Source organism: Ipomoea nil, unplaced genomic scaffold, assembly GCF_001879475.1.
Source record: "Ipomoea nil cultivar Tokyo-kokei standard unplaced genomic scaffold, Asagao_1.1 scaffold2705, whole genome shotgun sequence".
Taxonomy (NCBI): Eukaryota; Viridiplantae; Streptophyta; class Magnoliopsida; order Solanales; family Convolvulaceae; genus Ipomoea; species Ipomoea nil.
The window spans coordinates 3,091,609-3,153,918 of record NW_017619133.1 but is presented as its reverse complement, the minus strand read 5'-3'; the positions used below and the strand labels follow the sequence as shown (position 1 = coordinate 3,153,918).

The following is a 62,310-nucleotide window of genomic DNA, read 5'->3' as shown; positions in this document are numbered from 1 at the left end:
TTACAATCCAAAATCCAAAATCCAAAATCAAAACTCTAAAATTCAAGTTCCAAGCATGTCCAAGATCAAAGAGAAGACGGCTATGAGTGCAGTCACCAAAACAAAATACTAATACCTTGGAGCGAGTCTGTGAGAACTGAGAACTGTGACTTGGGCAAAAGTGCAGAACCGCAAAATGAACTTTGAAGAGGTGAAGACCAAGGAGGCAAGGTCGCAAGGACAAGTCGCCAATGGGCAGAGCTGCCGACTGGCCGAGAGAGCTGGTGCCGAAGGTTGATTGCGAGAAGCCGAGAACTGAGAATCCTTGAAGGTCGATTGTGATTTGCATCGCTGAACAAGATGCCGATGAAGCTTGGAACAGAGAGACTGAATTTAGGGATTTTTGTGGATTGAAATGTTGAATTCGGGATATGTGTGGAAGGGATGTTAGTGTTTTAGTGAAATAGTGTTAGACTTTTAGATTATTATATTGCTAGTGTTGGGCAGATGAGCTATTTGGCTGATATTAAGGCATTGGGCTTTGCTTATGGAGTGGATATCTATTGGGCTAAACTACAAATAACTTATTATATATTATATATTTTTCATTAATGGTATATATACTGTCGGTTATTCGGTCACCGATAATTTTGAACATCAATAACCGATAAAAAACTGAAAAACCGTATAACCGATATTTTTAGAAACTTGATAACCGATGACCGACCGAAAACCGAAATTTTCGGTCGGTTCGGTTATCGGTTATCGGTTTTGTCGATTTTTCGGAAATTTTGCTCACCCCTAAGGGGTGGTCTACACAGCGAACGGTCCGGACGCACACCATGGCTACTCGGAGCCGTTCTGAGACTCCCTTTTTGGCTCTCTCTACTCAGGTTTGCTCTCTCTGCTCAGTTATACACAGGTAGTAAAACATGGTGAGTGGCGCAAGACAATGGATGAAGAGTTTAATGCACTTCTTTAGAATGAGACTTGGTGTCTCGTTCCATCACAATCAGATATGAATGTTATTGGATGCAAATGGATTTTTCGCACCAAAAGGAAAGCTGATGGATCAATTGAATGATACAAAGCAAGGTTAGTAGTCAAAGGATTTAATCAAGTACCTGGACATGATTTTTTTTTTTGACACATTCAGCCCAGTAGTCAAAACCACAACTGTCGTGTTACTTCTCTCACTAGCTATATCCTCTGGTTGGGTTGTTATGCAGCTTAATGTGCACAATGCCTTTTTAAATGGGAAATTATCTGAAACTGTTTATATGAAGCAACCATCTGGATATATTGATAAATAGTTTCTTAATCATGTTTTCTTGTTACAACGCCCTCTATATGGATTAAAACAAGTTCCTAGAGCTTGGTTTAATCACTTCCAGCGGGTTTAAAGCTTCAAAAATAGATGTATCTTTATTTTACTACTCGCAAGATTCAGGCTTCATTTATGTTCTAGTATATATATGTTGATGATATTCTTGTAATGGAAAATGATCAGAATCTTGTTAGTACTTTACTGGCAAAATTGTCATTTGAATTCAAGATTAGGCATCTTGGCGAACCTGGTTTCTTTCTTGGGATTGAAACTGTTAAGTGTGATGATGGAATTTTTCTTTCTCAACAAAGATACATGACAGATATTTTAAAACGTGCTGGCATGATAGACTGTAAATCTTTAGTCACTCCTATATCTGTTTCGAAATTCACTGTCTTTAATGCAGACTTATATGATTATGCTACAAAGTATAGGAGTTTAGCTGGAGCTTTACAGTATCTTACGGTTACTCGTCCATATCTATCCTTTGCGGTCAACCAACTCTGAACACATGCATGCTCCTACTGTCTCTCATTGGGAGCAATTGAAACGTGTATTGAGGTATGTAAAGGGAACTGTTACTTATGGTCTGCGAATAAGGAAGTCAATGTCTAGAGATTTACATGTTTTTTTCTGATTCTAATTGGGCTAGCTGTTCTGAGGATCGTAAGTCAACTAGTGGTTATGTTGTTTTCTTGGTTCCAATCTTATATCATGGGTATGTAACAAACATGTGAACTGTTGCTAGACCATCTACTGAGGCTGAATATAAAACTCTAGCAGATGTCTGTACTGAGGTAATTTGGATTCTCTCTCTGCTACGTGGCTACGTGAAATTAGCGTGACCGGTGTGTCTACTCCCATGTTGTGTGATAATTTTGGTGCTACATACATGTGTGCAAATGGAGTGTTAATTTTATTTCGACTAAGGATCAATTGGTAGATATCTTTACTAAAGCTACCTGGCCCTAAATTTTCTTTTCTTAGAGACAAGCTACACGTCACTATTATACCCTGTGCTTGAGAAAAGTATTAGAATTCTATATATTTAAATTAGATTATGATTCCTTATTCCAATCTCTCTCAATCTCCGTCTTTATATATACTTGTAATTTGTACATTTTTAATCACATTACTTAATATAATTTATTCAGTTCTCAATTATAGGCTAACTTTCCCCTTTATGCAAGTTGGCTCACTTCTTGTCGACTGAGCATACAATCTCCCACCGAGAAATAACCCAAGAATCTAATCTGGTAAAACGCGCGTAAGAGGAGCTGGTTAAAGAGACCGGGGCCCGGCGTAGATCTTATAACCGAGAGTTTACTTTGTGAGTAAACAGAGAGTTTACTTTTATTAAGGCGAATATTGATACCGGGCGCAAAGTTGATAATGTGAGTAAAGAATAAAAAAAAAAAAAAATTATTATCATACAAAACAGAGAGTTTACTTTTATTAAGGCCAATGAATTAATGACAAAATTGCTTAGAGCTACAATAATTATAGCATCAATCAATGAAACAAATTAATTGCTCTAAGAACAATACAGACAGCTAAAGGTTACATTGCTGCATTTTGGAGTCATTCCCAAGGGAGCAAAAGAATCTTTTCGTGTTTGCAGTGCATTACAGCTAATCTCGTGAGGACCGCATAAGCTCAAACCACTGCATTTTTTAAGATGATAAGAAGCAGCATAAACTCAACTGTACTAATCAGAAGAAGAAGAAGAAGAAGAGGACAAACAATTTTGCATTACTAACCTGTCTCAACAAATCGGCTAGTGTCCTAGGAAGGGATTCTATGTTCCTTAAGACCAAGTAGTATGGAAAGGGGAATGATTCCATATACTTGGACAACTTCACACTTCCGCCTTCAAATGTCGCCTCCTGGAATGGAAGAATATTATCAACATTGATTTTCATTAAACACTCGAAAATACCAAATCAAAGATAGATAAACTAAAGCTATAGTTGCACTTATTCAATAACGAGTGAGTAAACAGATACCTGGAGGTCCATGATGGATTCTTCAGGGCTATCCAGCAGCAAAAATGCAACTAAGCGTTTTTTATTCAAGAGGTCTCTGACACGACGCTTCAAACTTTCCTGTAGAAGAAGATAGTAAGAATATGTTTTATGTTCAACCAATAACATGAGAGATATGAATTGGCACGCAATTTCTGCTCACTCACAGAGAACCAGTTAAATTCAAAGTAAGAGATACCTTCTCATGAAATCGACCATCTGCTATTATCAAAACGAGTTGCTGGAGGGGATTATCTCCAGTTGGTAGCCGTGAATTAATGACAGCATCATCAAGCATATCATTCAAGTATTTCAATAGATCAACCATTGGTTCATCTGCTATTGTGTTTTCTTGCTTAAATGTAAAACTTGAGATCATCTGCTCCAGAAAAGAAAATGTCATACAGTTAGTTGAAGAGAGACAAGAAGATGAAATAAATCTACATCAGTTTACAGTATGCGCATCTATTTCTCTACACCAATTGCTTATAAATAGATATACTGACCTTAATACCAGCATCTCCACTAAATTGCTGATCAAAATCATGCAACAACTGAATATTCCCCTTTTTCCCAAAGCTTGCAACAGCCAGTTTTCCCACTTCCAACTGAGACATTGCACGGCAGACAGTAACCAAAGCTTCAATAGCAATGTGCCCACAACGAGATTCGGACATACTCCGGGAATCATCCACAGCAATGACAACTTGGTAATCACGTTTGTTTGGCCGAGTACGACGTAGCCAAATCTTATCTCTCCGGTAATGACTTGCAATATATGGAATTACCTGGTACATACAATACCATGTTAAAAATGATCCCAACCATTAACATAGAGGCAGAATGTTAAAAAACAAACCTTTTTCATATTAATCCTTTTGCCTGTCCTGTAATCTCCCTGGAGCTTGCTAGCCAAAGTAGGCTCCATTATCAAACGTAACTGTTCAGCTAACTCCTGTGATAGCCTTGTTGTGAGGAGTTCATATCTTCTCCAAAGAGCAGCAGCAACATTCAAGTCACCAGTTGCCCCTTCAAGGTTCCAGGCCTTACCCAAGTTTTCATCATTCACAGAGAGATTGCTGACTTGATTTATATCCTCACTTAAATAATTTCTCTTCACAGAAACTAAATTCAATGATGAACTACTGGGACAATCATCATAACCCTTATCCTCTTGAGCAGATGGTTCAATTTGTTTTTCTGTTTCCAACTTCTCCAATTGCATTTCTATATCATTGCCGAAATTCGAAGTAGAACTAACTATAGGTTGGGGTTGAAGTTGGAGGTTATCAAGCTCCATTTTACTAGCATAATCTTTTTTCTCGTCGGATCCAGCATTCTCTTCAACATCATTTCCACTTACATTTCTGTCAACCTGGTCAGTCATCGCAGGCCCTATTGCTTGAGCAGTTCCCTTGTCAAATTCTGCAGTATACCCATATTCCTCTGTATCCATATCTACCAAATCATCGGTACTCTGTATGTTATCCTCAAGATCAACGGAGACCTTTACTCTTTCTTTCCATCCATCAAGTGCATCTCCAACATTACGACAGGGATTTGGCTGATTCTTATTAATTGATGAATTAACAAGGGGAAATGGAGTTTCAGGTCTATTTCCACTTAGCTTATCGCCCATGGATGACCCAGCCACCATGATATCTTGATCACCATTAGAGCCCCCACCAGGAGCAAGGTTATGCTCAAGTCCACCTCCATTAGACCATTCTGCCTCTTCCATGGAATTTTCCAAGTTTTCAGGACCACCGTCATCTCTAGGCTCTGGTAGATCTAGTGCACTTTGACCATTCTGCTCAGTCTGACCTGTAACATGGGAAGCCTCGGGCTGAACTGTGTCTTTCCTTGGCTCCAGTGCTTCCTTGTTCAAGTTACTCTCATGATCGCTGTCCTCTTGAACCCCCCCAGACTCTTCATCCAAACGTTTGTGATCCATCTCTTCCAAAGTTTCATCCATTGGATCAGTTGGTTCCTCATTCTCACTTTTTGTAGAGAGATCTACATTGTTATCATCTTCATCCATGAGGTCGGTACCTTCGGATGGATCCAAATCACCATCATTTTCAGGACCTCGATCTGGCTCGTCAAGCTTCAACCCTGTAGGATCTGTACATGCATCCTGTTCTTCTAAATCCATGTCTTCCATTTCACTGAGGCTTTCTTCATTCCCATTTTCATCAGGTTGTTTTCCAAGTGCCCCAGGATCAGCGCCTTCCTTTTCATCATCAATAGCAGCAGAGTCATCTTTAGCTTGGAGTTCCCGTTCATCTCCTTTATCTTTTACTGCTTGGCCTGGCTCATACTTCTCATCTCCGCCATCATTATTTTCGTCGTCCTCCCTGTCCCAAAGTTTTTCATCAACTTTTTCACTGTGATCACCAGTTTCCCCAATAGCAGATTCTACTTGCTCATTCTCTTCATTGCCATCTCCATCATCAACAGAATCTTCGCTGACGCTGTATGCATCAGCTGCAAAATCTTCTTCCATCTCAATGCCCTTATCTTTTACATTTGACATGTCACCTAAAGAATTCTGTTCATTTGGCTGCAACACAGATAGATACTTTTAGATCAGTTCCGTTGTAGCACAGGCAAATGAAAATGTATGTACGGCAAACAAATGAAAGCAATAAATTTTATCAATTCATACTTCTTTAGAAGGTTCAAGAAGTTGATCTTCATCAGTTATCTGATCACTAACATCATTACATCCAGTGCCATCACCCATACCCGTACCACTTGCATCCTGAGTTTCATCCTGGCTGGACTCATTGATTTGGTCTTCTTTAGTGCCAAATCCCTTGGAAAATAGTAAAACAAAAACCTCTGCGAGAACATGGGTCATCAAACATACCTGGATATGATAATGATGCAGAAACACTAAAGTGATTAGGATACACAATCAAATCAAATGAAAGCCTCCAAGAAAACAAAACAAACATACCATCCTGTGCATGACCAGAAAATGGTGCAGAAGACCTTCCCCAAAAGCCAGGATAGCATTTGACAAGGAATAAAGATGTTTCAGATGTGTTTTGATGAGAGAAGATAAGTGTGGGTTTCTTCTGTCATAAATATACAATATTTTTCCCTGCACAAATCATATATTGATGAGAAAGGTAATAACAGTGTTAAACATCGAAACAAGAGAAATCTAATAAAAAGAAAACGCTAGCAGAACTCACAGCTAGACAGACGGTCTCAAGTAATTTATCACCAATCACGTCCAGCTGCAGTTTTGCTATATTTGACTGCAAGAGTGCTTTCCACATATTAATATTCAGCTTATCAGGGAGATCATTCCCTAGTGAACCCATAGCATGAAGAGCATCCATAATACATTTGCAGGTCTCCATCAGCGACAAACCAAACTTCACTTCAACTTCAGTGATATTTTCTAAATGACAATCGGAATCAACTTCATTTTCTGAAGAACCATAACCAGGACTGAACTGTGAAGCCATGAAGTTGGCCTGAAAATTGCAAAGCTTCTATTTTAGATTTCAATGTTGACAGCATTGCAACAATATATTATAATCACAACCCATCACATAGCAGTGTCGAAAGCAGTAGTACTTTAATATGTACAAGAAACATATTCCAATACCTTGTCAAATATATCACTGAAATGTCCAAGCAGGGTATCTTCAACCGCTGCTCCATCCACATTTTGCCCACGGAAGGTGTGGAGGTCATTCTCAAATGTTTTTATCAAGTCAAAGTTTTGATTTAACATCTTCTCCAAGTGTTCTGTAATGCCACAAGGATGCAATGGGGTTCCTCCTCTGGTTGTGGTTGTAACTCTATCAACTCCAAGAAGGACATCATCCAGCAAATTCTGTTTTTCAGTTACATTAGACAAATGTTAGGGTTTCAACTTACCACAGAAGCTTGCACTGTACCAATGAACAATACCATGAATAATATTAAATCAATATCAAGCTCATGATTAATGTCTACTACTCTTCTTTGTGAGTTAGGCTTCGACAATTACAAAGACAACCCATAACAGTAGCAACCCTCTCTGACAAAGAACGTAGAGAAGAATACAGAAAAAATATATAACAGTACTATTGTAAAGGAGAGAGAGTTTTGATCCCACATATCAATCACACCAATTATCCTTCGGAACAAGAAAAGATTTAGAAAATAAGATAACTGATATGCTAATAGTTTGCAGCTTCGCACCAGTCACAAGTATTCCACCTGTCCCCTAAACGTTTTCCAAATTTCCCTTTTAGTAAGTCAGAAAATATTATTCACTTCCCTAGTTTCCTAAAATACAGACTACAAGTAACTCTACTTTCCTACATTATCCTTCCAACAGAAGTCAAAAAATAAAAATAAAGGCAATTAGTCATTCACTTTTATGGGGCATAAGAATAAGAGCATGTACTTTCCCCCCACTTCTAATAAATTCTATGCCTACAGTAAATAGGACTATTATTTTGGGACAAGGAGTAATTATTCATTTGACACTATATAGATCCATATAGATGATATCCACGTATAAAGAGGCAGATTTGTTCAACAAGATCATAAAAAATAAATTCATACAAATATTACCTTAGATTTTTGAATATCTGGAAAGTATTTTCCAATGAAAAGAAGAATTTTCATTGCTGAATGTTTGAGACTTGTGCAAGGGCTCAAATGGTTATCCACTACTGTCTGTAAAAATAGACGCTCCTCATGCAACAGAACACATAAGCTATCAAAGAGTTGCTGCATGTTTAAAAGGGTGTATTAGGAATTTATAATAAAAGCAATAGGCAACAGAATTTATATCTACAACTATAAGCCCACCTTTTGTTGCCACAAGCAAGTAAACGATTTGTACTGATTTTGGGCCAAACGAAGATCAGTATTCTCAGTTGAAGCAAAAGGGAAGGAGCATGAGAACATGTTAACTAAAGGTAAACGGCATTCCTTGAAATTTCTAAGTTGCCTTGCAAAATCATAGACATCTCTACGCTGCTCTTGTTGAATAGTCAAAAGATGGTCAATAAACGATCCTGACCTCTCAACCTGCATTGTAACAATAGAAGAGACCCCATTAACCTGTAGTTACTATACAAGAAAAGAAAAGAAATTTTTGAAGAAAATATGTGAATGCAGGTTCAAGTCGATTTCTGGTTCCGACTGTACCAAATGATTGAAAACAGCAAACTCTCTAGTTCCCCAAAAGACCACTTTAACTACAACAAAATTGTGGACTGCTTGTTCTACTATAAGTGAATCATACAAAAAGAGCTCAATCAACAACCAACTACCTGTTCCAGAGTGAAATCCTTATGGAAGTTTAAGCTGATACTCTGCAAAAGTTTCATTGATTTGATGCTCTTGAAGTAGTACTGATTAGCTGATTTCCATTCAGAGTTCAAATCTTCAGAAGAAGATCCCTGAAGCTCTCCCAGAATATGATTTTCAACATTCCCAGAGGAAAGAGCAGTTTTTGTCAAGAGCAGGTGCAGCACTTCATAGGATGGCTGAAGAAGCCAACAAATTGTTGCATTGGCTTCCCCTTGGCCCTATGGCACATGAACACAGCAAAAGAAAAGCCAAAACATCAACACACACAGGATCACAGAACATAGGTTTTAGGAATCAGCACTCACTAGAGCAAGGCATAGATATTACTACTAGTATGTATACTATACCGTTTTGAATGTTGATCTGTGCTTAAATAAACCACACGTTTCCAAGACCTTTAGTAAATCTGAGAAAACTCTTCGTCTTCCAAACTTCTTTCCATCATCCTTCCATATCTCAGCACAACCAATTACAGTTCTACAGATTTCATCAATAGTATGCCACAGTTGATTCCAATCACCAAAGCATGATATCTGTGAACACTGAGATGGTAGACCATCCTTGAGGATTCTTCCAACTTCTGCATCATTAAAGCATGAAATTTAATTTCAGATAACCAAAATAGGAAGTGGGCAATTGGATCTTTTATCCTATTGCTGTGTGTGTCAAAACTATATTAGAATTACCTTCCAAATTTCTCTTAAGGGAAATATCAGAGAAATCAATTTCAGTTGTTTTGCTGAAGTGAAAATCATGAGCAACAGACTCAACTTCCTTCCACCAAACAGCCACGTAAGGAGAGCTGAAGACGTAAGAAAGTCAGTAAATACAGAATAAATTGACCCAAACATATCATAAGCTGAAATGAAGCTACCTGTCCTTTATGAACTGAATCTGCTGACATAGTGCATTAAGAATGTTCCTACTCTTATCATAGAAGCCAGCTGAGAATTGTGTGCCTTCAACGGTTTGGCAATTTATTGAGCTTCCTGTCACTTCTTGGTTGATGAAAAACATAACAGGTTGTTGAAATAAATCCTGCATGAGCACATCAGCAAATTTAAAATACTGGAACCATATTGCAAAGAGTGAAAATCTGCACCATACTGGAATGCTTGGTAGATGAAAATGTATGGTGGAAAAATGAAGCAAATCAATTATGTGGTATGGTATCTGACAATGAAATGAAATAATTTCCAGTAATAAGCTGAGATTGAAAGGGGAGGAAAAAAAAAAAAAAAAAAAAAAAAAAAGAAGCACTGTAATCAGATAGAAGTAGATAAGCTCAATATTCTCTATCTATATAAGGTGATTAAGATCAAGGAAACAAACCAAAAAAACTAGGATTCTAAATCGAGCATGCAGATGAAGGTAACCAAATATGGGGAAAACAAAAAACAACTGAATGTTGTGAAATAAGTTCTGATACTGGAAAGTCTAATCTTCTATTGAAGGTGATCTATCAAGACAATAGAGAAAAAACATTGTAAGCTTTAAATGGATTTTAACCAACGCAATATTCTTGAACGGATAACGAGACTCACAGTAAATTTCTGTATGAGTTTTTTGAGTTTCTGCCGAGTTCTCCTGAAGCTCTCTATTGCTGTATAACCCTCAACACGTTCCCATCGGCACAGCTTCACAAGATCTTTTAGTTCCTTTTCAACATTCTTTCTAGATATATCCATGTGGTACAAAATCCTTGGTGGACAAATAAGAAGGCAGAAACAAAGACAGGAAAAGACCCGGAACATCAGTTTTAACATTAGCAATCTAGAAAACACCAGGCAGTTCAGTGTGGAACATTATGGATAAGAGGGAACTCACTTTGGCAAGAATTGCACATAATATCCAAAACTATTGTAGAGAACTTTCACAATCTTCTCATGACTGAAAAAGTCCAAAATACAATGGAATACACATCTTTTAAAAAAAGATAATCTGAGAAAAGTGCAATGGTACTATGACTGTTTAAGATATGCAAAATAATCTAGTTTTTCACCATACTATTCCCAAGTTGCATTACCTTGATTGAGAATCTCTGCTTATACAATTACTGAAGTGTCCATGAAAAGCAACAAGCAGTTGAAGACGCCTTTTAAACTCACCAATGCAGGACATTTGAAGAAACTCATCCAAGCTGGATGAAGGTTTAGTGGAAATACAAAAATGTAGTTTAGAAAATTAATTGATTTGCCAAGCAACAATTTAATTAATAGGTGTAATAGGTAAAATGACACAAAGAATGTGCATGCCTTTTTATCATGTCTGGAGTATATTCATTACTTGGCTTAAGTACTGAATACAATGGAAACCATAACTGCATTCAAAGAAAACAATAGACCACTAGTCTAATTATTTTTCACAAAATAGAGTAAATAACAATAAAGTAGAGATTTTATCAACAGTATGGCAGCAATAAGATATTAAAAAAGCAGTGACTGCAAATGCTACCTTTGCAGCATTAATCTCAAATTGAGATTGAACTTCATCAAGCAAAGCAGGCCAAGATTCAAACTCCAGCTTATGCCATGAGGATACTAATGCGAAAATAGGTCTCATTTGATCTATGAGACGACCAATAAAAGGGAGCGCTAGTTAGAAACTTAGTAGTGCATTATGAAGATACAATGAACCGGGAAATGATGATTATTTACCAGACAATGGAAACTTGGCAACTGTCTGACACAACATGTGGACTCTATAGATCAAGAAATGCAAGCCAGACAGGGCCTTGAAAAGGAAAGAGAATTAAACATTAAAAACAGTGATTTTGAATATAGAATTATGTGGTACGTAAGTCTACGTTGAAAATATTTAAAATTCATAATAAATTATTAGAAGACAATGTACCTTGGCCAGAGGAGCACTTAGAGGAATAGCCAAGATCATGTCAATCACTTCAACTATCTTCTGTAGGGCAGGATGGTCATCCCATTCATTTAAAAGCATAAGAATTTTCTCTTTAAGAGAAGTTACAGGATCCACCATAGTAGCCATAATGGGGGCATTCGAATCCTAAAGTGGGAGATGAAGTACAGAGAAATTAGAAGCCACATCCTAACTGATACATAAAAAATTAAATATACATAACCTGAATTAAACAAAAAATAAAGTAAGCAACTTAACAACCTTATAAAAGTTGTACGCATTTGCTGATTTACGAGGAGAAATGACCATATGTTCATGCTCCAAACATAGGCGAAGTAAGTGCTCTGGCACAACCTTAGCATCTAACCATGAGCACAAAAAACCATCCAAATCTGCAGAAAGCAAAAATAGTAAAATATTATTCAATAATAACTTAAAGAATATATAAAGTCCAATAGCTCTGATACCAATCACCTTTTGTCATTCTTACACCCAGTGAATATGACTGGATGAAAGTAGAAAATCGATCCGCATCAAATACATGAATATTTCCAGGCTGCAATAGACAGGACAATCAAGTCATAATCATTGGTATACAAAAAAATTATAAATACAAAGAAAATACTATATATTTTTCCTGGAGTGCAATATAAACTGCAGCATAAAAGCTTGAAAATCACATTAGAGTGCTGCCACTGCTCCCGACACAAGACTTACATTTTCAACAAGATCAGTTGAACCAAATATTTGATTGTGAGTGTGGATCATGTCATTTAAAATGGATTCTTCAACAGAGTACCAATCATCCTCTGGAGTTTCACATTCCGTGTTAGCTTTTGCCTATAATGAAAGCAAGCAAATTAGATATTTCAAAAAAATGGTTAGGAAGAACAAGGGACAGAAACAAGCCTCTCAAAAGACCCATTACACTGTCAGAGAGCTCATCCCCAGAGAACATTTCCTTCCAATCTGAAAAATTATCATTGGAAACAGCACTTTCTAAATTGGATATATCACTATCGATGATATTTTCAATCTTCAGAGCACATGGTCGGAACGTAACTAGTTGATCATTCTCTTCTTTCATTCTCAGATGAATCTTCATGTGCATCCAACGCCTTGAAAAATTATCAAATATCTTCTCCAAAAGCTGGAAGGTAATAAACAGGCATTTCATATCATGAAAAAAAAAAATCATCATAACAATAACTCACCAAGGATTATACTCACTGTAAATGATGAATTATCCATAAAGCGCGCATCAGCAGCAGAATGCATTACTCGAACTAGAATATTGTGATAAAGAGAAGCAGAGACCTGTTTAGAACATAAAATCCTTTTAATACCTACTTACATGAATGACAGCAGGAATAATTAATAAGATGAATAAATGTTACTTCTCAATGAATCTATGTAACCATTCATGCTCTGCAAGAAATGAAATTAAACTGTAGAATAACAAACCATTCCATCAGTAATGCCATCGTTTTTGGAAGTAACAACATTCTCAAGCAAATGCAAGTCCATAGAGTTGACATTTGTAGGCAGCTCAATATCATTCCAAGAAAACTTGTACAACGTACTGTCACCCTTGACAGAAGCAAATTTTGGTGCACACCCCCCAGGAAATCTCATGAAAGAATATATCGCCCCCTTCCATAGAGCACAAAGAGTCAAAAAACAGCAGACATTAAACCGAATAAATGTAAAAAAAAAAAAAAAAAAAAGTATTAGTCTTCAAGTTACCAGAACTGAATCCATATCTTGTTTCCCCAATTCCTCCAATAACTTTCTACCTAAAACATTTGAAAAGACCAGAGACGAGCCTAATTTCATTTCATATATTGATATCTGAATTGGTTGAACTATATCAGTGTAATCAGCATATTCCGTTGACAGTCGCTCAATAAAACATGAAGAGGTCTCCTGCAACATAAAATTGACGATATTATTTTAATGCAAAGAGACAATAAAAACATCACAACTATCAGCATACCAAGAGAGAATAAAAACAGTTCAGCAAGCAATTATCTTAATCAACATGTTACCTGCCAATTTCGGAGTTGCCCAGATCCCACCTCTGAATGCTCATTTTTTGCAGCTGTAATCAACCACTGTGAGAATGTGAGAATGTAATCACAGTCGTCTTTCAATTTCTTGAAATTCGCAGGATTACGCCGAAATACAATCTGTGGCAGATGAGGTACATAGTTAGATATAGATACAATGTGTGCATTTAATCCAATCAGCAGCAAATAATCAAAAGACTCGATAATGCCAAATGAAAATATATAGATTTCTTCTAGCAAAGCAAAGCATTTCTGATTTTCTGCCCAAACAACCTTATCACTACATGACCATCATATCTGACGAGATAAAATCAACTATTACACAAATGCACATAGATTTAGATACACTGTGCATTTAATCCAACAGCAGGAAATAACCAAAAGAATCGATAATGCTAAATGAAAATATATAGATTACTTCTTGTAAAGCTAAGCACTTCTGATTTTCTGCCCAAAAAACATTATCACTAAATGACCACCATATCTGACCAGATAAAACCAGCTATTACAAAAAGGGCTGTTATAAAAATTATTTGGATCTTCCAAAAACACTTCAGAAGATCCCAAAAATAATAATAATAATAATAATAATAATAATAATAATAATAATAATAATAAAAATATCTTACCTGAGTTATCAGAATTCATGTGTGCTTATATAAAATAAAAAAAAAAAAACATATCACTAGTAATTGCTAAGTCTAGAGATGACATTGGTAATAAATGCAAAGCATGTTAACAATCAAGTGAATCAACAACATTAAAAACAGATGGATAATAAAACTCTCCTTACATGTTTTTGCAGTTTCTTCAGCTTGGTATTGAGTTCTTCTAACACCTTGGTATGTCTGTCATCTTCTCTTAACTGAAAGGACCCTGATAAATAAGTACACTCTCTTCTTACCTGTAAGATCATGAATAGAATTTTCACATCAAGCTTGGGCATGAGAGCTCGTCACAATTTTAGACTAAGTATTGCTCACAAAACTTTCCACTTTGGAATGTCCCAATAAGATTGATATCTAGTAAACATTTGTTTGTCGCAATAACTTGAGCCAAACAAACACTAAATGATCCAGTTTTAGTGAACTTAATTAATTAAATATTTTTTGTTCAATCATCTCAAAGGGTAATTTATGCATTTATGCATATAACGTAATACTCATAAAATTTTAAAATTTACAAGTTTCTCCCCATGGAGTCAAATGGCAAAACCCGAGGCTAAAAAGTAGTAATTCAAGTTGAAGTGGTTTAAAAAACTAAACATAAAAAATACCTCATTCTCAAGCTGGAGACAAGCAATTTTTTCTGTCAGCTGTGAGTGCTTTACAGAGTATTTTACAGTGGGATCCAAATATGTGTAGCTAATCAAAAGATGGTAGCGTAAGCCACCAATCAATAACCACGCAGATCCTAGATTTCCCATAAAATCTACAATATAGAGAGCAAATAAAAGAAAGAACATTAGTTCTAATGAAATGAAGCACCAGCCATGATAAAAAGAACGTATTATCAATTGAAGATTTTAAATTAAGCCTGACCAAAAAAAAAATGTATTTACCAGTTGATGAACAGGGGAGATAAAGGAAACGCAGCAATGGCTTAATTAAGGGACTGATCAATTTTTTAAAATGTTCATGTTTCGAGGACTTAAGGAGGGAAATCATGACCGTCACATCATTTTCCTGAAACATAGAAGAAGCATGTTGGAGTTATAAGTGGATAATTGCTAAGGATATTGTGGTTATAAATCAACAGTTTGATAAATAAGTTTATGTTTTTCACTAGAATAACAATAGTCAAAATCACAATATTGGAGCATACATCCTTAACATAGAATTCTATAAGAATGGATACTGACATACCGTAATCATCTTCCATGAATTACAAGGAAAGAGAGACTTGATTTCACTGTACTTGTCATCTTCAAATGAACTTTGGTGAGCACTTACAATCTAGAATCACAGGGAACAGGAATTAAGATGTCATTATAATAGTTACAAAGAGAGAAAGATGGTATTCAGTCCAACTGAAGGGAGAAAAACCTGCTGGAAAAGGAACCGAGCAGTAGATAAAAGGAATTCAGTTATGCAAACATCCGTAGAACCGTGCCAGAGGTGGTGTGAAGAAGCTCTAAGCTTTAGACTGTGCATAGAGTAGTCTCTAACAGCAAATGTACCCTGCCTGCTCTTGAAGAAGAGAATTATATACGGAAGTTTGAACAGTAAAGGTAGCAAAAGAAAAATATTTACTAATGACATATACCAAGCCAGAGAATGTAGAATCAGAACAAGCACCTTAACAATTAATTCCAAGATACAGTGGCATCAGGGGAGAAACAATGTGCTTTAAATGTAAACTAAAATATAATCCAGATAACAGAATTCCCACACTACATAATGAAATCTGAAGCAAGCCATAATCACAATTCACATGATCATATGAAATTTTGGCCATGAACTCTCTTCTACAACATGCCACTTAACTACAGCATTCATAAAATAGATCAAGTAAAGCTAGTCTCAGCTATAAAGAAAGAATAAAACCCCGAAATCAAAGGGTGCACAGGAGAACATACAAAGCTACCAATTGAATCATGCTCATCAACAAATTTCTATGCTTGGATGCAAGATGAAGTAGTTATTAGATATACATATGGTTTAATTGAAAATACACCCTCAATCATGTCAGTTTTGAAAAAGTTTTGGTGGAAGAAAATAAGAAGTGTCAAGCAGAGAACTGTTCCAACAGATGTAGTAGGCAATTATCTAGAAATAAAGAATGACAGAACTCATCATCACCCATACAAATGCAAATCATAGAAATAGTAACTTACAGAATTTGTTCAACAGCTGCCATTTTTACTGGCTTAAACAGCCTATCAGGTAGAGGTAGAAGATCATCTTTAAATCCCTCCAATGGAATATTCTGATGAAAAGGTCAAGCTAGAGTAAGATATAAGCAATAAAATGATACCAAGCTAGCACAGTAGAATTCAATATTTACCTCAGTAGCAACATGGAAGGGATTCCACAAAGCAGAATGCCATGCAAACCATATGTCAAGAATGAAACTAGAGATCTTCTCACTTACTGCAGTGGAACAGAACAATTTTAGGATTATTAAATAAAAAGTAAAGCTGAGAGTGGCTAATTTACAAAGATAGCAACCTCCACACACTGATCCCCAAGCATCTAATGTCCACAAAATCTTTTGATGACCCAAAAAGTCTGTTGGAGGCCTGGGAGAAAAGTTCAATGAAAAGTTCAAAGTAGACTCAATGCGGCCAGACAATGCAGTTAATTCCTGTCAAGATTCAAAAGAAACATCACATCAAAAGGATGTTCAGGTAATATTTTCCATATAATTGACTATCTTATCTCTCAAGTAAACAAAAGCAGCTTGGCAACTACAGATTCTAACTCCAAATGAAAAGAAGAATCTTACATGAAGCTGATCAAGCTTGGAAAGACGCTGAAGTAGTCTTGTATCAAGAATGAAACTAATATCATCAGCTAAAGGCAGTGTCTCAAGCCAGCAAGCAATCCCAGACTTGAGAGACAACAAATTAGGGGTGAAGACACAGCACGCAGATAAATTGGATAGCCGCAGTTCTTCTCGAAGAGACGAAGGATTCTCTTCTAACTTTTTCTTTTCAAAATCTATCCTTCTAGAAAGCATCTGTACAAACATAATAATGTATCAGTAGAGTATCAAACACTACCATCTAAATTAAAAGGAAAATTTAGTATTAGACATACCTGGCACATATCTCCCAACTGATTAACAACATTGAGATGATCTCCATCAGATTTTTCCATTACATAAGATGACATGCACACACCTGTAAGAATATCATCAGTATAAAGATTTGGACTTAGTTGTAAAAAGTAACAGTGTAATTGGTACAGGTTGGTTACAAATCAGAAGATAACCCCATCCGACTTCCCAAAATACAAACAGAGCATTAAATGCTACCCTAATAATCAAGCACACTCAGGTAAAACATACAGCAATGTAGCTGCAGCACCAACGTTTTATTTAAAAAAAAAAAAAAAATAATAATAATAATAATAATAATAATAATAATAATAATAACAACACCGTTGCTACTCCTGGTGGAGTGACAAAGTCTGGAGCCACTTGAAAAAGAATTGGGTTTTTCTATGGTGGCTGCCCCTCTCTATGTTTTATTGATTTCTTACCATTTTTCTGCACTTCCAACAGCCAAGTATACTTCAATAATAAAATGTGAAGTGAATTTTATGAATTCATTAAGGATAATATATGAAAACTACTGGAAGCATTTTCTCTCGGATATGAAATCCAAGCTACGGTAACATTTTTCAAGTGTGAGATTCCAGCCTCAGAAGCATTTATTCCGCTATTGGTGAGCCTCTGATTTTCTTTCTTTATTACTTTTCTATTTTTCTTAAAATTAAAAACACATACATTTTAGGTGATGCTGGGCTTATGTTTTTTTTTTCTCTTATTAATATTTTCTTTTGCTCGTCAAATTAGAAAACATATATTTTCCATTGATGGTAAACTCCAATCTCTTGAAGAATTTTTCTGGTGACTGGATTTTTGTTTCCCTTTTTGTTCCATTAAAATTACAAAATAATTAATTTTTTTTAACTTAAGGGACTGTTTTGCCAACAACCAGTCAAGAGTGAAAACTACATATGTTCACCTCTACACTGAGGGACTGGTTTAGTTATTGCACAATAACTAAGGAAAACATGCCCAAATAATCCAGACTTCCAACTGGATTGAATGTTTTTTTTCATCATTATTTAAGCAAAAGAAAATTAATATTCTTGCAATTTTTACAAATATATAGATATAATGGAGAGTATACAAATCTCTTTTTTTAAGGGAAAAGGGGATGGATTAGACAATGAAAACTTAACCTTCCATAGCAAGGAATCGAAGTTCAGGATTAGAAGATAATGCAGCAGCTTCAATTGACAAATTGCTCCCTCCTAAATAAATAATTTTATTAGAGAAATAACAAAAAGAAAGGGCCACAAAAATTTATATAAAGCTCACAAAAGAATACATACCCAACTCAGAACCCTTTCTCCTTTGTGGCAAAACTAGTTCTTCGCATTTCTTTAGCAGTTGACATCGATTTTCGTACAATTCAGCAGTAGATGGGAGAAACGGATGCCCACCATGATCCCAAAGCAAAGGCTTTTGCAAATGGGCAGACCAACCCAGGTCTTTATCAATTGTTAGCATCTTGCTCTACAAAAGGTTAAGGAGTTGAAGAAAATGGTGAAAATAATAAATTAAAAGAATATCAACGAGTGAGCATTAAAAAAAAAAAATTATCGAACAAAAATACCTTCAGATTTTCTACTTCATTTGGGAAAATTTCCTCCAGCTTTGTGACAACCTTCGTTAAAGACCGCCAAGAAATAAGCATGCCAGTATCAGGAAAATCAACCTGAGATGAAACAACACTGTTCCAAAACAGACAATGATGTTCAATAAGGTCACTGTACAAAGACAAAAACATCTCAGGAGGCTTCAAGAAGATCACTTCAGAGTTGGTAGGTTTCATAAACATCTCAGGAACTCTGTCCTCAAACTGCTGCAAAGATCTCAAAACAGGTTCAAGGATTTTGGTAATAGGAGTGGATGAGTAGCCTTTCTCATAGCTCCACTGTTGATTGCTTAGTCTAAGGAGGCGCACAGTACTAATAGCACTTCTGAGCTGTTCACAACAAGAATTTAACACACGGCCTGGCCCAGATACATCAACAAGTTCTTCTGAGAGCAGAGGTGTGGCATTCAAGTTTTGAGACATGATCTTATGGTGGAGGTGATTCCATATAGGGTGTTCTAGTTCATTTCGCAACAAGTTAACAAATTGATTAAAGAAATCACCACGTTCCTGTAATACAGAACCAAGTTGGCTGAAATATTTAAGATAAAGATTGAAATCACTTTTAGTTGCTGCCTGCTCAAATACCCAGCTTGCAGCAAATCGTTGCATTTTCACAACTAGTCCTTGGTCGAAACCTTTTTTCCCACAATCATGTGCATCTAGATGCTCTGAAGCCCCAGGAAACATCACCTTATGTAAGCTCTTCAGATCAAAAATTTGGTATCCATCAGAACGACAAGCACGTAGAGTTTGTTGCAGACTCGAATTGCAGGCAGTTTGGGACCCCAGAAACTCCAGGTACATACAATTTTGTTTCACACACGACTCCTCTGAGTAATAAATAAGATCTCTCAACTTCAAGGGAGTTGGCCATCCACCAGGCCAGCATAACATCCAATCTTCCAATGAGTGAAATTTTTTAAGTTCTGCCACAGATAAATAAGATTGTCTAGCATTATCCACTATGTCTCTTCCTTCACCCTCACCTAAAGATGAAAGATAAATATGCTCCCAACTAATTTGGAGGCTCCAATACAACTTATTGCCCTGTGTAAGTAGCTCTTGAAACAATTGTACCCATCGCGAGAGTTCAAGAAGTGTAATATTCATGTTATACTTTGCACCTTCATTCTTGGCATAAATATGTGCGCGGGCCATCATATCAACCAACTTACCCACAGGGATACCAGAAAGAACGAGAAATCTCATTGCATCTTTGTGCTCAGTCACATCAAGCAACTCTTTGGACTCTATATCAAACAACCAGTTAGGCTCCATCATATAAACTTCAACACCTCTATTTCGCATTGCTCGTGATACCTCACCATATGCAGGGTTAACAGTGAGAAACATACGAAACCGAGGATGGGGATGAAGAATGACAGGCTTTCCATCGACAGTTCCACATTCATTAATTGTTATACATCCAGACTGCTCAACCAAAGAGTTAATCCTATCAAGAACCTGTAACATCGAGAAGTAAGGAATTACAATTTGCAAATGCCTTGGGCAGAAATAAATAACTCAGGATTATTGTTAAGTATAATAACAAGAAAACAAAATCTCACATACTGTTGGATTGCAGAGATTTGCATTCTGTAAAACTATCCACTCTCCATTTTCTATTGCTTTTATAAGAATTCCAGGTACCCACTCAAACTTTGCTGCATATTGCCTTCTTAAGTGGTCATTGCATTTTCTTACTGCAGTGAGGGTGGCATCCAGATCTTTGACTGACCAAGACAAACGCAATGAACATGTCACAATATCTGACTTTAGATGTTCAATAATGTTAACCAACAATGGAACAGACTCAATGTATTTTGTTGAAGGCACACGATCAATGCTTGTTACAAAAGCAAGCCACAAAACAATAAGATCATCTCTTCGCATGGAAACCTCCTCGGGCAACGACGCTGGCTGCAGGCGGCAATACTCATTCACATAATCCTCGACTTGAGAAATGGCAAGACGATATTTCCGGATGGCGTTATATTGTTCAAAGCTTCCAAGCAGCTCAGATATATCAGTAGCAGATGAAAGATTTAATTCATTTAGTAAATTTCCTGTTAACTGTGCAAGAATCCTTATTAAGGAAGTTTTACCAGATGACTGGGGGCCAACCAATATGCATAGCCACTGATGCTTTACACAATGCGCCACAGCTTCCAGGCTATTGCGCAAACAAGGTAAGACTTTAAGCTCATGATATGATGACTTATGGTGAACTCTCTGGAGGGAGACATTACCAACAGTGCACCACTGTGGATTGAGTTGTACCCTTGGATATGGGTTTATATAGGGCTTCATTTGAAATACTGCTTCATAGAGCTTCATAACTTCTTGCCGGTCAGATGATGTCCGCATTCTTTGCAAATAAACCGTATTCAAAAAACAATCAAAACTTGTTTTCCCGTATTCACCTGAAAGAAAAATGTTTCCTATTTAAGAAGGTTTGCAAATTATCAAGTATACAATACAGGAGACCAAAAAATCATTTTTTTTTTTAAAACAAACAAACAAAAAACAACACAAAACAAACCCTTTATTATTTCACAGGAACGAATCACATCTCGCAGGTTGAACTCCCAGGGGGAACCTTCTTGACCAAATTTGTGAAAAACCATTGTCTCTTCATGCAACCTTTTATTAAATAAAACCAGATTTGAAAGTATAGATCTTTGAATTGAAGGATAGAGTGAACTGCAGATGGCAAGATAGTCATCTTGAACTAGTTCATCCACATAAACCTGAAGCCCATCATGAAAGGAACTCTTAATGATAATTGACAACAAAGTAATGTCTATGAATTGATCTCACTAGCATTATATCAAATATGAACTAAGAATCAGTGGATTCATACCTTTGTGAACCGGTTCAGGAAGGACTTAGGTAGATTTTTCCGTCCTCCACCCTGAGACGAAGGGTTTTGACAAGCAAAGACTCTAAAGGAGGTTGGGCACTTAAAGGTTAGACCTAATTCTGGGATGAAAACCTCAGCACGATGATCCAAGATAGCATTCAGTCCCTATATTTTATGAACTCGTAACTAGTTAGATCATGCCCAGAATAATTTCTTAAATGTACACAAATAAAAAAAATAAAAATTAAGGATGAAAACTAAAAGAGGCAAACAACCTCCAAGACAGATTGTGGGGCAAGATTGAGTTCATCCAGCAGAACCCATGATCCTTTCTTAAGTGCCTGAAATAAACACAGTACCAGTAAATTTGAATCTGGACCACAAAAGACAAATACAAGCTGCCAAGCAAGGGGAAAGAAACTCATTTCATTCATTTATATACCTGTAAAAGGATTCCATCAGACCATGCAAATTGCATTCCTTCATCACTTTCAACAGGCAAATCCGACCCCAATAAATCCATTATGTCAGTCTGCACCAAATAAACCAAGTGAAACACAGTAATCCACAATGGCAAGAAACATTGAAGAGAAGATTAAGAGATTCTTGACCTGCTCAGACAAGTTAATGCGTACGACAGTGTGGCCAGAAAACTTGCCAAGAGCAACAACTAGACTGGTTTTCCCTACACCTGGGCTACCTTCTAGCAAAACTAGAGCCAAAAAAAGTCACAAGTTAGAGAAACTAATTCACAGACAAATATTTTTCTTATTCTACGATGATTTTTTTTCCATTTTATAAGGCCTTTATTCCAAGTAACACAATACCACAACCATATTAAATTTTCATCTGAACTCTGAGAAGCATACCAGGTTTTGAAAGTTGCATAGCACGTAGCACCCGCAATGCATTTCTACGAGTTGTTGGTGCAAGAAAGTCAAACTTTTCAGCAGGAAAATTATCTTTACCTGAGAGGGTAGGAATACAGGGAAAGAAAGAATTAGCAAGTTACTGACATCATCTGAATATTAAATCACATGGTGAAACTGGAAGAAGCAATGGGTACAATTTCCTAAAATAACATTTGATAATAGGAAAACTAACTAAAAACAGCAATTACATCCATTTGCAAATCTAAAAGATCTAGTCCTTCAAGAAACAAACCACATCTCCAAACACTTGGCCCTCAACAATCCCCCTAAAGCCCTGAAATCTAATCTCAAGAATGTCTACAATAGAACAAAGAGAACAAAAATTTTCACAAATCAATCAATCAGCATTCTTTAATATTCTTCTGCAATTGTGCAATGCAGAAGAGGTGATCACAAGTCATATTACTCCCTCATACACAATGCATACATCTGCAAAAAGAACCTTATTTGGTCTGAATTGTAATTAATTGTCTACTGAGATGGACATATAGTGACATGTAATCAATATAGGTCATCCACATAATTATCTTCATAAAGCCTCACTTAGCTGTGTAACTAAAAGTTCAATTCGTAGACCCTTTTGAAAACAAACTCTGTCTACATGATCAAATATATGCCAATCCATCTTTCACATCTTTTCAGCTATAACCCAGTTCAGATCCTTGGATAACAAATTGTCTGAAAGTTTGAACTAACACCAGAATACTGTCTATGCAAAATTGAAGAGTAGAAACCTGTAGTGATCTTATCGTGTTTTAAAATTATACTAATAGGTTAAAACATTGGTGAAATTACGAGAAACCTTAAATGCGAAAAGTACATTATCTCTACAAAACAATGGGTACTATAACAAAACAAGCAATGCAGACTAACTTAATCACCACCTCAACCAAAGATAAGACTGGAATGTGAAACAAGAAAAATAATGATCCATATGAGAAAATGCATTCCTCTGACCAATTAGGCAACAATAACACCAACCAAATTAAAAGAAACCATACCTCTCTCAATATAGAATGGATGAATACCAAAGAGAGTATCACATTTCTTGTTATCAGTGCATACAACAGCATCTGCAACTGAGTCAGACCAACCATAATTCTCCAGTGTGGCAAGACTTGAGCAATCAAAATTTGAATTGATTTCCTATAGCAAGATATAAGAAACATGCTGTGATAAAAGTGTATGCAGTAACTGTGTGTTTGTATATATTGATATATTGCTCTGTACAGGAGATGAAAGCCTATATATACAAGCTAAGGGAAAGCAAAGGCCACGAATTTCAAAATTCAAATACTAAGGTTGAGAGTAATTCTCTCAACCATAACCCAACTCTTCTAACACATGCCTTGTTAATATAGTACTTGGAAAAAGCATGTGCTGATTCATAAAACAGTATGCAGCATAGATCACTAAATTACATTGAGATGAAACAAAATATAACTCTATTTTAGAAGCAACAAACCCAGCATATTGCCACCCTAATTTCATTGTTCTCTTCTTTCTTTAAACTATCTCCTCTTTCTAAGCATGGCCAAATTTATGCACCCTAGTTCTTTTAATCAAATGGCAAGACAAAAGGTAGTAGCTAGCCTTCTCTTTAATTGATAATTCTAATTGAGAATTCCGTTTTAAGAAAAATGCGCATAGAATAATGAAAGCTTATCCGTATATTCTGAAAAATAAGAGCAGATATCAAGTAAAAGCTACACATGCTTCTCGATTCTATAAAAAGCATGGTAGTTTTGGATGTTTCTTCTTTTGGGTAAAATATGTCTGCAATACATATCAACTTAATGCATTTATGATTTAACTAAAAGAATATGGTACAACTATACTGCAAAAGATGGAAATATTGCAATGGCTTCAAATTCTCAAGTGATTTTGGTAGTCAAAACTCCAAAGTATGCACAATGTATAGATGGAAAAGAACAACACCTTCAGCAGCCCTAGAAGAAATAAGAAACATTTCTTCCTCAACCCAGCAGCCTCATACTTGGAGATATTAGTACCTGAAGAGCAAAAGTAATCAAAGATTATTCAAAAGAATAGAAGCATTCCGTATAACAGGAAGTAATGGAAAAAAAAGACAAAAAGATGCTTCGTGTTTCTGTTTCTGATAGATGCTTTCTACCCTTTTAATAATCAGTGTCATTAGTTAAAAGTATTTATGGCATGGTAGAACACAAAATTAAGTACATTTATGTTGCATACAGCAATAGTTTGCCCTAGCGCAGAATTATGATAAGCTAAACAGCGCACCACTTCAACTAGACACATTTGTTGGTACTAATTGGATGATATAGCAAAATTATATCAGAGAGTTTGCACCAGCTTGTAGAAGCGATGACAACAGCAACTAACAATAATTTCTAACAAAACCAATTAAAAATATACCTAAACTCAGCCCATCCAGCAACACAAGGAACGCCCCATGTAGAAATGCCGATTCTGGATATAAACTTGTTCCGCTTGTGTTTATGAAAGAAACCCAAGATAACAAATCTCTCACAGTAAGCATTCTTCCTGTTTTTAAATTATTGAACCACTGCATGGAAGAAAAGAAACCTCAGTTTAATTTCAAACTTATCACCACCATGTGTCTTTCTTTCTATAGCACTGTTGCCTAATATTCAAGCAAACATTAGAGTGAAGCATACCTCCCAAAATTTTAACATGGGATCCACAAAGCTACAAAGCTGTGGGTTAATAATCCTGAAAATTAGGCCATAAGTTAGTATCATAACTAAACCTTCTAAGAAAAACAATAATGGAGACACAAACCTCCTAAGAGCAATAAGTTTAAGCTCATCCAAGCCACTAACAGGAGGTACCCATATCTCAGTAAATCTGTTGCGAAGGGCAGGAGATAGCTCTTTCTTTCCAAAATCACCACCAGGATTCATTGTTGCAAAAAGGCAGAAATCCGAATGGGCAGTTACCATCTCAAGATCAGAACCTCCTTTCTCAGCCAAAGACTGAAGATACATAACAAACAAAATACAAATCAAATAACAATACAAGCTGGGGAAATGCTAAAATACTTTCCAGATCACAAGCTAAAATACAAGATATACTATAGGTGATCACAGATATCAAATGGGTTCAAGAAATTTAACATCATATGGAAGTGACAATACTGTAAGGAGTAAACATCAAGGATAAAGTCGGTCAAGTACAAAGGAAAATACCAAAGAAACATATGGTGGATGTAATCAACTAATCATTCAGAAATATTAAGTCTATAAAGTGATTAAAGTATAGCAGAAGCAACATACCAGCTTCCTTTCAGGCTCCAACACACTATTTAAACGTTCAAGCACACTATCATCAGCCAAAGAAATTTCATCTACCAGAAATAGTTCTCCCCTCTTCATTGCTTCAACAAGGGGTCCATCTTTCCACCTAAAGATCGTCTGCCACTGTTGATGTAGCTTAACTAATTCAAGGTTCAATTCTTTAATATAATCATGCTCTTGCGCCGTCACATCAGGATGGGAAACCAAACCCTGATTGTAACTACTCACAATTCTAGATATTTTGTCTAGAGTCTTGGAAGCTTGATTAATATCTGAAGGAATTTTCTGGAGAAGAAAAAGAAAAGTAAGCAAAGAGCCGAAGACATTGAGAAAAGGAAGATTCTCTTCTATTACTATGAGAATATGAATGCAACATACAGAATCACCAGGAAAGTGGACAAAAGGCTTGGAACACATCAATTTTTCACATATATCTTTGAAGTCCATGGAAATCTGTGATCTTTCTCGTACAGGATAAAACCCCTGTTAAATGACAACACACAACCACCCACATGAATATCAATCTACAAAACTTTTCATGGAAACATTTAGAGCCAAAGAAGACTTGGTTAAAGTCCATGTAAAAAACAATTGAAGAAAGCAATGCAGCAGACCCCAAGAAAATCAGAAGTTTCTGTAAACTGATGACAATTCAAGATATGTAATTCGGATGCCAAGATGATACTGAGAAATTGGCAAATCGTCGTCTTTCCTCCACCAGTTTCACCAACAAGGAGGACAGGCTCACGCAGCTTGTAACAACGCTCAACAAGGAAGTACAATCTCTGCATACTTTTAGTAAGAACAATTCTGCATACACATGAAAAAATTCCCAAGTCAAAAACAGTAAATAAGAATGCAATACATTCCAGTCTAGTCTAACCATTTAGGTGCATACCCCCCAAAGTGTTCTGACAGTTTCGGATTCTTGCCAACCTCAAAATTTTCTCCATATCCTCCTTCCTGACAATAAAAAAATAAAATTACACACTATCAATCAATACAGTTACACATTGTTATCCATATCAATTCTAAGATAGAATCTCCAATTTTCTTTCCTAAATTAATCATTAGGTCATTGATAATCAGCAATCGAATACATAAAATGCTGTTCACCAAGACTAAAGAATGAGCTAAACACAACAGAATGGAATAAAAGAAACAATGGAAACAACTAAGTAAGCACTTCCAAATATCGGAAAATTAAGAAGCTTCCATCAATAAGCTGAACAGTATGCACAAAAGCAGGCAATAAGAGAAGTTGTAGCACAAGGAACTATGTTTATAAAAAAAGGGACAAAAATATTTTAAAATCACTAAAAGTTAATAGTAGCAAAAAAAAAAAAAATCCAAGCACCAAATGAATTTAGGATATGCAGATACATGTACACAACCACTAACCAAGAAAGGAGTGCATCATACCCTCTATATCGTATATTAAGATACATAATGGAGAGATCTCAAATATAATAGCAATAAAAAGCTAGGGATTAAACATTATCCAACCTGCTTGTACAAGAAATCCTCAGAGAATTTGACCTTCAGCTTCCTCTCCAAAACTTCTTGAACAACACTTCTCTCATTGTCATCCCTTAACCTCTCAGCCAGTAAATAGTAACCATCACGAGCCAAGTCCTCGTAGGTTTTCCCAAAAGCCTTGAAACGGTTAGCCCAGCGAAACAAGTCACGTGGAGTTATGAATCCATGCTTCCCTGCAAAAACTTTACTGCTCTGCCTACGCAATTGCAGCTCCTTCATGACATCAACCATTACCTTAGCATATCTTGGCGGAATTGTACACTTATTCTCCAATATAGTACTCAATTCATCTTCTGGAATTTCATCAACATGGATTTCCACAAAACGGTTGCGAAATGCTCGAGAAAGCATCTTACGACCACCATAAAATGTGGGTGGATTTTGGGTGGCAAATAGCATAAACTCAGGGTGGACACGAACAGTTTCCCTCAATTCAGGTACATATAGCTCTCTGAAGTCATCCAGCAACCTATTTAGTGCTTCAAGAACATCAGAAGGGGCAAGGTTAAGCTCATCCAAAACTATCCAGTGTCCATTACGCACAGCCTTAACAAGTGCACCTTCATGGAAAACAAGCTTCCCACTAGCATCAGTAACATACAAACCCAGATATTCCTGAAGATCAGTATGTTCATGGTTGTTAATCCGCACAAATTCATGACCAGTTACTGCTGCAAGATACTGAACAAGACTAGTTTTCCCACTAGAGGTTGGCCCTTGTAGAAGAACAGGATACCTTCCAATAAATATGGCACGAGCCAAGTTCTTTAAATGCTCTTTGACAGTCTTTGTTAGAACATAGCTGTCCAACAAATTATCACACATAGAGGCTTGAGTTAATTTATTGATCAAGTAAGAGTCAAATGGGATCTGTTGAGGTAGTTTACCTCCCAACAAATGTGAAGAAATCAAATTGTTCATTAACTTAGCACTTGTTTCATCCAACAATATCAGAAAGAACATACAAAAGCCATCATAAAGGGCTTTTTCATATCCAAAGTGCCTTTTTGCCTTCTTAATGTAATCAAGAGCACGTCTAAGAGACCTCAGACTATACTGGGGTTTCTGGTTAGCCCCATCCTGAAGACTTTCTTCAGATATTTTCTTGGCTGCTTTATAAAACAGAACTATGTTTCTAACTAGTTCTGTATTTGAATGATCCTCATCTATAAAATTATTAACAAACAAAGTTAAGTCGTCATCATCCATCACATCATCAACAAAATATTCCGAGAATCTGCTCCTGAGTGAGAATGGCAAGTCTCTCTTTCCAGCATCCGTTGCAGGATTCATACACGCAAATATGCGGAAGCTGGAACTTCTATCAATACAGTTGACATCACCCTTCTCTGTCAAACAAAGAGACCCATTCTCTTCTTCTAGTACACCAATAACACGCTGCAAGGTCTCTGGAGGAGCCAGGTTCACCTCATCAAGCAATATCCAGTCACCATTCTTCAGAGCTGTAATAAAAGCTCCTTCTACAAATGAAAATATCATTCCAGCAGAAGCACTCATTTGCGCACGGGCCTTTTCAAGTTTAATGGAAAATTGTTCCCACTCCTTCTTTACTTCCTCACCTAAAGGTCTCTTGCGTTTCATACCAGAGCCTGATCTTCCTATTCCAATAATCTCAACACCTTTCTGAAAACCAATCAGTAACTTCTTCCAATTCCTATCTTCCAAAAACTTACCTAAACGCTTAAGAAACCCTTCATTGTCCTGAAGCACAATATATTAGTGCCACAAACAGAAATCGAAAAGAAACAGAAGGAACTTTTTTTAGTGAATATACCTTTAATGAAAAGGTCTTAGTGAAAAGATTCTCAAACTCCTTGTACAGAGGGAAACATACAAACCGTGCATCAACTGGTTTGAAACCTCCTAACAAATCTGCAATATCACTTTGCTGACTCAAGTTCTGCATAAAATTTAAATTAGTCAAAAAATCAGAGGCAACTGAATATAGTCATAACTTCTCCAATTAGATAATTTTTACAGAACATACCAATACTGTGAGCTTTTTACCCAGCCTTGTTGCCAAACTTTGTACAAGAGTAGTTTTTCCTGTACCAGTTTCCCCCACCAAGAGAACAGGCTCATTATACTTAACAGAACAAGCTATTCTCTCTAGAACATGTAATGAATTGCGAATTTGAACAAAAGGTCTATCCTCATGGCAGAACTGTGGAATCAGATAAAAGATTTAACAGAGATAATAAATGTCAATAATAAAATATCACGAGTCACGACTAAAAAATATAATAAGAACTCCACTCACATTTTTCCGATAGCACTCTAAGGAAACCCGACCAACATTTAATGTTAGACACCGATTCCTCTCCTGTGAAATGATTTGAAATCTAGGCTTATTATTTGGACATAATGTCTCTACAAACCACAGTTTTGCTATCGCATCCCTAATAGCATCCCGATTCATAGAAGTGGAGAAGGCTGCAAAAACATCCAACGCCTGAAAAACAAAATGTCAAACAATGCACCAATTAGCCTACCTAGAATATCTTAATCAAAAGCAGCACAGCAGAACATGGAGGCACTTTATTTCAAACCTCTTTAAAGATAGCATCACGAGCATAACTTGAAAGTCCATCCTGGTCCCACAAAAAATCTTGGCCAGCAATTCTCTTGCACCATTTGAGGAGATCTCTGCAATTACAAGTAACTTGTGAAAATTAATAATGTCTAAAAACCTTGACCCGTTGAACATTTAAAGACTATACCTCAATGAGAACCGCTCAACTGTAATGGTTCCTAACTGAGATGCTGAAAGCGCATTGACAATTTTGAATGTTTCTGCATGATAGGACGCAAAACTGTCACAAGTGAATTCTAAGTATTTCTCCCCAGAACAACAATTGATTTCTAAAAACAAGAAAGTAATACCTATAAGTTTCGCTGCAAGAGTGTTCAATTTTGGATACCACGCATTAACAATATTCAGCAAGTCATCTTCACAAGGTGGCCCAACCATTATTCTCCTCCAAAATGCACTAACTGAATTATTGCCTAAACAAAGGAGGGGGAGTGAGAGAGGAAAAACTTAGCCAAGAAAGGAGGAATGAGCATTATTTTTCAAAAATTACACATTTTAATACACATCCAATTTAGTGCAACTAACTATGAAATGGAAACAAGATTCCAAAAAAACCATTAACAGTTTTGGTGGTAAATTTTTTGGTTAGCCATATCACTTATAACTGATCCATCAATAAAAGGACATGAAATCTATATGCACAAATACACAATAATTGAAAAGTACCAAAATATCAAATCATGAGTGGATAACAGCATACAGAGGGTACCACAAGAACATAAGTTGAAACTAAAAAGAAATAGTAATGATGGTAATGATGATTTTCCTGAAGAGACGCATAGCAGAAGACAATAATAGCCTACTATACAGAGATAACCTAGAGTTGGATAACAGTATTTTTTTTGTTACAACTAATGCCCTTTGTACAGGAAGAAAACAATGTAAACGTAACACAAATAAAGACTTGGATTACCAACCTTTTGCAGATATATCCAATTTTGAGCTTGTGACTGTAGAAAATAGCCGAAAGCCCTCATTCACACTGATCACCTGCATTGATCCATCAATCAGCAGAAAAACATATGTGCATGGAGTGATAGAATAGATCTTTTTATTATTTGAGCACACAGAAAAAGGACTCCAAATGGACATATATCATAAAATATATAAATTCTTGAACCGGGATAGGAAACTGGATGATAACTTGTTAGACAAGTACTGGTAGTGAACTGTGTATGTGTAAACTGTGTTCGTGTATTACTGTGTTCCATGTACAGAAGAGAAAGGAACTTATATACAAGCTAAGGAAGGAACTAAGCCACTTATTTCAAATTTCAAACCCAACACTCTACAATCACCAGGGCAATATGTAGGGAAAAACAAGGAACAGAAAACAAAGACAATAAATGAAAGCAAGGCTCAAGGAACAAAAGTTTGCTCCTAGGAACACTAAAAGACAGATTGAAAAACACAACAATTATTCTCAAATGTCAACAGATATATAAGAAAACTAACTTCCTAATTGGGTCATCTAGAATGTGATTGACAACATGTTGATTTGATAGATCACAGTGTTATCCACTATGTAGAATTTGATATCCAATGAAACCTAATTTATCATTAAATAGGAGTATAAAACAAGAGAATTGTTGACCATCTTCTTCCACACAATTATTTGTTATTTTATTGATAGATACTTTATTAATTTGGGAATGGCATTGAAGGAGAAAAGATATGACATATCAAGTTGTAAAATAATCAAATCATGTGTGAAGAATAAATATGATCAGATATTAGCAATACAGATGGAACGAGAGAGCGTATACTCAACATTTAGAAATTAAAGAGTATACCTCCCCATGGCCAGTGGAGAATGAATTTGACCCCTCTAATAGAGGTAATAAGATAGATCGAACATCAGGTGGTGCTTTATCCACATCCTCAATGACAACCCAGAGTCCATTTGAAACAGCCTGTATAGGAAAGCATACATATTTCATGACAAGGTTAGAAAGCTTAGCATTCACACATATTTTAATATTTAATAATACATAAGAAACAAACCTGAGTAAGCGAACCAGGTTGCCATCTAAATTCACCGGGTTGATCAGCACAAACATAACTCCCAACTAATGTCCTGCCATCAATTTGCTCATCCATGTGTATAGACAGAACTTTTTATGAGACCAGCCACAGCATACCCCAAATATAAACAATAAATAAAGCAGAAGACATTAGTTTATTGAAGTGGAAAAAAGTAGAAACCAAGGCACATGCAGACAAAAAATTTGGAAGGCCATGTGCAACGAGAATACACTTCACATAAGGTAAAAATTAATAAAGTTGTCAAAGGCAGTCACAAACAAAAATGTTGGCAACGGCATAAATTATTGTATTGCACCCAAAAAAAATAAAAAGAAAAACACACAAGCAATTGAATGTGATGCAGAAACTATTTCACTTATTTCTCCAGCAACTTGTTCTGGTAAAAAGGATTTTGTCAATTTCATCAAGTAAATCATCACACAGCTAAGAATCAAGAGTCAAGCTTTACTAACTACATCCTTCCAAGTGCTGTTATTATCTAGTACAAGATAATTATATTGTTGCAAAAGAAAACTATAATGCAAAAAATATCCATAGGGAACAAGCATCTCAGCAGTACAAAAGGATGATAGAAAATTACCTTGGCTCCCATATTCCTGTGCCAACCTTGCAACAAGTGCAGTTTTTCCCGCACCAGCAGGACCATACAAAAGAACAGGCCACCTCTGACTCACAGCCAAGAAGACCATCTCATAACTCTTCTTCACAGCAGATGTCATGGTAAAGGGCTTTCCATTGCACCTGCATATCCAGAAGGGCAAGAATAATTGCCAAATGTGCATTATTCACAAAGCAAGGGAAGCGGAAAAACCCCAGTAATATGCCTACTATTATAGTCACATCCCGAAATTTGCATACCTCGTGCTCTCTGTTGATTGCAAAGATGTATGCATTGCAGCAGAGGGTGAATTTAGAGAAATAAAAGTTGAGGGGACAGAGTAACCTTGATCAAACCCAATGAGTTTGCCACTAGACTCCCCATCTTTTCCCTTTGAACATTCAATATACCATCCAGCTTTCTCTAGTGAAACATCCTGACAAAATTCTTGCCACCTTCAGACAGAAAAAACAATTTAAAGACAAGGAAATAGGTGAGGAGGAAGAAAATTTAAACATTCAGAAGAAGACTCTATGATGAATATTATCAGTCTTTCAACCACAAACTAATTCATGATTTGAGCATCAATTCATTCAAATGGGATGAATAAACGTAACTTAGCCAGATGATACCAATTATATTCAATCTAGGATGCTCCAGATATTTAATACTTCATCCATAGGAATTCGGCTACCATTGTGTTTTATGTATAATATATCTTTCTAATATAAAGGAGTTCAATTAACTTTGTGTTTGTATTGCATCCACAAATAAGCTTCTTTCTTTAAACAATATCATGTTTGTTAAGGTCTATTACGCATAAAACTGAATAAAATGATCAATTACCCACCGCAATAAACAAGAAAAATCTTCTTCAGAACTCGGACTTGTATTTGTACTTAAATTCAGAACCAACGATAATATTTGCTTCCTATACCATCCTATGTCAGAGATATTACTCTTCAACTCTGCATCAGTATACTTCTTTACAAGGTTCAGAAAGCAGGACCAATTCCATAGTGTGGTAAACTCACACGCTGCCAGAAGGAAACGGTAGGAGACTCTTACTATGTCTAAAAGACGAGTTCCTTCCTAAAAGAAAATAGGAGTCAGTCCAGAACTACAAAGAAAACAAACCAAAAATATACATAAAATGTATCTTGCTTTGAAGATAAATTTAGAAATAAAAATACTGTTTAAAAGAAAATTGCATTTGTAAATTTCAGCCTTTACTAATTATTTCATTTTATTGATGTAATTTTGACCTTTAGGAAATATTATCATCCAATTAATCAGAATAACTTATGTAGAAATTAAAAAGTAAAAGAAAATGATTTGCTAGACTGCTACTATATAGTCATTCACATGCATAAACAGCACAGGTAAAGTCAACTAAAAACCATCAATAATTGATATAAAATGATTTCCTCAACTCCTACTATATAATCCTTGGTGTTGGCTAATTCTAATAATTGCTTGACCTTTTAAATATGGAAATATTAATCATATATGGTTATTTTTGTAGACTGTTCATTTATTTCTTTTTTTCTTTACTTTCTTTTTGGACAAGTAATTCATTGACAAAAATGGCACCACGAAGGAGTGTGCAAGATTTGCAGAAAGTAATTCATTTCTTGAAGGATGATTAAATATGTTATGATCATTGCAAAAAAAAAAAAAAAAAAAAAAACCAATAGCATTTTGACTAGAGACAAAACAATTCTTGAGATTTATAAAATGCATTTAGCATATTACAATATTACATATATAGAAAGCATAGTACCACACAGGTCATAATAGTGAAAGTAATGCCTAAAATTACTCTTAACAAAAATATAAAAAGAGAAGGAACTGAGTTTGAGCTTGTAATTTTTTTTTAGCAGAGAATTCGGGGAAGTAAAATCCAATACTTGAGCATAAAGTGAAAGTTGAATAACAAAGATACCATAGAAACTTCATCAACATATGATCCTCTCTGAATGATCCTTTCAAAAGGAGGTGGAGCAAAATTAAAATAACTTAAAATTGACCTACAACATGAAACAGGGATATCAGTATGTTTCCCATCTTACCCAGAAGTTGCTAAGCATACAACAAAGAGTAAACAATACTTCAAAAGGAGTGTGGCTGTCTGTGTGTGAGGAAGAGAGAAAACAAGTATAACTTACTCCTTCAAACAAGGAACCAAATCAAGAGCTCTACAAAATGCCAAACATGCGAGCTCATGAAGACTCAAACCCTTCCCGTTTCTTACATAAACATCAACAACATGTGTAACATCTGCATGATCATGCGATTCAGCCTCTCTAAGGAATCGGTCTTCATCAAAGTCTGTCATCAAGTCATCATTATTCGCCCTCAATTCGGGCACTAAACGAAGCAGCTCCACACTCCTGTCCACAATTTTACGTGCAATTGGACGAAAACATCCCACCAATGGCACTGTATAACTTGGGTGCAGAATCAATTGTCCCAGGGCATTTACAACTTCTTCTTCACTAACCTTATCACCCTATAAATCAAATAAACTCAATACTATATCATCTGCGATCGCAAACACTTAATGTAAAATCCACTCATAAATAAAATTTGAACAGAGAAGAGAGACGACAAGGCTTGGTACCTTTTTTAGTAGATAAACGAATTGCGGGAGATTAGCAAGCTTGGGGCACCGACTAACGAACCTCTCCAACTCAAATTCCAGACGAAAGCTGCCGTCCAACGACATCCCTGGCCGATTCTGCTACGGTTGTCCGGTTGTCGTCTGTGTTTTAGTTCTTCTCCTAGGGTTTAAGAGCGTGCGTTCAGGGTTTTAGTTTGTTTAAATGCATATTTATAGTGTCCTGACTCCTCAACCCTTGCCGCTACTTTTTATTTTCCTTTTTTTAATGTTTCCTATGGATCAACTGATCGGTCCTTGCGGAGTCGGGGGCGGTCAAGGGTCCCTTTTTCTTTTTTTTTTGAAAGGAAACAGAATTCTATTAAATCAAAGTTGAAATAAAATCAGTAACGTTATGCTGTGAGCACGTGCTCACCTTGCAAGGTGAACACGGTTTCATATTCATAATTTTTATATTGTAAATTCATAATTTTTATACTGTAGATCCATAATTTATATATTGTAAATTCATCATTTTTCGGATTTTTTGTGTTTAGTAACACTTGAAAAATCCAATTAACGGAAAACATTTTCTGTTGACGGGGAAAAATGTGTCCATTCTCTGCCATTGTTGTTTCTTTTTTTTTTGTAAGGTTTCTAGCGGAAACTAGTTCTGCGGAAACCAACCATAGCTATGGTTTCTAGCGGATACCCGAACCTTTTTTTTTTTGGTTTCAAATATATAAAATGTATTTTTATATTCTAAATAAAAAAATTAAAATATTTAATTATACAATTCTACTCATTTTCCAGAAAATGAACCAAACACACAAAAATAGTTTTCCAAATACATCCAAACACTGGAAAAGGAAAATGTTTTTTTGAAAATTGACTCATTTTCCAGAAGTCATTCTCCTGTTTTCTAAACGGATCCTTAAATTCATAATTTATAAATCGTAGATTCATAATTAAAATATAGTAGATTCATAATTTTTATAAAGTAGATTCATAATTTATATATTGCAAATTCATAATATCTGTACTGTAGATTCATAATTTCTATACTGTAAATTCATAATTTTTAAATTGTATAGTTATCAAATTATGAACATATAATTTTCTGATTTGTGAAAACAGAGTTCAACAATTGAAATCTAAAGCACAAATTTTATAAATTTACAATATAGAAATTATGAATAAGAAACTGTACCCACCTTGCAAGGCGAGAACATGCTCACAGCATAATTTGCCTCCATTATGCATGCACATTAATTTAATGGGCCTATTGGGCTATATACCGGTGGAATCTCCTAAACTCTAATGGGCTGAAAATACCAATTTTACCCCAAAAGTTTTTTTTTTTTTGAAACCAAAAGTTGAGGCAAATTTTACTGTCAATAGTTATGTTGTGCAACCGAATGTACCATGCGCATGGTGCATATGATGCAAAACGATGTCGTTTTGACTAAAAACGCGCGTCCCATTTTTAAAAAAAAAATCAGGTTCGATTCTCGGCAATAGCATTATTGTATGATACTGCTAATTCTACGTAAGCAATAATTAAATAAACCCGAGACCAATTAAAGCAAGTAAATATCTTTATTGATCACGGTAAAGGCCCTAAGTACAATCTACTTGGTTGCTCTGAGTGCCGACTGACTGCGGTCGGGATTCTCTAACAACAACCTATCGATCGTCCAAAAGTCCACTACACTGTAGCTACTGTGGGTATTTATAGCCGCTGCGCCGGAGACACAAATCCGGTCGCTCGGCATGCTCTCCACGTAGCCTCCACGTGTCATCCTCCCGGGTGCCCTGTCTGTCGTCGTAAAGAGCTGCCACGTGTCCTTCGTCAGCTCTCTCACCAAAGGGCTGCCGCTCGGTGGTCGACACTGCCGCTCGGGCAACTCCCGGTCGGACCCCGACCGAGTTCTTCACGTGAAGCCCGACCTGTTACCTGCAAAGACAAAGAGGAAAGGACGAAGGCACCTCGGTCGGGGTAAAGCTATGTCGGTCGGGGTATTCCCTACCAAGAGCCCCCCAGCCCGGGCCTTTTTGATCGTCCGGGAAAAAACGGGACGGGATGAAGAAGCCCAACCGTCGGCCATCAAACCGACCAGCCAGCTGTCATTCTTCCCCTCGCCACATGTCGGCCACTGCCGGCCTCTGCGACTGCAACGGTCGCCTCGGAATCAGCGCGGGTCGTGTCACGCAAGTGGACTCGTTTCCCGCCTAAATGCTCTCCTATAAATAGGCCATTGAGGCCTTCATTTGAACTTTCCTCAATCCATTGAAGCGATCGGTACCCTCAGAGAGTCCCGAGCAGCAGTTCAGCGAACCAGTCGAGCAAACCAGGCTTCAAACTTTTCCCAAAGTACCTCCAATCGGTAAGCTCTCTACTCCTTATCTTTTGCTTTATTTTTAGCTTTGCGTAGGAGTAAGGTAGAACTAACTCCGATCTAACTTCCCGAACCCTGCACTAACCCCGACCGACCTTTAGGTAGAAAAACATGTCGGATTCGGATAGCCAGAACATCTCGGTCGCAGACTACGACCACGGATTTGAGTAGATCAGCGAAGAGGAGATAGAGATTATGTCCTATTCGCCTAAGGTCGTTCAATGACCGGGGAAGGCCCCCGAGCGAGCCCCCGTGCAGCAGGAATCCTCGAGCACAAGCGACTCTTCAGGATCGGGCTCGAGCGGTTCGGGGAGCTCGGGCCGTGACAGTGAGGAGACCTCCACAAGCGGACGAGTTCTCCGGTCCGAGGGCATTAGGGAAACGCCCACCCGGGTGATAGGGGATCACCCGGAAACCACTCCTCAAGAAGACGACCTACCGGGCAGAAGCGAGCCGGTCGAGGAAGAGATAACCGAACCAGCGACCGGTAAGGACGACAGGTTCGAGTATCTGAACAGCGAGAGCGTCGCCCAGCAAATGAGCGAGCTGACTCATGGGGAGGCCGCGCGGATCGCGGAAAGATTAAGTGGTCGAGTGGAATTCGACACAAGTCGGCGGCTCGGGAACGTTATCGAGCGTCACCGGGGCAAGTGGATCGGGATGCACTACGACTCCCTACTGGCCCCGGTCGTCTTCCCGTTCCCCGCCATTTTGACCGCTTTCCTGGGCTACTACCAGGTCATGCCAGCCCAAATCTGCCCGAACTCACATCGCATCATAGCATGCTTTCCCCAGATTTGTGCTCGGCACAAGGTAACCTGCACGATGGAGCTTTTCAACTACATCTATCAGGTGAAGATCCTCTCGGGCAACTACGGCGGTGGATTCTTGATGGTGCAATCCCAAGAGGGAAGGTGCTCGATCGCAGGCCTGCCCGGGAATAACAAAGGGTGGAAAAGGAGGATCTTCTCGGTCAAATATGACCCCTGGATCCTCCCGATCGACAGAGTTTGGAGCACCCACTTTAGGAAACAAGTTACGCTGGTCGAGACCCCGGCTCTTCGGGAGGCTGTCGTCCGGATCTCAAGTGAGATCCACGAATACAAGATCTTCCGGTCGGCAGAGAGCCTTGAGGCCGCCCAGTTACCAGACCCGGTATATGATCTGAAAGAGAAGTACAAGCCCGTACCGATGGGCGTGGTGGTGGCAGGTCCTCCTGCTCGGGGTAAATGGAAGAAGACAGGTCTAACCCTAACTAACTCTCCCGCTCTTAACTTCCCAAACAGCGAACTTATTCCCGAGCTAACGAAGTTGTTCCTTTTGCAGATATGGCGCCGAAACGCTTCAACAGCGCAGCTCCAAAATCTCCTTCCCGAACGAAAATAACTCTGGGGAAGAAGAAGACGACCGCTGGGTCTTCGGGAGGGGACTCCATCCCGGTTGCCCGACCCTTAGGCCCCGCCCCGGTCATCACCGACGAGGGTGGGGTCCTGGATACCTCGGACACATTGGTCACCCGAGTGACCAGCAAGTCGAAGGGGCAGGCGGTGGAGAGAGCGGTCGAGGAAGCGGCCGGGAGCAAGAGGCAGAGAACGAAGAAGAGCCCGGCCCCGGCGGTCGGGTCTGTCATGGCTGATGCCTCCATACTATCTCGGATCGGCAATTTGACGTCGGTCGAGATAGACCTGACCAAGCTAAGCCCGACCCAACTGGCTGAACGGCTCGGTCGTGAGCTGGTCGAGGTAAGAACTCTTCTTTCTTTCACTTTTGTATGATGGACCCTCAATCGGGCTAACATGCTTAACTCTGCAGGCATCACGAGTCGGGGCGGCACTTCACGGCCAGGCGCTGTTGGCCACTGAGGCCATAAGGCTTAAAAAGGTCGCCGACCGGCGATTTAAGGAGCTGGAGGAGATGTCTGCCGAGCTAAAAAAGGCCGAGGAGGCGCTGAAGAAGGCTCGGACCGACCGGAGCGCCTTGTCGAAGGCGTTGCAGAAGGAGAATGAGGCTCGGGAAGAGGCGGTCAAGAGGAGCACAGACCCGGCCGCAGCGATCGACTATTTCTTCCGGGAGGTCGAGCCCGGCATGGCCTTCGTTCGGCAAATGCGGAAAAACGCAGTTGCAGACGAGCTCTTCTGGTCCTTCGGCCATTGGGCCTATAACAGCGGTCAAAGAGAGATGATGGAAAGGACGGAGGCAAACATTAGGGAGGCACTTGAGGGCGAAGACCTCGAGCTAGTCTTGACCACCCTCCCGACTAAAGTCTCCGACCCCGGGCTGGACCCATACGACCCCGAGATTGAGGTCGTCGGCCCGAGCGAGGCTGCCGCTGAGAAGCCTGCCGACCCGGCCGATGCCGAAGCCGTGAAGAAATGAAGCCTGCTGCTTTGTTTTCTCCTTTTGTAAGCATTGAATCGGGAGCCCGGTCCCGAGTTGTACCGGGCACTTCTTCTCGATTAATGAAACTTCTGTTTTTTGTTTAACCTGTGTTGCTCGTTTTCTCGCTTTAAATTTTTGCTTTCAACGTGCATGCACTGATCCTAGATGCTCGACCTCATGGCCTTTTGGCCCGGTCGTGCACTACTCAACTTGTTTGATACCCGACCTTGTGGCCTTATGGCCCAGTCGCGAATCCGAGATTCCGGCGTCATACTGGCTAACCCGAGCGGGTTTACCCGATCTCCAGGCCTTAACGAAATTTTGAAAATAGGTAAGCCTCCACGGTCGGGATTTTCCCGAACGACGGGCCTGTAGGTAGGTACTTCCTTCATCCCAGCTCCCACACTATTGTGCCTTTGAACTCTTGACTTGCTTCTGATATTCGGTCATACGCCGAGCGGCTAGCTCTCTTTTTTCCTCGACCCCATCGAGATCCACGACCATCGCGTGTTCGTTCTCCTCCGCATTGTAAGTTCTTTCTCGATCGGTCGGGATCCAAGCTTCGATCGGGAGTCGGGCTTCTGCTCCATAAACCAAGGCGAAAGGGGTCTCCAAAGTAGCTTCCCTCGGGGTCGTCCGATAAGTCCACAACACATATGGCAACTTATCGGCCTAACTACGACCAGCCGAGTGTAGCTTCTTTTTTAGACCTTCCAAAATCGTCCGGTTAGCGTTCTCCACTTGTCCATTCCCCTGCGGGTAAGCCACCGACGACCGGACGTGGGTCGTCCCGATCGTGGCCAAGAAGTTTTGGAAATATTGGCTTACGAATTGGCGGCCGTTGTCGCTGACGAGATGTACGGGCACACCAAAGTGGGAAATCACATTGCGCCAAAGGAACCGAGCACATTGCTGAGAAGTGATCGTGGCTAAGGGCTCGGCTTCTATCCACTTGGAGAAGTAATCGATGGCGACAATCACGAACTTTCTCCGACCGGAGAGCTGAGGGAAGGGGCCCAAGATGTCTACCCCCCACCTAGCGAAGGGAATTGCAGTCGTGACCGGCTGATAGAAGGTTGCCGGTCGTCCAGGCATCCGGACAAACAGTTGGCACGTCTCACATTCCCGAGCTAACTTTTCACAGTCTAGCTGGAGGGACGGCCAATAGTACCCGATCAGCATGATACGACGGGCTAACGATCGGCCTCCTTGATGTGAAAAACATATCCCGGAATGCAATTCCTTCATGACCAGATCGGCCTCAAATGCGGTCAAGCAACGCATAAGAGGGCCTCCGTACGATCGCCTGTAGAGACGACCGTCAAAGACTTGGAACCTCGGGGCTCTAAGCTTGGCCTTCCGAGCACGCTGGGGGTCGTCCGGAAGTCGACCGTGCTCGAGGAACTCCTTCAGATCGGTGATCCAATTGTCTTCTACCGGCTGGATTGGATTGACCGGTAGGCGATGGATGCTATGTCTCGGGATCACCAAAATCCGAGCTATCTTTGACATATGTTCCGGGGCGTCTTGAGCCAACTTAGACAAGATGTCCGCATCAGCATTATCCAATCGGGGTATGTGCCGGACGGTATACCCCCGGAACTGAGCAAGCTTCTCCATGGCTAGGTCTCGGTATAGTTGTAGACGCTCTCCATTGACTTCATAATCTCCGAGAACCTGCCCGACCACAAGCGCGGAATCTGTTTGAGCTCGAATGTATTCAGCCCCCAAGTCCTGAGCGCATTGTAAGCCATTAACAAAGGCCTCGTATTCGGCTTTATTGTTGGTCGGATGGAACTGATACATGAGAGCAAAATAAAATTTGAATCCTTCTGGGCTCGTGACCACCACTCCTCCTCCTGCCCCTTTCTTGCTACTCGACCCGTCAGTAGCCAACGACCACCACTCAGCCTCGGGGTCCGCGACCTCAGGGGCTCGGGTATCCCGGGCGGTGCACTCGACCAAGAAGTCAGCCAAAGCTTGACCTTTGATGGCTGGTCTCGGTCGGTATTCGATCGCGTACTGGGTCAGCATTAATGCCCACTTGATTAGGCGACCGGATGATGAAGCAGTTCGGAGGACTGGCCCGATCGGCTGATCGGTCAACACGCGAATTGCTCGACCCTGGAAATAGGGAGCCAACTTCTTCGCGGCAATGTATAAGGCGTAGACGACCTTCTCTAACCAGGAGTACCGGAGCTCGGGACCATGTAGCGCGTGGCTTACATAATACACCGGTCGCTGGACCCCTTCCGGATCGGTTCGGCACAATACTGCGCTTACTGCACGATCGGAGACGGCGAGGTACACGTCTAGCTCTTCTCCGAGCTCGGGCTTTGAGAGCACGATTGGTGACATGAGATACTCCTTCAGCTCATCAAAAGCCTCTCGGCATTCTTCGTCCCAGACGAATCCATTAACTTTTCGCAATACCTTGAAGAAAGGTAAAGCGCGCTCGGCTAACTTAGAGAGGAATCGGCTGAGGGCTGCCAACCGACCGGTCAATTGCTGGACTTCCCGAACGGTAGAAGGTGGTTGCATGTCCAGAATCGCTTTTGCTTTGGCCGGGTTGGGCTCAATTCCTCTCTTGGTCATCATGTAGCCGAGGAACTTGCCGGTCTGAACCGCAAATGTGCACTTGGTCGGGTTCAGCCGCAACTGGTACTTCCTCATGATCTGGAAGCACTCCCGGAGGTCCCGAGTGTGGTCGGATCGTTCCCGACTCTTGACCAGCATATCATCAATGTAAGCTTCCATCGTTCGGCCCAGTAAATCGGCGAAGAGCATATTGACCATTCTCTGGTAGGTCACTCCCGCGTTACGGAGGCCGAACGGCATCACTCGGTAGCAATACAGCCCGTCCGGGGTCACGAAAGCTGTCTTGCTTTCATCTTCATGGTGCATCATGATTTGATGATAACCCTTGAATGCATCCATGAAACTCATTAGCTCGGCCCCGGCTGTCTCGTCGACCATCTGGTGGATACTCGGTAGAGGATACGGGTCGAGCGGACAGGCCTTATTGAGGTCGGTAAAATTAATGCACATCCTCCAAGCTGGGGGCTTAGGAACAAGGACAATGTTGGCCACCCACTCAGGATAAATCACCGGTCGGATGTGCTCGATCGCCGCCATCTTCTTAACTTCTTCTCTGACAAACTCGCGTCGATCGGAAGAAAGGTGCCTGGTCTTTTGCACGACCGGCTTTGCTGCGGGATCGACGGCTAGCTTGTGACAGATTACCGATCGATCGATCCCGGGCATGTCTTCGGGCCCCCAGGTAAAGATATCGGCATACTCCCGGAGTATGGCTAAAATTTCCGCTCGGAGCTCAGGGGTGAGGGCCCGTCCAATCTTAATCTTCCTATCCGGTCGATCCTCGGATAGGGGAACTTCTTCTATTTCTTCGGAAGGCTCGGGTTGCTCCTTCCGGTCTTTAGCCTCTTCTTTAGCTATGGTGTTCACCCGGGAAGACGGACCGGAGTCGCGTCTGTTGACCGCTCGGGTGTAACACTTCCGGGCGGATTGGACGTCGCCGCGGACCACGCCGACCCCATTGGGGGTGGGGAATTTCATGCACAGGTGAGGCATAGAAATTATCCCACCGATCTTCATAATGGCGGGTCGGCCCAAGATAATGTTGTGGACGTAATGGAGGTTGACCACAACGAACTCTAGCTCCGTCTTGACCGACTTTGGGGATGTGCCGATCTCAACCGGGAGCATTATTTTTCCCTCGGGGTACACAAGAGCCCCGGTAAAACCCGACAGTGGTACACCGACCGGAGTCAGCTCCTGCTTGTCAAGTCCAAGTTTCTCGAACACGTCCAAATAAAGGACGTTTACACTGCTGCCAGTGTCTACCATAACCCTCTGGACGTCCGTCCCTTTGACATCAATCGTGACCACGAGCGCCTCCATACCGTGGTCACCGCTGCTGGGCTGATCTTCGAGGGTGAAGGTTATGGGCTCCATCTTCTGCCTCTTCCCGGTCTCCCGAGAATCCACTATGGCGACCGGGCAATTACTCCGCGGTCGGGAAGCGTCTTCCAATCAACCGAAAATGACGTGGATGGTCGGCTTTCCTGCTGGTCGGCTACTAGACGGAGGGTCAGGGTCCCGTCGGTCATCACGACGATCGTCCCTGCGATCGTCTCTCCGGTCCTGACTCGACCGACCGGAGCGTTCATCACGATCAGAGCGATCAGAACAGTGATGAGAACGCCGGTGATCTCCCCGGTCGGTGTTCCTCTTGGGGTCTTCTCTCCTCCCCACACACTTGTCCAACTTCCCAAGATTGAGCAAATCCTCTAATAGTTGGCGCAAGTGGGTACACTCCTCAGTATCATGCCCGGCACATCGGTGGTAAGCGCAATGCTTACTCTTGTCGGGGCCATCTCGATCGGGATGGGGGAGCTTGATGAGATTGCAGGACTGAGCGTACTGCATGGCCTCCGCTGCGGATCGGTTCAGCGCCGTAAACTCACCAGGCCTGGTGCGGGATCGGGGATGGTCATCACCCGATCGGTGTTCCGCCCGGCCGGCCGGTTTACGGGACGAAGACCCGACCTCCTGCGAGCGTTTTACGGCATTCGTCTCGCCGGCGTTGGCATAATCTGTGACCCTTCGAAGGGCCTCCTCATAAGTGGCCGGGGGGTGTAGAATGAAATCTTGATATAAATACCCCGCCCGGAGGGAGATGTGTAGCATGTGGGTGGCGGTCGCATCATCCATGGGCTCGACCTCCCCGACCGCCGCCTTCCATTTGATGAGGAAGTCGGTCAAGCTCTCCCCTTCAAGCTGCTTGGCCTTCTCCAGATACATATAGGGCTTCCTTACTACTTTGGAAGTGATGAACTTCCTCACGAACTTGATCGCCAAGGTATCAAATTTGTCGATCGAGCCCGGCTGCAAGGTTCGGAACCATTCCGCCGCCCGGCCGGTAAGCGTGGAATAAAAAGCCCTACACATTACGGCGTCTGATACGCCCTTCAGCATCATATTGCTGTAGAAGTCATTAACATGGGCCTCGGGATCCGTCCGGCCATCGTAACTCTTCTCTTCAGAGACCTTCAAATCAAGCGGGTAGGGTTGAGCCATCACTGCCGCTGTAAAAGGCGTCTGGTGTAAGGTCGATTGGTCGGCCGGGGGTGCTGCAGGGTGTGCGTTTCTGAATTGCGCAAACTCCGCCTGGAGGTTGTAGAGCAATCCTCGGGTCTCGTTGAGCTCGGCGGCTTGGGCAGCTTGAGCTGCATCCCGAGCGCGTCGCCGTCGATGAGATCTCGACCCGCTATGCCCGGATGAAGCCTCCTGGCTAGCTTCCTGCATCTGCACGTCTTCCGGCTGACGGTTTGGGTCTTGGGGCCCCAAACGTTGTCGCAGCTCTGGACGAAGTCGATCAAAAGCTACCGCTCGGGTAACTTCTTCAGGGTCCTCCGCTCGGGCAGGAGCCTCCTGTGCTTGCTGGGCCTGTCGTGGTGCCTCCATCGCATCAGCACCCCCCGACCCCAACCGCGAACGAGCCGAGCGTCGAGCCCGGGAAGTGGGCTGATGTTGCGGCTCTACATGTGCGGCCGGGTATACTGGAGGGGCGGCGGCTGGAGCCGTGTACGCAGGCGTGAAAGGTGGATAACCAACCGGGGGTGTGTAATACATCGGTTGGCCTGGCCAATACCCGTACAGTTGAGGTGGGACCGGGTATGGATATTGGCCGGGATACATCATCGGCTGTGGTGGAATTTGCTGACCGGGTGTTGGGTACCCTGGTTGAATGTAGTTCACCGGCTGTTGGGCGGCCGGGTATGTGTTTGATGGATGCGATGGTGAGAGATTGAGATTCAAATCCATCGTCTGACCTTGCTGTTGGGTGGCTTGGTGATCGGATGAGCTTGCTGCATCCGCCTGGTCATCAGCGAAATTATTGTATGCCCACGGATACATTGTTGCAAAGAGACCGGGTGCTCGTCAAGACGTTGCTTTTTTGCACGGGTCCCCACGGACGGCGCCAAAATGATACTGCTAATTCTACGTAAGCAATAATTAAATAAACCCGAGACCAATTAAAGCAAGTAAATATCTTTATTGATCACGGTAAAGGCCCTAAGTACAATCTACTTGGTTGCTCTGAGTGCCGACTGACTGCGGTCGGGATTCTCTAACAACAACCTATCGATCGTCCAAAAGTCCACTACACTGTAGCTACTGTGGGTATTTATAGCCGCTGCGCCGGAGACACAAATCCGGTCGCTCGGCATGCTCTCCACGTAGCCTCCACGTGTCATCCTCCCGGGTGCCCTGTCTGTCGTCGTAAAGAGCTGCCACGTGTCCTTCGTCAGCTCTCTCACCAAAGGGCTGCCGCTCGGGCAACTCCCGGTCGGACCCCGACCGAGTTCTTCACGTGAAGCCCGACCTGTTACCTGCAAAGACAAAGAGGAAAGGACGAAGGCACCTCGGTCGGGGTAAAGCTATGTCGGTCGGGGTATTCCCTACCAGTGGATATATAGTTATGAATTTTTGGATATATAGTTATAAATTTGTGGATATATAGTTATGAATTTATGGATATTTAGTTCATTCATTGTGGATATTTAGTTCATTCATTGTAGATATTTACTTCATTCATTCACTGTGGATATATAGTTATGAATTTATGGATATTTAGTTCATTCATTGTGGATATTTAGTTCAATCATTGTGGATATTTAGTTCATTCATTGTGGATATTTAGTTCATTCATTGTGGATTTTTACTTCATTCATTCATTCATTGTGGATTTTTACTTCATTCATTCACCGTGGATATATAATTTCACTTTTGGTCCCACAACTTTAGAGGATTTATCACTTTTGGTGCACAACTTTAAAAGTTTTCAATTTTGGTGTCTAACTTTGTTGTTTTTATCAATTTTGGTCCTTTCAACCAAATTGACGACGAAATATTGCCGGATTTTATATTTTTAGGGGTAAAATCGTCATCCCAAGGAAACATCTTCAATATCTAAACAAAATCACTCTAAAATCATATCTATAGGACTATAGGTGTTTGATCGATGAGAATAATTGGGAAGACGGACAGAAACTAGACACAGATCTATGAGATTTATAGCATCGACGATTGCCAAACTCTTATATTTCTCTTAACATGATTTTTCTTTTGTTTAGATATTGAATATCTTTTCTTGGGATGACGATTTTGCCCCTAAAATGTAAAATTCAGCAATATTTCGCAATCAATTTGGTCGAAAGGACCAAAATTGATAAAAATAACAAAGTTAGACACCAAAATTGAAAAAATTTAAAGTTGTGCACCAAAAATGATAGAACCTCTAAAGTCGTGGGACCAAAAGTGAAATTAGTTCTTTCTGGATATATAGTTATGAATTTCTGGATATATAAAAATGCTATTGCCGGGAATCGAACCTGATTTCTTCTTTAAGTGGGACGCGCGTTTTTTTTAACCAAAACGGCGCCGTTTTGCAACCGTATGCACCTTGCAAGGTGCATTCGGTTGCACAGCATAATTTGTCTTTTACTGTAGACCATGACCTATGTAGCTAACAGTTATTGTTGTGTAGATCACGGTCCAAAAACAATGTCATTTTGTAATTTTTTTTTTTTACGCAACTCGCTGCAACATATATTTTTATAATTCATAATGTATATTATTCTAACTCATAAAGTACATTATTCTAAATCATAAAATACATTATTTTACCTCAGATATTTCATTACACCAATAAAGTATATTATTCTAACACATAAAGTACATTAGTCTAACACAAATCATGGTCAACTGTATAACAACTCAAAAGGAGAAGCTCTAACCATTTACATTTTACTTGTTTTTTTTCACAAAACAATAAGTTTATGACCTACCAACTACTATGTAGTGTAATGATATTTTATTATCATTATTATCATTTCAAATGTGTGGCTACAAGGTCAAACTCTGGGAATATTGATTCTTTGAGCTGAAAATGATTAAAAAAGTTTAGAACAAATACTGAACTATCTTGTCGTCACTACACAAAAAATTGTGCAATAAACTTCACCAAAAGAGAAATAATAACAAAAATCTAACTCATGACTTTTTGATAAAAATATTATGTTCCACCCACTTAGCTATCTTTTTTAAATAACTACTTTGCTTCTTGATTTCTATAAGGGAGGGGTATTGTGTTGGTCTGATTTCAGTATTTAACAACTTTAACTTTTAATTGTCTTGTAAAGTTGATTAAATAAAATCAGAACATTTTATTGTTGTTAGTGCAGTTGAGGAAATTAATGAATAAATTATTGAATGTGATATATTTTATAAGTTTTATTTAAGGCAACAATGCTGAATTATATTTAATACAATCACATAAGTATAACTAGTTATATTAGTTATTACCAACATTGTCCCAAATTATTACATTTTCATATCCCCTTTCCTTATTAAAGTGTCATAAAATAATTGGAATGTCATGCATGTTACATTGCAAACTTTTACTAGACGCACATTCTGTTTATACATAATCAATGATACGGATACTTTACCCGCATGGGTAGCTCAACTGGTCATAGAAGTGAAACTTTGAAAGAATGATCAGGGATCGAGTCTCACCAGCGGCAGTGTGGGAGCAACCTCTTAAAGTGAGGGGGGGGGGGGGCAGTGAGGGGGGCTCCTTGTGCGCAGTGAGCATCGGTCTAGCCTCTATGGTTCATGTTCAGTTGAGTCTTTGTGTGCAGTGAGCATCGGTCTAGCCTTTATGGTTCATGTTCAGTTGAGTCCTTGTGCGCAGTGAGCATCGGTCTAGCCTCTATGGTTCATGTTCAGTTGAGTCACCATGATTTACATAGGGTTGGGGTTCAGCCTTTTTGGAAGAATGATACGGGGGTTGAAGTTCTTCCTTTTGAAAGAATAATCAATAATACGAGAATCATGTTCTATTCACATAATCATCTTTTTAAGATATAAATATATTTTTTTGACCTATAATAAAAGCATCGTAAATTTAAAGAGTACAAAATATTTAATTCTTATTTAAATGATACTTTGACTAATGAAATAATAACATTGTTGTATTTATAGAAATGGACAATTTTTTTTTTTTTGGGATTAGTGAGAGAATAATTTTCTAGGGATATAGGAACCTTTTCTATTTCTATCCATGCACTTTTCTCTCATTTTCAAAAGCATATTGTACTTCCATATCAACATATTTGTAATCCATTATAATTTTTTCTATTATTATTATTATTATTATTATTATTATTATTATTATTATTTGATGGAAAAAATAGAATTCTCCATAAAGAAATGAGGAATGATAATAAGGTGATTCAGAGAATCAATAAACAATAACACAAGGATTTAATGTGAAAATCAAAGTAGTAAAAACTACATGCCTTTTTTGGGCTAAGTCAAGCCAAAATTATTTATTATATTCTGTAGGTGTAGTACATGTACATATGCTGGCCATGGCCATGGAATGAAAGTAGGAGAAGAATATATACGTAAAAGAGAGATTATATATTTAGGACTGAATGCGTGAGACTTTATAAAGTAATTCCTTGACAGTTGCAACTTCACGCAGCTTTTACTCTCTACTTTCTTGCTAGATTTCTTCTTCATTGACCAATATTATTTATAATAATAATAATAATAATAATAATAATAATATGGAATATTATATTATTCCATTATTATTATTATTATGATGATGATGATGGTATACGAAGGGAGAATCCAAGAAGAACCGCTACGGATCCTCACTAACTCTTCTAGCACTCAAAATCCCTCGACGGTCTTCAATGAATTATTACTATTATTAAAAATGTAATAGTACACAACACAGCCAAAAGTTTTTTTTTTTTTTTTTAATAAAAAAAGTACAATAAATAGTATGTGAAAGAATTGCAAGATTTGAAATCTTACAATTTGCTATTTGCATTAAAAAAAAAACATTAAATAAATAAATAAAAATCCAAGTGGAGTTGGATGTAAGATTGATAGGTTTATTAGTGTATACTAATTTAGGGATGAGTATTATGTACAGAAATGTAATCTTGTAGGATACCTTTTAGGGGTCGTTTGGTTCACGGAATGTAAGATTATCTTAGGGAATGTTAGATTGCTGGGAATGTTAGATTCCTGTGTTTGGTTAAAATTGGGGTATGTAATATAATGATGTTTGGTTTAGGGTTATCTTTTATACACACTATAATATCCTTAACATATTTTCATATATTTTAATAAATTTAAAAATTAAAATAAATAAATAAGATAATGGTATCATATATAATCACATGATTTTAAAATATTAACTAAAATCTTGAACTTGAGAAACAAAATTATTTTATAAACTAACATAACATAATAAAAATAAAAAAATATATATATAATTACAAATATATATATATATATATATATATATATATATATATATATATATAACTAACATAACCAAGGTTATCTTAGATTACCTAAGATTTTGAAGGGAATCACATTCCCTTCAAAATCCTATGTGGAGGGAATGTGACATTCCTTGGGAATATTAGATTCCCTGAGATAATATGAACCAAACACCGAAATGTGAGCTTTGGAATGTCACATTCCCTTGGTTATCTTATATAACCTGAACCAAACGCCCCCTTACTCTTTTAGGTTGGGGACAGATAGGAAGAGTGTCCAAAGGGTATATATATATATAGAGGTTGTCCATGATTTGGGTAAACACGAGCAATTTTGTTGCAGTTGAACTACTAATGATGAATAGATATTCCATGGATTTCACGTCTTATTGAACTGATATTGTTATTTTATAAATAAATAAAAGTAGAAGAAGCTAGGTGAAAATCCAATCCAATCATCATCATCATGTAACAAAACAAATTCCTTCACAACCTCATAAAAATTAAAGTAATAGATCGAACACAAGTGTTAATTAAAAACACCTTGGCTTCATGACAATGGTGGAGTGCTTCAAGATGTGGAGACTGAACTGGCCCCCCTTTTCTGTGGTGTCCACCTTGGAGTGCCCTGGAGGGGGCAAGAGTTCAAAGTTTTGAACCAGGCGCCCCAGCACGATCCCGAGGATTGGCAATGCGAGGATGATCCCGGGGCAGCTCCTCCTACCAACGCCAAACGGGAGGAATCTGAAGTCGTTTCCATTCGCCTCCACGTGCTTCTCCTCTTCGAAGAACCTCTCGGGGCGGAACTCCTCCGGGTTCTTCCACGTCGAGGGGTTGTTCGCTAGCCACCAGGCGTTCACCAAGATTTTGCTCTCGGCAGGGATGTCGTACCCTCCCAGCTTGGCGTCGTGGAGGTTCATGTGGGGGACCAGCAGAGGAATCGCCATTCTGAGACGAAGTGTTTCTTTGATCACGGCCTGAAGGTATGGGAGTTTGTGGGTGTCTGGCTCGGTTAGCTGAGCTCCCGGTCCCAGAACTGCATCAATCTCGTCGCGAAGCTTCTTCTGGACCCCCGGGTTGTTAACCAGTTCTGCAATGCCCCACTCGATCGACCACAGTGTTGTTTCAATTGCTGCAACCATCATATTAGCATTTAGATGTTGGTTTCATTAGTATTTATGTAATCAATTAACACAATCTCTTTAAGGTTTCAAGGAATAGTTTAGTTTAGTCATGAAACAGAAGAATTACATGTCTCTATCAGGAGTGATCCTTAAGATTAGTAAAACAACATAATATTGTTTGAATTTTGAAGCAAGCTTTGTAGGTGAGATATCAGGTGTTCTTTGCCACCAACCCATATTTCTAAACCATTCAATTAGCATGCTGATGTGGAGATATTACCATCTCACACACACCAGGCTGTGTTACGAAAGTGAAGAGACAGAGTTTCTAATGTGCTGTCGTATATTGTCTCAAACTGTCATATAGAAAAGAGAATACATATGAAACAAGTTTCCATATGTACTACCTACCTAAAACTCTAAACTGACTAATATACAGAGATTCTATATATCAAATATATATTTCATAACAAAGGAAAGCTCATGACAATCACCAAATCCCAAATCAAACAACCAAGGAAAGCTCTAGTAAGCATTTGATTCAATCAATCGAGTTGAAATAACAAAAACAAATCAGCCAACCTTCTAGAGTTCTAGTCAAAAGTCATAAGTTTGAAAATTCCTGTTCTCATTTTAGATTTGCATACTTCAATAATGTATCTCACAGAAGCATACAAATTGGCAGCTCTTCACAGAAATTTTGGGATTTGTCCATGGGTTCATTTGGTCAACTAATAGACATGTAAATATGTAATTTAATCAATTAAAAAACAGCTTAATATAAGGAGAAAAGTGAGAGAGTGTTGAAGCATATATACCAGCAACATTAATGTTCTCAACAATGTAGAGGACATTATCCTCATTGATCTCTCCCTTTTGCTGGGCTTCAAGAATGTGATCTATGGCACATTTCAGACTGTTGTTGTCCATGCCCTTTGTGCTTGAAAGCTTCCTGCAAACACCCAAATCAAGAATCTCAGAGACTAATAAATAAATCTAAAAATAAAAACAGATTCTTTATGAATTTCTTGAAGATGAATCCAAGAAAGAATAGAATGGGGTTAGTTAATTAATTACTTTCTCTCCTCAACAAAGTGGTCCTTGAATAGCTGCAATCTCCTCTCCTTAACCTCCTTGCAGATCTTCAAGTAGCCACGGAGGAAAGGCCTCAAAATGGGGATGAAATCGCCATAGTTGTAATCAAAGCTCTGGGCCAGCCTACTCCTCTCCCCATTCAAAGCTCTGAGCTTCATAAACATGGGGTCCTCCTCGCTCTCGAACCGCCGGTCAAACATGATCCTGAAGAGGTTGTTGTACATCATGAGCTGCAAGCGGCGGCGGAGCACAATCCCGGCGGTGGCCGCCTCCGGGTTGTTCTTCACCTCCTCCACCACGCAGGCGATCTCCTCCTCCCACCCCCGCCGGTACTGCTGCACCACCTTGTTGGTGAAGAACGGCACCGTCATGATCCGCCGCATCTTCCGCCAGTGGTCGCCGTAGACGGTGAACACCATGTCCTGCCCTTCCCCGGTGAAGATATCGAACACCACGTTCCGGGTCCGGGACCCGAACTCCACCCCTTGCGTGTGGAGCACCTCCTTGGCCAGCTCCGGCGACGACACCACCACAAGATTCCTCTGCCCCATCCTAAGAAGGAAAATGTCGCCGAACTTCTTGGCGTAATCGGTCAGATTCCGGTGGTTCAGGTCATCCCCGACCTGGAGCCAGTTCCCGAACACCGGCACCGGGAGAGGACCCGGCGGCAGCTTGTACTTCTTGCCACGCAGCTTGGAAACAACAATGGCGACAAGAATGGCGAAGAAGAGGCCAAGAAGGGTCTTCTCTAAGAGGAGAAGATCCATGTTGAAGGAAGCAGAAAAAGGTAAGGTGGGTGGGAGAATTAGAGGGATTGAAGTGAGGGAAAGAGAAGAGAATGGGGAATTTATTTATAGAAACAAGAATGGTGGATGGTGTTGAAGAAGAAGAAGAAGAAGTAGCGGGAGGGAGGGCGTTAGGTTGAGAGAGTGCGTGGTGGTAGTTGGGCACCATCAAACTTTTGGTCACACATGTTTATGTTTAGACTTTGTATTTTGTGTCCAAACTTTCCTACTTCACGTGTTTATTTTAAAGCCATGAACCAGGTCATATAACATTATAGACATTCAATCGAAAAGACATAAACACAAGTATAAAAAAAACTGTAACGGGATTGGACGGACGGAACGGTGTCCGTCACGTCAACTTCCCACCAACTTATAAAAACATTGTCGTTTCACAATATAACAATTGCACTTTATATAATACATAATAATTCTCAATTCATGTTATATAACTGGTTTATGTCCATTTTCTATTAATATTTTGTATATATTATACTATAAGAATTGTACTACACAATTTTTTGGACAAAAATATTCCTATTGTTATAATTTCTATTATCTTTTCCATTATTATTACCATGCACATACATACACAATAACTTTTCTTATATTTTCCAATGGTAATAATGTAAGTAGACATTATATATTGGTGTAATATAAGAAATAGGGAAAATGGCACTTTTTCCCCCTATGTTATATACTTATAGCACTTTTTCCCCCTCAATTATTTATGTAAGCACATTAGTCCCCTCAATTATTTTAAAAGTGGTGGTTTTCTCCCCTAATATATTAAATTGACATTTCTACCCTTAAAGTAAACATTTTATTTATTTTACTTCTCCAACAAATTATTGCGTATATGTAGCGATTACCACGGTTCGGTTCGAACTGAACCAGACACTATAGCAATCGAATTAAAAGTTTTCAGTTATGATTCAGATCTAGAACCCAATATTTGGATTTCAATTTATTAAATTTAAGAATAAAAAAAAAAAAAAACTGGATCATGAACCGACGGTTCCGGATCCCGTTCGCGATTTTGAACCGTCTTTATTTTAAAATTTTATTTTTTATTTTAAAATAGTTTAAATTCAACAATAAATGTATTTTATTTTTTCAGTTTGGAACATGAACCGCCCATTCCAGTTCGTGATTTTAATAAACTCTAAATATCGCGTTTTGATTATAAATTGTAATTGGAATATTTTGGTTTGGTTACTATAGTATCTGGTTTGAACCAAATTATAGTAATAATTTATTGGAGAATAAATATTTATTTTAAGGGTAAATATGTCCATTTAACATTTCAGGGGGAAAAAGAGCCATTTAAATAATTAAGGGGGAAAAAGTGCTATAAGTATATAACATAGGGGGAAAAAGTGCCATTTTCCCTAAGAAATAAGTTTGATTTCATTTTTTTATTTTATTTAAATTTTAATTAAATGTTATTATAATTATATTTAGTAATAGAGGCAGTAGCATTCCAAAAAAAAATGTTACTATAATTATATTTAGTAATTTTTTTAAAAAAAACATATTTAGTAATTAATTTATCAGATCTAAAATTCTTACTATAGTAATATTAATCATACTATAATTATTATTCAAATTATCAATTATAATTTTAATATAACTAGTATTTTTGCATGTGCGATGCACGAAATGAGTTTGTTGTAATATATTAAGAATATTTGGATCGATATATAATTATCAAATATTATATAGTGCAATTGAAGATGTGATTTGAATCATTTATGTGTTTTGATGTTATCATTGCTTGAATTTGAGTAAATAATTGCTCAAATTAATAGCTAATGCGTAGATGTACACATGCGATGCTGTAACTTTGGAGATTTTATTTATCATTGTTTAGTATTTCTTTATAAATTAGGCAAATATGCTCGTTCTCTAGCAACTCAGTTATAGGAATGAATTGATATCTTAATTCATTTGTATATATGGAAGATATATTTTTTGTCTAGATATATAAAAATTTTGTCATTTAAAAAAACATAATATCAACGATTGTATTTACACATTATTAAAACAACTCTGTATACAACATTGGTAGTGCCAATACAATCTTGTCCATCCTCGTCTAGAGCTAACACCTTCCGTCCATCGGGACGGGTTACTCAGGTGAAAATATATAATGATAGAATATCACTCAATTAGCGATCCTTTTATATTTTCAGTCAATTACTAATATCAAATTCATTTTCATCTAATTATTCTTTTTTATTTTTAGTAAATTAGAATATCAAATGCAATCCTCTCAAAAAAAAAAAAAGAATATCACATGCAATGATATTTTTACCTAATTTTTGTTTTATTTTTAATTGATGATGTAGATATTATTATTGAAATATTTCCGTTCCATTTTTAATTTACCTTTTACTATTATTTAAAATATGCATTTACTATTGATGATTTAAAATATTATTTGTAACACCCCACTTTTCTTAAACTTATTTACAGTTCTAAAACCGAAATCAAGATAAACTAAGCAGCGGATAAACAAGCTTAAATAACAAACTAGTGGGAATGTCACCGCCACAACCACCTTTCCACGGTGATTGCACAGTCTAAGGATAGAACTAAATCATTAAGTCAAACTAACATTTAAATTACTTAATTAAAGTCACTTCGGGAAAAAACACTCCGGTGTCTATCACCAAACATAGGTAGCATAAGTCTTAGTCTACAATCCATCATCAAAACTAGGGATGGCAACGGGGCGGGGCGGGGCCGGGGAATGGGGTCCCCGTCCCCGTCCCCGAAATAGATCCCCATTCCCCGTCCCCGCCCCGTTCCCCGACGGGGATGGGGAATTATTCCCCATCCCCGCCCCCGCGGGGATTTTTCGGGGACGGGGAATCCCCGTCCCGTTTTTTGGATTATGCAATGAAAAAAAAAAACAAAACAAGAAATAATTTACCGGCAATTCAACAACAATAATAAGTAATTAATAAGTTAATCAAAACAAATTAAAACTAAACTAATTAACTAATAACTTAATCGAAAGTACTGAACAAAAACAAACCAAAACTATTGTTGAGTACTGAACTAAATGAAATAGCTAATAAGTTAATAAAAACTAATGGAATAAGTACCAGGACTATGTGGTCTAATGGTACCCGGGTTGGACTTCCATGTGGAAGATTGTGAGTTTGAGCCTTAGTGGAGGCGTTATTAGCTCTTTGTGTTTCAGTAGGTTGAGAAAGTATATGAACAGATACTACATTGTAATAGAGCTAGTAGTATTCAAAACAAAACTAATGGAATAAGTAAGTTCATTAATATTATATATATTATAATATTTTGTTTTACTGGACTAATTAAGTTTATTAATATTATATATATTATAATATTTTATTTTTATTATAGAGGCAGTCGGCACAGGCAGGCAGCACTCCTGTGAATGTTCATGAATGTTTTGTTTTTAAGTTTATTAATTTTATATATATATATATATATATATATATATATATATATATATATATATAATATTTATTTATTTAATATTATACGGGGAATTAGGGACGGGGACGGGGATCGGGGATCGGGGCCGGGGACGGGGTGGGGGATGCCCTCCCCGTCCCCGTCCCCGACCCCGGCGGGGATGGGGGAATTCTCCTCATCCCCGCCCCCGTTCCCCGAAAAAAATCCCCGAACCCGCCCCCGTCGGGGTGGGGATCGATTTTTCCCGTCGGGGGCGGGTTGAATTGCCATCCCTAATCAAAACATCATAATATAAAAAAGAGTTTAGACTATTAGATCTACTAATTAAACTAGACTATTACATCATAATATATAATACATAATAATTCTCAATCCACGTTATATAACTGGTTTATGTCCATTTTTTCTGTTAATATTTTGTATATAGTTATATTATAAGAATTGTACTATACAGTTTTTTGGACAAAAATATTATTACAGTTATAACTTTTGTTATCTTTTTCATTATTATTACCATACACAATAACTTTTCTTATATTCTTCAATGGTAATAATGTAAGCAGACATTATATATTGGTGTAATCTATATATATATAAAAGTAAAATCCTCCTAGCCAAGTTTTCCCCCCAAAACTTAGAGGCATTTTTGTAATATCAAATATTTAGACAAATATGGCATTTTAATAATATTAAAGATTTTACCTTTCTTGAGATCTCTTACCATTTTATAATTTCAATACTAAACCCTTTTGATCTCATCCATTGTGTATAAATACACCTTATATGACCATACACAACCCCAACTAAGGTTAATTATTTTATTGATTTTTGCTAATCATCCTGTGATCTTCCACAGTTGAGGTTGATACGTGATTTGCACTGGTGAGGTTTTCATTATCTTAGTTTCTTTAATTTTTTCTTCTTTTTGGGTTTTGTTTTGTTTTTATTCTTTTGTATTTTCTGATTTTTAAACAACAAAAGTGGTTCGTAAGAAAAAATGTTGATATATTCTTTTCTTTTTTTTGTCTATTTTTGTAGAGAAGATACGGATCTAGAAAGATTGATCGGGAAGCAATAGACTTCTAATCATCCTGTGATCTTCCACAGTTGAGGTTGATACGTGATTTGCACTGGTGAGGTTTTCATTATCTTAGTTTCTTTTATTTTTTCTTCTTTTTGGGTTTTGTTTTGTTTTTATTTTTTTTTTGTATTTTTTGATTTTTAAACAACAAAAGTGGTTCGTAAGAAAAAATGTTGATATATATATTTTTTTGGGTCTATTTTTGTGGAGAAGATACTATACGGATCTAGAAAGATTGACCGGGAAGCAATAGACTTCTAATCATCATGTGATCTTCCACAGTTGAGGTTGATACGTGATTTACATTGGTGAGGTTATCATCATCTTAGTTTCTTTTATTTTTTCTTCTTTTTGGGTTTTGTTTTGTTTTTATTTTTTTGTATTTTATGGTTTTTAAACAACAAAAGTGGTTCATAAGAAAAAATGTTGATATATATATCTTTTTGTCTTTTTTTTATTTTTATTTTTATTTATTTTTTTTTGTGTGGAGAAGATACAGATCTAGAAAGATTGATCGGGAAGCAAAACAGTTCCTTGCTCATCAAGATGATAAAGTTTTGTGATTGAGGGACGAATTATGTGTATATGTAAATATATATAGACTTATAGAGGGACCCATACTAAGAATACAATAAAACCAAAATGAAATTAAAAGCATTTTTTAGTTGTCAATATATCAAAGCATTGGACTTTGTTTCGATTCAATTTCTCCGTTTTTAAAGTGTACATTTTTTGTAATAAGAGAGTAGTTTGTCTTTCCCTTCAAGACGTTTTTATTGCCATTTATTTTTTTTTTTTTTTAGGAAAAAAATGATTAAGTACTGTGGCTTTTTTTCAATAGAGTATTATTTTGATTTTATTCTTCATTTGACATTCCTTGATATAAAATCACTTACCTTGTAAAATAATGTTATTGACTTACCATGTTTGCTTCGATATGCTAAGCCATTTAAAATTTAATACGGAGTAAAATTTATAATTGTAATACTTCCGTAATAATATTGAATAAATATTAATCATATGTTTAGATTTAATAATATATTATATTAAAAGAATTATTTATTAATTTAATATAGTGATGGTTAATACGGGTAAACCATATATAAGCAATATTTTACCTTAAGAATATTATACCTTAATTATAAAAATTCTACCTAATAATTTTAGTATTAAAAGTCATACAATAATTACCATAAACAATGTTTAATAATTGCCAAATTCTATTATGCAATAAAAATTACTATTATAAAATTTTTTGTAATATGGACACATTATTTTTAATTATTTCGATTTAATAATATTATATCTTATGTATAAAAATTCAAATAATACTTTTAGTACTATTGAATATTGATTGACTAACAATTATTTTAATTATTAAGGCAATTAATGGATATTTCGATTTAAAAAGTTTTCAAATATATGAATTATACATAGTAGCATTGAATCAATTAGTAAGACAATTATATTAGGTAATCTAATAAATAACTTACTTTTTAAATTATATCTCATATTTAATCTTTAATAATGAATATTTTCTTAAAGTATATACATAGACTATGGTTATCAATATAAAATTAAAAGTATATATATATATATATATATATATATATATATATATATATATATATATATATATATATATATATATATATATAATGGATAATATTATTAGTACAAAATAAGTTATATTTACCTTAATAATTAATTATTAAAATTATTACCTAATAATTATATATTGTTACCTTTTTCGGTGTAATTATTATGGTAATTTATATACATATATATTTTTATACTTAATGTATAATATATTGGCATGAAAAAAATTATACTTATCTTAATATATAATTAATTTTTAATATAATTTCCTTATTTTTATTAAAGATAATTATTTTGATAAGGGAAAATGGCACTTTTTCCCCCTGTGTTATATGTTTATAGCACTTTTTCCCTCTGAGTTATTCATGCATTCACATTTGCCCTCTCAATTATTATAAAAGTGGCAGTTTTCCCCCTTTATAATATTAAATGGACATTTCTACCCTTAAAATAAATATTTTATTTATTTATCTTCTTCAACAAATTATTGCTTATACATAGGGATGACCACGGTTCGGTTCGAACTGAACCGAACACTATAGCAATCAAATAAAAAAATTTCGGTTATAATTCATAACATAACCCAATATTTGGGTTTCCGTTTATTAAAATCATCAACTGGAAAAAAAAATGGCTCCTGGACCGTGAATCGGAGATTCAAATCAGAACAACTACTAGCGATAGCTTAAAATTAGAATTATAATATTTGCAAATAGTGTATATTTTTTTTTCGCATTTATATTGACTCTCACATATAAGTATATATAATCGCGATTTGGTTTCTATTTTGAATCGTCGGTTCATGATTTCGGATCCAATTTGAACTGTTGGTTCAAACTTTATTTTAATTTTTATTTATTTATTTTTAAAGTATTCAAAAAATTCAACAATTAATGCATTTTATTTTTTCAAATCATGGTTATAATTTGTTGGAGAAGAAAAATAAATGAAATATTTATTTTAAGGGTAAATATGTCCATTTAATATATCAGGGGGAAAAACTGCCACTTAAATAATTTAGGGGGAAAAAGTGCTATAAGTATATAACACAGGGGGAGAAAGTGCCATTTTCCCTTTTGATAATTTTTCTTTCATTATTTTGTGTGATTATTATGGTAATGTATTTAAATTTTGGAAGAGATTATTACAAATATTATAATTAATATAAGTAATATAATTAATGAAATTATTATGGTAATTGTCACAATATTTGGTAATTATAATTAATATAATTAAAGAAATTGAGAAATATAAGATTTCTTCCCTAGAAATATTTGTGACAATTTAGTTAAATTACAATTAATAAAATATGAAATATAATTAAAGAAATGAAATTATTAAATTAACAAAACATGAATATTTCTAATCATACATACACTTATGCACTATAATAATCATGCAAAATTTAAATGCAACTTTTTAAATTTTTAAATGTAATTTTTTTAATTATAAATCTATCAATATAAATTATAATTAATGAAATTATATTATAGAATTTTCCTATTTTCATTTTAATAAATATTATGTGTATATAAAATGAATTATACAATCATATAAGAAAATGCGTCGGATTAGAGTTTAAATTTATTCATACAAATTTTAGAATTTACATTTTTTTTATAAAACTAATCAAATGTTAATGTTAATAATAATAATAAGAATTTTAAAATCAGAATTATAAATTAAGTATTAGGGTAATAAGTAATCTATATATATTATATATTATATATTATTATTATTATTATTATTATTATTATTATTATTATTATTATTATTATTATTATTATTATATACAAACAAAATCATCCTTTTTCAAAAAAAAAAAACAACAAAATCATCCAATTTTATTTTCCCGCCCAAACTTTTGTAGTAAAGCTTATTTGGTAAGTAAATGTCTAATGGAAATTAAAAAAAAATTCTATTAATTGGTAATATTGCATAATTGGTAACATTATGATGGTATTATATTCTATAATATAATAATATAATTGATAATATTATTGTTCAAGTATAATAAAAATCCTATGTAATAATGTAATAATAAAAAAATAAAAATAAAATTAAAACAATAACAATAACAATAACAATAATAATAATAACAATAACAATAACAATAACAACAAATTTAATAATCCAAACAAAACTATATACAAAATAAATTTAAAATTAAAAAAAAAAAAAAAAAAAAAAAAAAAGGAAGAAGACAAAGGTGGCTTCCCTTTGTAAATGATCTAGGATCATTTTGATTCCACATTGAAAATGTTTGGAAAGATGAGCTCTTAAACTCCTCTATATAAGAGGGGCATTTACAAACATATAATTGCTTGCCCATCAATATGGGCAAGTATTGAGAAGTCCAAAGACTTTTTTATTTTTATTTTTTTTATTTTTTTTTATTTTAGTACTATTAACCTGACAAATTATGCTGTGGATATGTGTCCACCTTGCAATGTAGACACAGTTCAAAAATTGTTCATAATTATTAATATATAATTCAAAAAATTAT

At 37.5% G+C, this 62,310-nt stretch overlaps 2 protein-coding genes across 2 annotated transcripts; both read right to left on the bottom strand.

Annotated features, from left to right (window-relative positions):
- Positions 1–2,759: 2,759 nt before the first annotated feature.
- Positions 2,760–35,735, bottom strand: LOC109156359 (midasin). The gene is made up of 76 exons (XM_019304190.1): positions 35,511–35,735; positions 35,056–35,399; positions 34,833–34,917; positions 33,738–33,979; positions 33,148–33,342; positions 32,870–33,030; positions 32,248–32,357; positions 32,037–32,156; positions 31,161–31,233; positions 30,534–30,656; positions 30,371–30,443; positions 30,200–30,296; positions 29,911–30,102; positions 29,638–29,814; positions 29,425–29,550; positions 27,597–29,351; positions 26,989–27,053; positions 26,705–26,900; positions 26,469–26,573; positions 26,070–26,375; positions 25,576–25,769; positions 25,452–25,506; positions 25,189–25,339; positions 24,730–24,803; positions 23,793–23,937; positions 22,729–22,827; positions 22,471–22,571; positions 22,302–22,391; positions 22,135–22,200; positions 21,860–22,024; positions 21,539–21,746; positions 20,569–21,419; positions 18,952–20,460; positions 18,668–18,851; positions 18,515–18,586; positions 17,363–17,445; positions 17,049–17,282; positions 16,772–16,907; positions 16,608–16,693; positions 16,438–16,529; positions 15,647–15,785; positions 15,467–15,556; positions 15,163–15,286; positions 14,878–15,032; positions 14,395–14,505; positions 13,581–13,721; positions 13,279–13,458; positions 12,997–13,185; positions 12,763–12,849; positions 12,461–12,682; positions 12,250–12,372; positions 12,007–12,088; positions 11,794–11,924; positions 11,515–11,679; positions 11,319–11,394; positions 11,116–11,228; positions 10,917–10,981; positions 10,688–10,801; positions 10,489–10,551; positions 10,206–10,362; positions 9,536–9,699; positions 9,348–9,463; positions 9,009–9,241; positions 8,622–8,879; positions 8,155–8,376; positions 7,915–8,073; positions 6,956–7,186; positions 6,534–6,821; positions 6,293–6,439; positions 5,999–6,202; positions 4,190–5,893; positions 3,837–4,118; positions 3,530–3,709; positions 3,313–3,411; positions 3,067–3,192; positions 2,760–2,970 (listed from the first exon to the last, which is right to left on the bottom strand). The coding sequence occupies exons 1-76, from the start codon at positions 35,613–35,615 to the stop codon at positions 2,938–2,940; spliced, it is 16,218 nt and encodes a 5,405-aa protein (XP_019159735.1). The 5' UTR covers positions 35,616–35,735; the 3' UTR covers positions 2,760–2,937.
- Positions 35,736–51,010: 15,275 nt separating this feature from the next.
- LOC109156362 (trans-cinnamate 4-monooxygenase-like) lies at positions 51,011–53,738 on the bottom strand. The gene is made up of 3 exons (XM_019304193.1): positions 52,860–53,738; positions 52,601–52,734; positions 51,011–51,790 (listed from the first exon to the last, which is right to left on the bottom strand). Exons 1-3 carry the CDS (start codon positions 53,642–53,644, stop codon positions 51,192–51,194), a joined length of 1,518 nt encoding a protein of 505 aa, XP_019159738.1. The 5' UTR covers positions 53,645–53,738; the 3' UTR covers positions 51,011–51,191.
- Between the last annotated feature and the right edge of the window lie 8,572 nt (positions 53,739–62,310).

Excerpts from the sequence above, each read along its gene's own strand:
- LOC109156359 (XM_019304190.1), bottom strand. The coding sequence starts at position 35,615 with ATGTCGTTGGACGGCAGCTTTCGTCTGGAATTTGAGTTGGAGAGGTTC. Across the intron at positions 25,507-25,575 it reads AAACTTATTGCTCTTAGGAG|GATTATTAACCCACAGCTTT; the intron begins GTTTGTGTCTCC and ends CCTAATTTTCAG. Across the intron at positions 6,440-6,533 it reads TTGAGACCGTCTGTCTAGCT|GGAAAAATATTGTATATTTA; the intron begins GTGAGTTCTGCT and ends TGATTTGTGCAG.
- LOC109156362 (XM_019304193.1), bottom strand. The coding sequence starts at position 53,644 with ATGGATCTTCTCCTCTTAGAGAAGACCCTTCTTGGCCTCTTCTTCGCC. Across the intron at positions 52,735-52,859 it reads CACTTTGTTGAGGAGAGAAA|GAAGCTTTCAAGCACAAAGG; the intron begins GTAATTAATTAA and ends GGGTGTTTGCAG. Across the intron at positions 51,791-52,600 it reads TGAGAACATTAATGTTGCTG|CAATTGAAACAACACTGTGG; the intron begins GTATATATGCTT and ends TGATGGTTGCAG.